The 72,089-nt window shown below is 33.4% G+C and overlaps 1 protein-coding gene across 1 annotated transcript; it reads left to right on the top strand.

The window, feature by feature from the left end:
• Window positions 1-27,416: 27,416 nt before the first annotated feature.
• Window positions 27,417-71,641, top strand: toy (paired box 6 protein twin of eyeless). Its single transcript, XM_077430313.1, has 8 exons — window positions 27,417-27,631; window positions 30,753-30,933; window positions 43,181-43,409; window positions 54,983-55,132; window positions 55,861-55,943; window positions 63,567-63,778; window positions 66,000-66,184; window positions 71,374-71,641. The coding sequence occupies exons 1-8, from the start codon at window positions 27,420-27,422 to the stop codon at window positions 71,460-71,462; spliced, it is 1,341 nt and encodes a 446-aa protein (XP_077286439.1). The 5' UTR covers window positions 27,417-27,419; the 3' UTR covers window positions 71,463-71,641.
• Window positions 71,642-72,089: the final 448 nt, after the last annotated feature.

Raw genomic sequence — 72,089 nt, 5'->3', positions numbered from 1 at the left:
GGCGACAATGTCTTCTCACACTCGAGCTATTTGTTAACATGCTGTCGGCACTTCAGTGATTCGTAAGCGACAATGAAACGGCACAGCTATTCATTTATTGACATCAATAGGGAAACACCTTGAAATAGTGATTCTCAATATGTAATTTATGAATGTGTCATCATACAACAGCTAGTCGAATTGAAAAAAATTAAATTGAAAAAAGTGTCAAATAAAAAAGTTACATTTTAGTTTTAATATCTAATCTTAATAACAATAATTTTATTATTAATTTAATAATTTTAGCCTTAATATTTAATGAAAATGCAAAAATATTTTGATAAATTTAAAACTACTAATTTTATTGGTTAATTCATATTTTTTCAATTACAAAAAAAATCATCCGCTTTAAAATTCAAAACGACAACATTGATTAATTAGCATGTTAACTATTCATGATAGTTTCACCTGAATCATATTTTAAAATAAACATAACATTATTTTGGTAATTAGTATATCGAATTACATTATACTATTTATTTAAAAAAGAACAAAAATTTAAGAAAATGTGTTTAATAATATCTTATTTCGTTTAATTTTTTTTTAAATCGTATTATATCATACTGAGTACATACATACATATGTATATGTATGCTATATTTTTATGAGTAATATGATAATGATAGTACAAGTGCATATCATAATGTTATATTTTTATGTACTAGTTTGACATAATTTATAATGTTTGTATTATAAATTGTTTACGCGTTTTGAACATTTGAAAATCAGCGCTCGGCAATAATGTTACAGGAGTCAACAATTCAAACGCTAACAATAGGTTTCGACCAACGTCAAATATTTTTCGCCTGTTAGAAAGAATACATTTATCAAACGAACACACGGTCGATGTACAATATATACATATGTATGTACATACATACACATGCATTTGTATATATTGTGCATATTCAGCAAAAAGTATCAATGAAATGTCACATGGTACATACATATGTCAGTACTTTGTAATTTTCCGGCTATTATATTGAATATACAGATTTGCATGTCAAATATAGGTATTTTACCCATTTATAATATTTATTTACAGTTATTTCATGACACTTGTCAGCATTGAATACGTTTATAATGCATATATTTATTATATAAAAAAAACACTTATTATAAATATTTTCGTTCAACAATTTGAACAAAAATAACTTGTATGATATCAGATATAATATGTACATATATGTACGAAATATACAAATACCAATTAAATGGAAAAAATAAAGAGTACACGGCCTTTATTCTTTGTGTCGAAATCAAAAGAAGGTGAAAAATCGTTTGCACGAGTAAGTATGCCTTTGAAAAGTATCGCATCATTAGTGATCATGTTTTGAAGTGTTTCCACTTGCTTTACCTATTGCATACACATACACATATACAAAATACAAGTCGTATTGACGTACTTAATTGTAGAAATAAATGGAAGTCGTGTTGGAAAAGTGCGAATTTTAGTCTGATTTGAGCGTGACCGAAAGCGAATTAGTCAAACTAAAAGTAATTTAATTAAGGACACCTTTAATCAAACGCACTTCGCTGCAAAGGTGGAAACATTCCGGAACGAGTCAAATCGGATTAGTTCTATTATTTAAGGGAATTTAAATTTAACTCGAATTTAATCTTATTAAAAAATATTTTATTACGTACATATTCACAATAACAAGAGAGATTTTAGAATCATCAGACTCCTGAGCCAAGTATTTAATATAAATTTTAAATCACATACAGCTCAATGCGTAGCTTAAATGAGAACAAAACAAAACACTCGAAGAAAAGACGTAGTCAAAAATACTTCAACACTGAAAATCTTACAGGGATTAAAAATTTATATTTAGTATGTAAAATATAGACGATTTGAGCTTTCGATCTATTTAAACAGCTAAAAAGCTCGCATAACGTGTCGCAAAGCTTGCAGACATTGTCGAGCAATTCGAATGCAAGAAAGATACATACATAGGTATATATTTGCATGTACACATATATACATATGTATGTATACTTACGTGTATTTTAAACCTCATGCCTGTTCGTACAAATTGAAACCGAAATTTGCTACAAACGGTATGTAGGTTCAAACTTTTTTAGGAACGTGGGGGGGTTTCTTCTCTTCTACCACAAAAATGAAATAAACGAAACGTTTCGCCGCATGTGTGTGAGGTTTTAGTTTGAACGCTGAAAATTTGTTATGTATGTGTGTTTTCGAATGGGTGCATTTCCACCTGTGGTGCACGATGCGATGGCTTAATTGGGGCGTAGACTAATGGCCGCAGAAAATAAAGGGAAAAAAAGGAACAGACCGTCGGAAAACGAAAGAGGAAGAAGAGAGGCATTCAAAAGGAGCTATGCCCGTTCATCGGTGAACGAGAACGAGAACGAAAACGAGAGACTGGAGTGTGAGGAGAGTTTGCTACTGCGTCGACAAGCACGCAACCCGATACGGGGGTGCAATCTAATCTTTTTTACGGCAATTAAAAATAAATTAATAAATTGTGTTGTACGGTTTTTTTAATACGTATATGTATAACAAGGTTGGTTCATAATCTTAGGGTCATAAAGTCACTACAAATATTAAGCATTAATGATTTCAAATATAATATTTTTATCTTTCTAATAATGATAATTTTTATTCCAGACGATGGGAAAAATAGTGAAATTTCTATCGTTCATATAAATAAATTCATTTGTAGATAATACAAATAATGTAATCGTAGTAATAATAATAATTATAATGATTTAAAATAATCCATAATATAATTAAAAGTAGGTACCTACAAAAATATGTATGTAGGAGCTTCTTTAGTATGCGGTAAGCATTAGCATGCGATCTACCTTTGAATCGCAGTCGACTATTTTTACTTTATCTATGTACGTAGTAACAATAGATGATTTTTTTTGATTTTTAAATGCTTTTTATTATTACGAAATTATGTTCACAATACATCTTATATCTATTTTAATAGCTACTGATCTACTGATCATTTTCTATTTTACAATTTAATTTAATTTGGTTAGTAATCACAGTATTATATTATTCTAATGTTAATCTAAAGCATTATAGGAAAAAGAGCTCAAAAACCTATTTACAATCCTTATAAATGTTCATAATACATCTAATACATAATATTAATTAAAGACTCTCTAAAGTCGATGACCTAAAGCAGATTGTGTTTAGGTAATCTGTGTTTATACCTGAAGGGTATAGACATTTTGTTGTAATCACCGAGACTCTTCACAAGTGTGTTAGTATGGTTATTAGTGATTCTGTCATAGAATCTACTGGTTAGTTTGTTAGTAATGTCTGTAACAAACGGAATATTATATATGGCATGCAGTTTTTTCAGGTTAGTATATATGGGTGTATTATAAATTATTTTAGGGATTTATTTTGTATTACTTGGAGCTTGGAAAGGTTAGTATTCGAGGCGTTATTCCATACGGGTGAAGCATAGGTTAATAATGGTAATATGAGCGCGCGATGTAATTTTATTTTATTTAGCGTTGATAAAGAACTATGGCGATTAAATATTGGATATATTGAGGATATACCCCGCATCGCCTTGCATTTTGCTGCCTCAATGTGAGGTGCCCATCTCATTCTTTTATCGAACGTTACTCCTAAATATTTTATTATTGACTGCCATTTCAGACTTTCTCCAGAGGGGATTTTCAGATCTGAACTTGGCTTATGCTTTCTAACGCTAAAGAATATGGCGTCTGTTTTGGTTTGATTAATTTGAATTTTCCACTTGGTGAAGTGTTCAGTCATTGTTTTAATTGCAAATTCAAGATTTTTAAGAATAGTGTCTGGTTTTTTGCTACTTGTGAAGCAAGCGGTATCATCTGCATATAGGGCTATGTGACAGTTTTTTTGGAATAGGTATGTCATTTAACAATAGATGAAGTTTTTTTTATTTGTATCGTAGCAAAGAAATTCTCATTACAATTTTTGTTATTTCCTGTTTTTCGACTTTTGATCAAGTCACTTTCAAGTCACAGAGCAGATACATATCTCTTAACCAAATATTAAATGAATAAGGCCAACTTAACTTAACCTAACCTATCCTGACCCTTAAATAAATTGGTGTTGGCTTCTTGTGTTGCTTGCTGTTGGTAGATCGCGTACTAAAGCAGATATGTGAAGGCAGACCGCATAATAAAGTAGCACCCATATGTATTTGTAAATGCTATTTCGATTTATAAGATTACTGTTTATGTATTTTTAATTTTTTAAACTTGAATTTCTTTCTATGGGAAATACTTGCATTTATTTTATTTTAAAGCTAATTTTTTTGTATAAACTACCTGTTGAATAATATATATTTTACGTAAAAATAATGTTTTGTTAAATTACTTTTAAACTAAAAAGTTTTTTTTTATTCTTTTTTTCTTATTAATTAATTAAAAATGAAAAAAATACGAAATAAGAGAAAATACCAAAATATTAAAAAAAAATTTCATTGATATTTGAAAAATTTATTAATTTATTTATTTTCAAATAAATATTATTATCAATGAAATGTAGTCTTTTACATAAACATATTAAATTTAAAATAAAATAATTTGAAAAAAATACGAAAAACAATCGAACAATCAAATTCATATGCTATTGTTTTTTTTTACACATCGATTCGGGGTTATTAAAAAAAAATAAGTTTCGATAACGAAACCCATTGGATCGTACACCAAATTAATCATCTTTGTGCGTATGCACAAATATTCGCAAGTACAAACATTCTCTTTTTTCGTTTTATTTTGTTTGTTGCCATTTGATATATAACCAATTAGAATATGTATCTTCATCATTTCAACCGATTTTAAAACAGCATACATCATACCACCGATTGATGACCGATTTAAATAGATCGCATACGATTAATATGAAATTCGTTCGAGCGAAAGGGTGTCTCACATTACACGAGCATACACACGTATGTATAGTTTCCTCTTTTTACGCGAGTGGTTCCTAGTGCGATCGATACACACACATAAAAGATTTGTAAGAATCGGCGCACGCGTCTGTACCTATATTTTTTGTGAGGCTAAAAACCGATCCGTCCGTATTAAAAAAGACATTTCTAGTCGAGTGTCACTTTGAAAAAAAATTGTAAACGAAAAATTTTCCTTTCATATCTTTTAGACGGGCGAATAAAATACGATAATGTGTATGTATTCGTACGTACCCAAATGCACGCATATGTACGGTTTGCTCTTGTTAGGTGGAAAAGGGGGTGGCGGTGGTATCGCTCAAACGGCAAAGAGGGTCGTTGAAGAGTGCCATGGATTGGTAGAGGAATTCTCTGAATCCCGTGAGCGCTACTATGTATGTGTATGTTTGTCGATAGATCTTTTCTACCTCGACGCTATTGAAGGTTGTCGTGAAAGGAAAGGGCTGAATTGAGAGTACAATTTACTAAGTCGGTAATTCTTTGAGTTGAGCTTTGCTGTTGTAGCGAATTTGCTACGGGGCGTCAAGTGTCGGCGTACACACGAGTGATCAACTCCTCGAGTGTGCTCTCGCTTATACTATATTATTATATGCCTGTATGTATGTATCTGCATAAGTACATATATGCAAAGCTTTGCAGAGTGAAAGCTGTGATATTTTTTTCTAAATTGCGAGTCCGTTTCGTAGAGCAGTGAGAAACCGCGATTCCCAGTTTGCCGTAACGAGGTGGGCTACGACCTCTGCCATCCGACAAGTTACTTGACCTTCTGACAAGTTATCTTGATTTTTGAGAGATCGAACCACCGAAGATAAATTGTTGAGTGTATGCGAGGGAGCTTCTCCAACTACGTTTACATGTGTGTGAGTAGCATGTGAATACTCACTCAAATGCTATTTTGTAAATGTTTTAATATGTGTAGATATGTTATTCGAATTTGTTTGGAGTTTTGTCGAAGAATCTTTAATATAGGAAACCTCGTACATTCAGTGAAATCGTATGATATATTTTTGATTTTTAAATGCTTTTTATTATTACGAAATTATGTTCACAATACATCTTATATCTATTTTAATAGCTACTGATCTACTGATCATTTTCTATTTTACAATTTAATTTAATTTGGTTAGTAATCACAGTATTATATTATTATTATAATGTTAATCTAAAGCATTATAGGAAAAAGAGCTCAAAAACCTATTTAGTATGATATATGGCGTGGTCCAACAGTTGTGTTTTGGACTCGTCAGAATTTTTTAAATGAGATATTTTGAACATTTTAACAAATTAGAAAATTAAATACCCATTGACTAAATTTCGATACATTTTGATTGAAATTCCTTTTAATATATCATGATTCCTTTTATTATATATTTATATATGTAAGTACATAGGATTCAACAAGTAAAACTAATAAAACAAGTGCCTAAACCTTTTTGTTTATTGATACTATTCGATAAGACACAATATCTCTTCGGTTGATTGCCGTTAAATAATATTGATTTTTATCCGCTTATAATAACTTTGTATCGTATAAAAAGTAAATATATTTTAATAATGATTTTCGTTTAGCTTTTTGTTAAATTTCATAAATCATAAATCACATATGAAATCTCACAGTTTCACATATGAAAGGGATGAAAAATGCTAATTTTGAATTTTCCACGATGGACCTAGTAGGAAATTTAGGCTATATCAAAGGCCCGTTATTAAAAAAAATGTAGACTTTAAACAGTACCTAATGTCTCCAAACCAATCGATTTTTCTCGATAAAATTTTCGAAAAAGTGGATATTTTCCGTATATTTTTTTTTGGACAGTTCCGATTTTTTAGTATTTCAAAAATGTACAATAGTAAGCTATTGCAGTTTTATTGGGTCGCTTGAAATTATTTTTGACTATTTAAAAGTCCCTGTTTTGCAAAAGACTTCCATACAAAGCGCGCCGTGCTCACAACCGTCATTTGTGTGGAGGATGCGGTCTTTTAAGAAAATCGTCATATTTTTCATGTTCCAGTAATTATTTTGTACATAAAAGTTCTTGAGGGCTTCTTCGGGTATTTATCAATACAACAATACCACAAAACATATTGAAAAAACAAAGGATTTTTTTTGAAATATCGTCATGCCAGAATGTCATATTTTGGCCTGTTGATATTTCAAATATACTTGGTATGCCACAATGTCGTAAACATACGTATATGTGTATATGTAGATGGGGAAATTCCAGATAGTGAGTGATGCTAGCATGTATGGACATGTATGAAATATCAGATTTAAAATCGTACAGGTAGATACAAACTTACATATCTATAAATTAAAGTATTTTATAAAGCTTAGATTAACTCAAAGAATTGGAATTTTTAAATGCTGAAATTCGTCGATTCGTCGAGACACGTGTTCATTTGATTCGATGGCAGTCAGCCAGTGTCCATTCGAATATATGGTACGTTATTCTTCCAGTTGGTACGTGAAATATTTGAGAAGCTGCGGCGCTGTGGGAGTCTCACGGCGCGTCGGTGGCATCATTCATCACGCCCAATCAGCGGCTGACAAACGACAAAATCAAACAAACAATACGTAACTGTACCCTCGCTAACAAATTCCGATAATGGATTATCGTGACCTGCGGAGACCATTCTTCAGCGGCCACCCCGGAATATTGACCGGTCGGAAACAGTCTCCAGATTCGAGTGGCATGCGAAAAATATCGACAGTTCATTGATGACCAGTGTTTTAGTTTCAGTTTTTGTAAACAAATATTTGTATTCCTTTTAAATGTTCAGTTATACATACATACATACGTACATATGTATTTATGTATGCATCTATAGTTCAGTTAAATGGTAACAAGTTAAGTGAGAAGTCGCCGATTCAATAATTTCACAAGTACTTTGTGATTGCTTGTTAAATAGTAAGATTATATTCCGTCTAAACTTTAAAAAATATATTGAAGCGTATTTGTATATACATATGTAGCTCAGTTCAATGATATAAGTTTAATGAGAAGTTGCTACTTCAATAATTCCACAAACGAGCATTATATTTATGTACTACTCTTCGTTTGAATTTGAATTAGCTGCAATCACTGCATCCAATTTAAATTGTATTTCTTTTTCTTTTTTTCATTTACTCGAACAGATAAAATGTAGAAATGTACAGTAATATCTGATTTTATTGTTTATGGAGAAAGTCTCATAGCAGATTTCGAACTATTTCTTCATATTTTTCAGTCTTAATCTCTTGAATCCAATTTTATCTCTTCAATGAAAAGCAATTTCTCAACAACTGATAAACTTGATACTGTTTATTATATTTGAAACTAAAAGAATAATCTTTAAAGTAATTGGGCAACTATTCCATTATCGTATATAATAATCGTCTATTTCGTGCGTGCGTGCCCACGTGCCTGCGTGCGAAGTGTGTGTGAATATTCGTTAACATGCTCCGTTTCTCTTGCTCGCCTTGGAATCGTATATCGTGGAAAGAGACGCGGCATAGCGTGGGCTTTGCGCGTGTCACTTAGTTTACATGATCTGCCGACATAAAGAAAAACAAATACGATTTTTTTTTCAAAAAAATTAATTAAATTTTAAATTATTAATTTGTTCGATTCAAATTGCGATATTTTACCGAGTGCAAAATTATGTGCACACAGGCCACTAACTAGTCTATAATAATTGTGGAATACAAACAATCATAAAAAATGTGTAAATAAAATGTTTAACGACATACGCATTTATCAAACGCACCGCATTTGATAGGAAGCATACATATGTATGTACATATGTATGAATACTTTTTGTTACATATTATGTATGTGTGTACTGTACATATTGAACCGCACAATTAAGCTCTTGCTACAGTGCGCAGCCTTTTCGGTGACTTGCAATATAGTCGGTGTCGTCTTTGTACCGTGTCGACCGGGTTCGAATTTTATTTTATTTTTATTTTCACGGTGTTTTTACGTTGAACTGTACATACTTAAGTACATATACATTTATAAGTGTATGCAATGGGTGGTGGGCAGGAGGGGTATACAAAGCGGTAGTTCGGCAAAGGATAGGCCAGAGAGCCCCGTCATTACGTTACACGTTACGACTACTGATTGTCGTTTCGGATAAAGAGAATGCCTCACATTCGAGGCGGATCTTTGACTCGATATCGGATGAATTAGCCGATCTATCTGCGATGCGATCGCACTGGTGCTCTACAGGGGTTATGTATACATATGTATACCTATACATACATATATGTGCATGCATCCATACTATTTATTCGGTTTGTGGACCGCGTGCGGTCTCTGCTGTTATCGCCTGCTGGGGTGTTTTGTATTTAGTTTGAAAAAGTTCAAATGACTATTATATGCAACATCATATGTGAATATTTCGCCGTATAAAAACGTTCAAAAAAGATAATCATCATTTCTTTTATAGGTGAAAAAAAAAAATGTTGGAAAACTAAAATTGGATTTTTCTGCGAGACTCGAATACTGTTTTTAACCGATCGATACGTTATGGAGAATTTTGTGTAAAAATAATGTATCGTATAACAATACAATTTCAAATTACCAGAAAATTACTAATAGAATGCTTAGTTTAAGGGATCAATTAAATGGTCTAATCTGTGGTTTCTTATTTATTTAACAATTTTGTCTTTTTTTTCTGTTCCATAGTTTAAAATTATTTTTATATTTTTATTGTAACTGTGTCTACCTCACGGGCCGGAATGTGAAACGCCCTAAAACGCAAATATCGGAAGGCAAAGATCGAAAATCGAAATATCTTAACTCGAAAGATAAAAAAGGGTGCATGGTAAACGATACATACTCACTTAATTTGCGCGAGCAGGATACAACAGAAACAAGAGGAACAGGCTTTTCCTCCCGTATTCTGCGCGCGCACATTAAGTGAGTATGTATGCACCCTTTTTTTTTGGTCTTTCGACTTAAGATCTTTCGATTTTCGATCTTTGCCTTCCGATATTTGCGTTTTCGGGCGTTTCACATTCGGGCCCGTGACGGAGACCGCAACAGGCGTTAAAAATTCATAAAAATGAACTGTTATCAAAATAGCCTTTAGTTTTTATTGGGGAATAGATATATAATTACTTAATTCTGTCTGTATACATATGCACAGTATTTTTCAAACTTTAGTGCGGTTTCTCGAATGTATGGCTACGAGCGTCTTTGACTTATACTGATACATCAAATAGCATGCCTTCATATTTAGAAAATGTTAACCTAGTATTATGGAACTTTTAATTGAGTTGTTCTCAGTTGTAAATTGAACGTGTGAGATATTTTTGAAGACAGATGATATAATTTTGTTTGAAAGATGATGTAAGTCGTACGATGACTGGACGTATGTAGGCGCTCATAGCAATACATTCGAGAAACCGCAGTGAAGTTTGAAAAATACTGTGCATACATATGTATACAGACAGAATTAAGTGGGTACATATATTAAAATATGTAGGTTTTTATATATGTACGAACGTTTACTTTCAGTGGTCACTAAATTGGCGCATGCCTTTGCTAGCATTAATTGCGAATAAATAAATATGAACAACGGTGTAATTATTATGAAAATGTATTTTTTTTTATAAATATATTTTAATGTATATTTTAATTGTTGACAGGAGTATTAGCGCGCATAGTGTGCGCAGTAAGTGACACAACGGAGCCATCGGCCAGTGAAGCAGCTCGTCCAGTGGGGGCTTGTTGGGGGCGCAGTTTCGGCTGGCGCCTGTGGCGGTGCTCGGGGCGCCAGGCGCCCCCTGCTGGAGTGCAGCGCCGCCCGCCGCCACGCTCCTGGGCGGCGGCCTCGTGGGGGCGCCCCCCCGGGACCCCACCGTGCCCGGGGACGCCTTCTGGAAGATGCCCCACAAAGGTAACACACACACACACATACACCAATCATCCAAATCACCAATCATCAAATAGATCCAGATATTCGAACACTACTCGGAGACCCAGTGAAACAATTACTGGTACCGATTGCGCTTAATTCCCATGAAAAACGATTGGGAGAGATCGAAAGAGGATGGGTGAGTGGGTGAAAGAGGGTGTCTAAGGATGTGAACGTGTGACTGCGTCCCAGATGACCTTGCCAAATATGCACAGATTTCTATGTCCAGTTTTGAATTTGTATCGAAGCCATCGAAGAAATAAAGAGACGTATGAAATTAGGACGGAGTGCATTTGGATCAATTAATGCGGTTTTTAAATAAAAAATGTCACTTTGCCTGAAGAAAAAACACTTCGATCAATGTGTTTTGGCAGTGATGACGTATGGATGTGAAACTTGGGCATTGAACGCCAAGTTGCTACACAAAGCCCAATACACTCAAAGAGGTATGGTACGTTGTATGCTTGGCATAACGAGGAAAGAAAGGAAACGGAACACATGGGTGAGAAGTATGACAAGGGTAGTGGACATAGTGGAAGAGATTGAAATGGCAATGGGCGGGCCACGTGGCTAGAAGAATGGACGAAAAGTGGACGAAAGAAGTGTTTGAATGGTACCCGAGAGAATGCAAAAGAGTAAAAAGAAGACCGCAGGGAAGCTGGGTAGACGAGATTAGGAAAATGTGTGGGGTGAGATGGATGAGAGTTGTGCAAAACGGAGACGAGTGGAAGCGTGCTGGAGAGGCCTTCATCAAGCAGTAGATGAATGGTGATAGTGGGTGAATGGCTGTAGATGATAATGATAATATAAATTATAGATGACACAACACATACTAGAAAACTCTTTAACTATCAAAATAATAATATAATAGAAATGCAGAATTATTTATTGCATAGTTGACAGAAAGAACATAAAATAATGATGTTCCCATTCACTACATATACATAGATAATATTTTATTGTTTTAATCGACGTTTTCCTTTCTTGACTTTCTTCGTGGGTGATTTTAAATACAAACTATCTGAATCAGAACTTTCACTCGTACTCACCTTAATAATATAATATTATAACATTTAAAATATGATGGGATTAGTAAATAAAATAAAGGAAATCGCATCCATTGCGTTATTTTGTCTTGGCTTAAACGTGTTGTTTGTATTTGTTGAATAATCGTGAATTCAGAATATACATATATGTAATCGATAAAGTATTGATTAAGAAATAAGAAATGATTTTTATTTATTTTTAAAATTTCACTCTGATTTGAATTTGAATATTGTACATATGTATAAGTATCTATACACATGGCTGACGAGGGGGGGGGGGTGTAGCCAGTCCATTAAAATACACGTATTTATTTAATGCTAAATGTTTATTGTTTTTCGATTCATGCATTCTTTGTGTCCATCTGAAATCGTACCTGTTATATTGTACTTTAATATTCAATTATTTTAAAAAATAGCAACTGACATGTAAATATTTTTCTAATAATTCTGACAGATTTTTCTCATATTAAAAATATATCTATAAAAAGATCATTTTTTTTTTTAGTTTATCATACGAAACAGGTTTTTTTCCCAGGCCCCGGGATTCCTCTTGACGCCCTGCCTATACATATGTACATACATATGTATGTACAATATATAAAATATTAATTACATGCTTAGTAGTAATAAAGCAATTTTTTTTATTTACTTTTTATAACAATAAATCGCAGTCAATTATCGAAAATGAATGAAAACAAGTGACGAATGGCGCGAGAGTTTTAACTGCGCTTTTCCGAAGTGGCGTCTGCGACTAGAATTTTCTAGGACGCCCCCCGTCTGATTGCCGAGAGCCGTTAGTTACGGCCGCATTAGCCAACTCTTCCGGCAGTTAGTTTCCAAGTAACCAGCTCCTTGTCGGGCCCTAAACTTAGTTTCAAACGCGGTTTAAACTTAAACTGAACTCGGCACGGACGGAGGGAGATGGCGACCGCCAGTCAAAAGTCGAGTCGGGGCCAAATTCCGTCGAGTCTACTAATGAATATTGTTATGTTATGTGTCAACTTGTACAAAGACGTCATTAAAAAAATGCAGGTATGTTTTCGCTAATTTTGACATAGAAAAATATTAAGAAATAAACGGTTCACGCGTAGTTTTAATTCAATGGTTAGATTTTGATTAATTTAAATTGTTTAATCGTGTTTGAAAGTTTTAGAAAAGTAATATATTTTTAAGTTAGTGGCTTACTGTAGATGTGTAAATCGGAGTTATAAATAAACATGCGTGGTATATGTACATATGTATGTACAGATGTTCCTAAAGTCGTGCACCATAGGGAGAAAATAATAGTGTATATAATTTAAACTTTTCCTTGTTGCAGGACTAATTGAGACAGGATGGCTGTCGTACAGTAACAACATTATTAATAATAAATATTAATTTTAATTTTATTATATCAAACGACTTTAAAATTCATAATCGACTTTGAGAACATCTGTATATATACATACATACATACATGTAGGTACGGTACGAATATTTGATAAAAAGCATCGCGTTACAAAAAAAAAAATAAAACGGACCATTTTGTTTTGAAAGTAATCAAAATGTATACATATGTAGATATGTTTTAACACGATAGCGGAACACATATATACTTTACAGAATCTTTAAAATGATTTGAAATATTATATTATATATGTATTACAAATTATTGTGTTGGCCATGAAGTCATTTCTATCGTGTCCGGACATTTCATCGCATGACCATTTCGGGGATAACTCACTGACAGTATATTAATACATTAATACAGTATAATAACACTGACAAAATATTAATCTTTATTTTTTTTGTTGACTGTACTTTTTGAAATGTACATTCCTATATTGAAACCGTTATTAAAATATTTGGAGGTATGTAGTTAATCTTTTTAAATGAAATTAATTGAAATCTGTCTAGCTTTCTTTTATCAACAAAACAATAAATTATACGAAAATTTTTATTGCCGTATATTATAATTAAAACTGTAGTTGCATGAAATCTATCGGCGAGTTGTCCCCGCGATGAAATGTCTTAGAACCCGTTTTTATATCTTATTTGTGTAAAATTGAAGTTTGACATAAATTGTAATATATTTTCTTTATAATTAATTAATTTACTACAGTTAATGAAGACTTACATAATATGACCTACAATATATGTATGTACATATATATTATATGTATACTAGGCAAAATACTAGTTAATGTACATATTTATGTACTCATGTATGTATTATGTATTATACTATGCATAACTTTTGAAACGTCGTCACACGAACAGTGTTTCGTCTGGATATTGAGGCGGGGGGGGGGAGGGAAGTGAGGTGGGATGACGTAATGGCATTATAATTTAATTTGAACGAATTTAATATTCCGTCTTGAGAATTTCCAGAATTCACGGACTAGGTAATAATGATTGAAGAATGGCTCGTTTAGCCGGGTCTTTAGGGCTTCCGCGTCTCGGGCGTCTCTTTTGCCCGTAATTATCCAAGGATAGCGGCGCCCCAGGCGAGGTTCACGGGGGCCTCCGTGTGTATTTATCCGAGAGCTGGAGGCTTCTTTGTTGACTTTGTGGCGGACGGCGCTGGCCGAACGGACGGGGGCGCTCATTTATACTTGCGCGAGCGTGTGTGTGTGTGTGTGTGTGTGTGTGTGTGTTCAGAGCCCCCGTCGAAACTCTTGCCTTGCCCACCCCCACGGCCCTGGTTTGCGGCCGAGGCTCGCCGAAGAGTCGTTGTTGTTCTATTCAAATTGGCCGAACTTCGAGCCGAGCCGAATTTCCAAAGATTTTCCGACAAAGTTTCGTCAAGACGCTCACCGGCCCATTAAAGATTACCTTTGAGATTAAATTTGTATTTGTGTTCGAAGTTCGAACGGCCCTAAAAACACAACACGCACACACAAAGTAAATTCTTACTTTGTGTAATAAAATATACACTCTTGAACTTTGTAATTTACATGTTGTATTTTTGAAATTATTTATAATCATGCATAAATAATTTTGTAATTAAAATAATTATAGCTAAATTCGAATTATCTATTGATTTTGATGAAATTTAATAATACCTACATATGTATGTAGATATCTATCTATGTACATATCTCTCATTTGCATCTCAAGAATGACTTGATTACATTTGCATCAAGAATGAAATTGATAAATCGATTATCGATTATTGGTATTCAATTTTAATAGTTAAATCTGACTTCTACATTTTATATGAGCCGCTATATTTGAAAGTGGCGGAAGTCCAAATTTCAGTTTGACTCAATTCACAAATTGTTATCATTATTTTATCTCGATATATCCAGAATCTCGGAAAGCAGAATAAACTTATTACAAGCAACCAGTATTTTTAAATATTGTCAAACGCAAAACATTATATACATATGTATTTAATGTTTTGGGAGATATTTCTCGAAATGAAGAAAAGTGGGCTTAAACCACTAACAAATATAACGGCTCATATGTTAATTAAATATTACCATATACATATGTACATATGTTGTATTTCATATATGTTTTATTACTTAAATATTATCACGAAAATCTCCAATATGTTGGAAAAATCAGTTCTCGTTTTAGAAGGGATTCAATATCTTAGAATTTAGATATACAGATATTTTTTGTTATTATTGTTTTTAATCAAGGCTTCGTGATTTAACTAGTCAAACTAGTCAGGTATACAAATTATTAAGGTTATTTACTTTAATTTTAAAACAGAAGTAACTGTTATCGTTTATATTTGCCTTACTTTGTTCAAAATATATGTATTTGCCTACATATCATATTTATCATGGACTATTTTATTTTGAATTTATAAGTTAGTTGAAGTAGACTTTATTTGCCCGCTACATATTTATACAATAAACATAAACGCTACTATAAACATTTATATACGTTTATATATATTTAAGCCTATGTATGTACGTATGTATGTAAAATCTGAAGGACCTGTAATCATTTGGAAATTATAAAATGAAGCGTGCGTAAATTTAAGTATTATTGTTGTCGTATAATAAAAACGTAGGCTTATTTACTAAATGATTAACGGTTAATTGTATAAACTATTATACTACCTGTACTCGAAGAATTTCTAATCTCTATTAAGTAAAGATAGTATGGCTAGAAAAAACAGTAGGTAAACTAAAGATTTGCACGTAGTTTCTGCGGATTCTTGTAAAGAGGATGAAAAGGGCGATAATCCGCTAAAGCCATTCACGCACCCTTGAAAGAAATGGATTATTGCGTGTGGCTTCATATTCATGTTTTCGATAAGGACATGCATATAATCTATCCATTTTAATCACATACATACATATATACATACATATGTAGTATATATGTAGGTCCATTTGAGAACCTTTTATCTAAAACACGCAAATTTAAATGAACGATGGGCGTGTCTCATCACTACGACTAGGGGTCGTCCCTTTATTTATCCAGGTGTATAATATTTTTATATTCCCTCTCGCTCCCTTGCTTTTTTCAGAATTTAAATTCACCCCTCTAGTGATGAAAATATGTACATATAAGTATACATACATTTTGCGCTTATGTTGAAAATTGTTGTGTATTAGAATCTACCTATCTTAATGGGAATTGAGAATTATCTCAAAAAATCAATTTATTATGTTTCAATTTTTGTATTTACAAATATTTTGAGATGACTATTCAAAACAGCTTTGATACTAAATCTAGACACAAACACTATTTTTTTTACATTTATTGAATTTCGCGATAATGTAAAACAATTACTAAATTCTTCGAGTTTGCTCTTATTTTTTGTCGTTTTGATATCTTTGATTTTCTTTTGAATTTCGAAAGAGACTTTGTAAGGTTTGGGTTGTAGAATCCGTGATGGTAAATTTAATAAAAAAACAAGTGAATATTCAAATAAATTTAAAATAAAATAAAACTATTCAAATAAATTTAATAAAATGTTTAGATTAGCCATGCTTAGGTTTATATTACAAATACCGAGCGAAGCCGGGTAAAAGCACTAGTATTGTATAAATTCGAATATGATATATGACACGGGATAGGTATCGACGTTGGCGAATGAATGTTCGTGACGTGAATTCGCATAATTTTCGATGTGCTTGACAATGGTAAATGCACTCGTCGGATGCAACCGCCTCGCGTTTGATTACAGACGCAGATATGTATGTATGTATGTATGTACATACATATGTATGTAGGTTCAAATCGAATACAGGTCCTATAAATCTGATGCGTACGTCAACCAATGGAATTTCATTTCCCCTTGTAAATGTGGCCATAATGGTTTCTGTTTGGCAGACAGACGTGGGGGGATGGATCATAAAAGGATGGTACCCTACTAGAAACCGATGGGGAAATCATCCACCCGACACCTGGATGCGATATTTAACCCCCTCCCCCCACGTCTCCCGTTTTCGTATACCCTCAATCCAACCCCCCCTCGCCCGTTCTTGTTGAAATGTTTCGGTTCATCTGTACAAATAAATTTGCATTTCGAGTATGGAGTAGAACACCCGTGTACATACCTACTGGTAGTGCGCTGTCTGCGAATGACGTTAACGAACCGTTGAGTATAATAAATTTGAATAAATTTTGGAAAGGATTTAGCAAGGCGGGAATGGGAGTGGGGAGGGGAAGGGGCTACATTTTTTTTTAATTATTCGTGCTTCCGTTATATGTAAATATATCTCATCATTGATTATTGTAAAAATCTGTATGGACTGGGAATTTTAGATAATGTTGTAATGATTCGGTTTCCAAATGATATATACATATAATATTTAACAATCTATTTTCAATATGTATGTATGTACATATATTTTCATTCTTAATTTTACCCAGATAAATTAATTTTAATTGAGTACACATTAATGAAATATTGAACGTGTGATTTCTACTTTTTAAAGTTACATCTATGTACATGTATATGTACATATATATTTATATACAATGTCCATACATATCTTAGTAAAATATTTAGAATACGTAGTTTTTCTTGGTATTATTTTACTTGGTATCACAAATATTCAAAAACATGCATATTTTCTTGGAATATCATAAAGTATAAAATAAATGGAATATCATAATAGTTGGAATATCATAAATATAATTTGGGGATGAAATTACCTTTTTGAGGAAAAAAACTTTTGTATTGTAGAAAAATTATAGGACAATACTAAATTTCAGGTGAAACATAAATGGCCACCACCGTTAACCTTCTTAGTGAAAAAATAATTAAATGGCGCCAAGTATCTATTCATTGTTCACATAATCCGAAAGCGCTTATGTCTGCTTAATATGACTATTCTTAATAGAATGTCATGCTTAAAATGTTCTGTAAAGATATGTAAATATTTTTAATTTTATTTTTTGCTTACGATGGTAAGGGCAATTGCAGTAATACAGGGAGGTGGATGCACTTTTATGAAATCCAACCGACCGTTTCTGCACTAATTAGTTGTATAAATCAATACTTCATTGTTGGAATATATAGTTATCGGTAATTTTTGAAATCCAAGAAATGTATGTGAATAATTTAAAATGATTTTTTGGATTTAATCAATAGGTTTCCGTTTTGAATATGCAGTAAAGTATTGTTTTGTGGTTTTTTCAGCCAATATAAAATCGTTTCCTGTACGAATAATTGCAAAATATGATTTAATTTAATTGTTCATTAAATATCACAATAGGAAAACATAAAGTGTTAATACATAATGTGATATTTACATATCAGAGGATAAATTTAATAAATAACAACAGTAATTTGCATATAAAGTGTTGTTGTTTTTAATGGTATTATTGTGTTAGGCAAATAAATAATACAGTATTTACAAAAAAGGGCTTACGACTAGTTGCGTTATTTAAATTCAGTGTTAATTTATTCGTAGCGAGGTGCATGCGAAGTAAATTTACTGCGATTGCAAAAAGTTGATTTCCCTTTCTGGTAATATATGATTAAATTTGATGATAGCACGTAGTTGTGGGGTAGGGGGTGCTAAAAATGCGCAATTTGATCGCGCGTTGCAGTGCATTCGTTGCACGCGCCGGCGGCTGTGCAACAGCGCGTAAAAATAATGGAGAATTTTTCCGACAACACGGTTTTATTCACAAGCGGAAAATAATAACGAAAAAATAAACGACCGACATGAAAAATTCACACCTGAATCGTCGCCATTAAAAAGTCGCGGTGCCCATTGTGAAAAACCAGCGTTGTTTTGATTGGGAGGGGGATGTGGGGGGATAAGGGGGGGGGGGGGTAAGCGGAGTGAAATTAAAAACCGAACGATAGAAAAAAATGCGCAGCTAACGAGCATTAACACCGGTGTGTCGGAAAATGCATTTTATCCGTTGGGAAAATTCATCGCGTAAATTTATAAATTGGATATGCAAATAAAAATGGTACCAACATACATATGTACATATGTATTATTTTTCATGTGATTTATTACGATTCAGCGATATTGTCGGAAACGTATGACCTGCCGGTTAGCAATTACCTTTAGGTAATTCAATAATAATTACTTATATGTATTTCTTTTATAAATAACGTTAGTTTCATTGTTTATACATATACATACATATAGATATTTTATTTTATACATAAAAATAACAATTTTGCTTAAAAAAATTTGGACGTAGTAGGTACCTAATCAAATATTGATTTTTAATGAAATATAAATATTTGAAATCTTTAAATGGGTAAAAACAATGGACGCATCTATAAATGTATCATTATTAATATTTAATAAAATATTACATTATAATTATTAATATATAATGTAATATTTTATGAACAAGAATTACACTGTATGTAAGTATGTGTACATATAATATATACATATTATGTTTATTGTAAGAATATTCTACATACTTATGTATATGTATGTATATATATGTGTGGAGAATCCTCTTAGGTTTGTCGCAATGGCGGATAAAAAAGGGCGTTTATCCGCGTGCCGCTGGGTTTTTTCTCAGATCGCTAGGGGTGTCTTTGTGCGCGGGGTGGCAATAGGGGGTTGGCGGCAGATGCCACCGGCCGTTCCTCGCCCACCATTTATTGGGGCATTTAATTGCCGTTCACCCCGAGGACAGATAACTCTGTGGCCAAGGGAGCACGCCCTGCAACAAAGGGACCCCTTTTATGTGGCGTACACCCCGATACCGAATCACTTTTTTCATATGCCAAAACGATTAGGCTTTCAGATTTCGAGTAACTGATAGTTGTGCAAAAAAATAATATATATACACGTTTATAGTTTTAACGTGGTTTTGTGTAGTTTGAAGATATACAATATATCTTGGAGTTTTTTCACGACAAAACGTATATACATACGTAGGCTGTGTTCAATTTATTGGGGGTGCTTTTTTGTCAATGCAACTAATTGCATTTGGCAGCATCAATCGCCTAATTGTCGTGTAAATGGTGGCTCTTATTTCGACCGACCCTATTTCTGTTCAAACATACATAATTGATACGACGATCTCATTGCGTCGTATATATTTGATTAAATAACGTGTTTTTGAAAGTTGTCAGTAAGTTTAATTATTTTTATTTAATTATTACTTTCTGTCTTTGGTACATACTTTATTGTGAAATAAATTTATTTTCTTTTTCGCAAATTGGTTGAACAATAAGCTTTTAATAGCTCTTACATCATTAATTTGGACAATGTTCAATGTTAATCAATTGATTCTGAAACGTTATTTACATGTTGTTCACTCTTTGAATAATCGTATAAACAATCGGACATTAAATGTGATTTTCCGCGATTTTCATTGGACGAATGTTTGTTCCATTGTCTGGAATTTTCTGAACAAATTTTCGTGACCTGTTACATCATAGAATCATATTTGTATTACGGTTACTTGTGTTAGCCTAAAATTTATGTTTAATTATTTAATCGTTAATAATTTGAACAAGTAAGGTCTCACCTTTGGCATGTTTTTTTAACAATAATTCAAGCACATTAATAACTTTGCCAACAATTAAAAATTTTAATGTAACTGCTAGATATCAAAACATTTCTTATGTAAACATTTTTTTTATAACAACGTGTTTTATATGAAAACACATTTTATATATACACAATATTATATGAAATTATATAAATCTTAAAAAACATGAAAAGCAAACAATTTTAATTTACTTAAAACCTCAGACGGTTAATTTTTAATTATTTATTGTATAATGTGTTATTGTATATGTATATGTACCTACATATGTAAATACCAGTGGTGCTACCCGGCTTCGCTCGGTAAATGGAAATGCAGTCTAATAGTGAGAATACCGGCGAACAATGAAAAAAAATCTTCATTTGTTTTTTAATAAAGTTATTAGAATCGAATAAAAATAATATTATTTAACGACCGACCAATCAAAAACGTCTTTGACTAATCCAGCCAATCAGAAACGAATTACAGACGCCGTTTCGGTTTTATATATAAGATATTATATAATATTGTGTTGTCATTATTGTTGTATAATTATATTATGTTTGTTTGTTTCGTGATTCAAAGTTTTTACATTCTATATATTATTTATATGGATGTAATATTTATATGGACACTAATCTTCCAACCGTCTGGAATTAAAGTTATTATTATTATATGTACATATATACATACTAAGAGGAACGAACCGGGCTGGAGTCAACATATTTTCGGACTTTACTGTAGTTCATATTACAATCGTAAAGATTCTTGCGATTTCAGACGAAAAGCGGCTGATTTAAATTTTGGTCACTAATGGATAATTCACGAACGAATATAGCAAATAATCGATTTTTTTAATCCAACATTTACTATTAAGTACTATATATGTATTTACGTGAAAGCCATATGTGTACGTACAAAGGTACATACACAAAAGGCTAATGAAAACTCGTCATTTCTAAAGGCAAAAAACGATAGGCATTGGTTCCAATTAGAGATATGATACATATGTATGTATGTCGATATAATACATATTATGTACATTGTACATATACGGTGAAGAGAAACGTTCGTGTTTGGCAAGATGTGGATCAGGGGAAGTGTCGTCGTTGGCGAGGCGGTATGGCAGAGTTGGCAAGATTAGAGCTTGGCTTAGCATATTCGAGTGGCGTGGTGTGGGAGGAGTGTCGTCAGAGGGATGTCTGGTGCGAGGGTGGGTGGTACAGGGGGTGGTGCCGGTAAGTGAGCGGTAAGTAAGCGGCTGCTGTTGGCGCTTGTTCTCAGGCCGGTCACGCGCTTAGTTTTAATGCGCGACTCGCCCGCTTATGTAAATCGGACACCGAATAGTACACGGTTTAACCCTTCAACGACGGCTGGGGTATCCGGGCGGGAAAGCCTCCGCGTTTTTAGAAGGCGAAAACGTTTTTCAGATCGATCGAAGCAAGCGTGGACGAACGTTTGTTGTTCGTCCACGCGTTGTTCGAATCGAGTTGTTCGACATTTCCAGACGCAACTTGTCAGATCCATCATGTACTATGCACACATATATATATATATATATATATATATATATATATATATATATATATATATATATATATATATATATATATATATATATATATATATATATATATATATATATATATATATATATATATACATAATTTTGATTTTTTTACTTTACATTACATTATATATTTATATGCACATACATATCAGAGTAAAAAGAAAAAATTGCGCACGTGTAATGTAATTTTATTTTTTATTTTCAAGAAGTATTTCTTAAGCAAAAATTAGGTATTACACATATGTACAATGCTTAGGGGAGAGCTTAATCTTAATTGAATGGGGGGAGGGGGTGATAGATACAGACTTTAAAAACATTATATAATTTATATATTATGTAAAATTTGACAACATTCTTTTAAGATTTATATATCAGAAATAAAATATTATCCTTCAATATGTTCAATTTAAAAAAGCATGCGAAACTTTTTTTCGGGTATTTGAGAAATAAGCCCCTGTTCACTATCAAACCGAATTCCACGCTACATTACAATATTCTCTAAATTAATCAAATCGATTAAAATAACTCCGTCAACTGATCGCTGCATCACTAAGATGGTAATTTGTCAAACTAATTAAATTTTATAAAAATATGTATTTGTTACCTACATATATAATTTATAGAAAATGTTGATAGTCGTTTTGTCGCATTTCGCGGTGAATTTTAGTGCAATCGAAGCTGCAATTTTAGTATAATGCACTCTACAGTTGGGCTGGTATGAGGGTGAGGTAAGCGAAGCACTTACCTCAGGTAAACGATGGAGAGGGCGCCAAATTGGTCAATGTTAATTAAAGTCAATAAACATATTATATATAATAATTTTAAAGCCCCTATCTATACCCATTTATCTCCCCCATTTTAAAATTAAGATTTGGCCCTCCTTTGAGTATTATATACATACATGTGTAATATCTAATTTTGCATAATTATATCTATTGAAAATAAAAATAAAGACTAAATAGGAGGCGCAAATTTTTTGTTTGACCTCAGGTGCCAAAATGTCTAGTCCCAGCCCTGCTGTACAGTATGTAGCTTCCACCCCTGTGGTTTGTCAACTGTGCAGCGCGTCGCTTATTTCTCCTCCCACCCCTTCCCCCCAGACTCTCGCTCTCGGAACAATCGGAGCATGTAGCCGCCACATCTCTTGCTGTTTGATTTAGCTCACGTTCCAGTTTCGTAGCTCTCTGGCTATTTAACTAGACTTGTGCACCAGTTCAACAACAAGTATTCCGCTTTGCAGATGCTCACACTAAGTTAGATTCCACGTTAATAAGTTAGGTTCAACTTTAAGACTTAAGATCGTACGATCTTAAGTCTTAAAGTTGAACCAAAGTTGTGTAAATGAACATATTATCATTATTTTTGTTTATTTTTTTATAGAATAAAGTATTGCCAACATATGAATACTGGAAATAAATAAGGGCCCAAGCGCCAAAAAATCCAAAATCGGTTTAATTCCAGAAACACGTTCTATATTGTATAGGGGAGAGTGGTGTACCTGTGGACAATTTTCGTTTTTTCACTCATAGCTCAGCAACTTTATTGTTTTATGCAAACTTTTTAATGTCATTAGATAGGTTAAATATTCAAGATTAAAATTAAAAAAGAAAAATTAATGATAGCATAATAGTTTTTTATTTTTTGGAAAAATAATAGAGACAGAAAAATTGTCCAAAGGTTCAACACTATGTTGAACCTATGGACAGTGTATGTTGTACCTTTGGACAGATATAATAATTTATACAAAGTAAAATATTTCATCCAATGTTGAAATTCTCAAGGTCTACATTAAATTCCAACTGTGATTTGAGCCTCCCAGACTGGCCTACCAATCGAGGAGGAGGAAATTTCCCAGAAATTTCCTCTTGACAAATATTATAAATTTTATCATCGACCACAAGAAATCTGTTTGTCGATACTTAATTTCAATATAATTTTCGATTGGATTATTCATAACTTCAGCAACATAATACTTGAAAGTCTTTTTGGTTGTTAATTTCACAAGAACCTCTAACGTTAACCTCTGGACGCGTCCAGAGGTACAACCAAATAAATGTCCAAAAGTACAAAACGTAATATTCAACTAATATTAAAATACACTTCTTTGTGGTTACGTTTTAACACAGATATCGTAAATAACCACTATATAAAATTAAATGCATATCTTGTATGAAAAGTTATTTTAATAAATATGAAAAAACAATATTTACTTTTGGGTCCCAAATATCGAAATTCTCGAAAAAACTAAAATCTGGCAGCGCGCGGCACCAAAGGGTGGATTGAATGTTGCCAATATTCGATTTTCATAATTCCCTAGAACATTGTGTAGCAAAAATATTTTCCCCGACCGAAATAAAGTCATTGTCCACAGGTACATACATTCGTCCATAGGTACACCACTCTCCCCTATATGACATCGACAATGTTTTAAAATATGGTACAAGTCCCCAAAATCACATTTTATTTATTAATTTAAGTTTAAGTTTGCACCATTGTGGCATTATAGGAGTACCTAATGCGCCACAATGGTCGAAAAAATAAAGAGATGAAAAAAATAAAAATATATATACACAGAAAAAAATAAATTTATACATAATCATAATAAAACTAAAGAATTATAATAATAGCAGACAAAGTTAAAATATCAAATAATAAAATACAAAGTAGGAAATGTCTTGCAACTACAGCTATCATCAAAAAGAACTATAAACAATAAGAGATCAAAATTCCACTCATATATGTATGTATGTATGTACATATGTATCACATATTTAACCATGAATATCAAAAGCAAGTTTGCTCATACAATTGTTGTATGTACATATAATGCATTGACAAAAAACCAATGTATTGTATCTCAAAATCTTAAAAATGTCACTATGATCCTTTTTTTATTTCCAGTATTCATATAGTTTTGGTGTTTATCGTATTTAATGCATTTATTTTCTTGTGTGCAAAAAATATTTCTTATTATTAGATATTGTTGTTATTATAAATTAAAATGGATAAGTACGTAGCACGAAAGAAACTTTTTATAAATTAATTACATTCAGTATTAATTCTGTTTACATTTGTTGGTGGAATTTCTTACAATGAAATTGTTACCCGCCACAAAAAACTCTTAAAATAAAAGTTACTCCGTATTTCGATTAATGTTTTTTAACGTGAAACGAGAAAATGAAAATATACACAATTGAGAGCAATTCATTTGTGCTTTTGAAATGTTTTTTTATGAAAATAATCACAAAATGATCGTTATTAAATTTTAATACATAAAGAATGAAAATATTGCCAGAGGTATTTGGTAGCTTTAAAAAAAGTGCTTGTTTTATAAACAAGTGTCTTTGTATATTTAAGGCGATCATTCAGTGACGTATATGATAAGCTGGATATATAGGAATTGTTTGTTTACAATGTGTACATCAGTTGTAACAAATTAGTGGTATGAGTGCTACTTGGCAAGTGTTCTAAGGACGCAGTATCTAAGGAGAGTTTCCTATTTCGTCCTGCGTAAAAAACGTTCTGTGCCTATAGTGTTTTTATCCTACAAAATACTATTTTGCTCATTATATTGTTTATCAATTTATTTAGTTTAAATTAAGCTTAAAGATAAATGACATAACTACGCACTACGCACATTTAACATAATTTACCCTCCATAGAGGTGTTTCTTTGTACTCCGCAAGAATGCATAAATGGTCTTAGAATCTCTGATGCATTCAGGCAGGGAATATATGTATGTATAATACATATATAATAGTTGTTTCACCCGGCTTCGCTCAGTATTTGTAATATAAAAAGCTTAAACATAGCGGATCTAATAGTAAATATTCATTTGTTTTTTTTTATTAAATTTATTTGAATCTAAAAAAAATAATATTCATACATATCGAATCGTCGTAATAGAAACATTGATTTGTTTTTCGACTATCATCCAACATCCAACATCACATACAAAGTCTCTTTCGAAATTATACATTAGATTGTACATTAGATGTATTTTACTTAATATAAATGTAATTAAATTTCAATTCAATGTTTACAAGCAACTCATGAAATTGTTCTTTTTATGAAAATGTCAAAAAATATGAACTATATGAACGGTGCAAGTCTGCTGCTTTTTTATGATTAATTTTGTATTTGAATTGAACCAAATAACATTTAACTTTATAACATAATTTATCTATTAATAATAGTGATGTTCATTTCAAAATGTTCAACACGTAAGATTCGTACGATTTATAATCTAAAGCTAAATCTGACATTCATTTATCGAAATTTCAAAATGACAGATGATGATATTTTTACTGCAATATTTCGAGACTCGTTTTCTCAACTTTTCATCTGCTTAAACAGGAGTTTGTATATTGTATAAAAATTTTTTTCTATACATGTACTATGTAATATATTTAATATACAAGACATATAGTGATCATTCATAGATTTTTGAGCTATTAACACACGGGTTTTTTTTTATATATATCTATACATTTGTGTATATAAATATAATACACACGCGACGACGAAATACACCGAAAACGTTGGGAAAACGAGTCTTGAGATATTGTAAGTTGGTGGAACGAGGTAGATACATTTTATAAGCATACACAGGACTGACCAATTTACGAATAAAGCAAACCTGTATCGTTTGTGAACGGAGATTTGTTTTTGATATTTTGATGAATTGAATAATTTCACGAATTGGGTGTAATAGAAAAACATTGATGAGGTATTTTTACCAATGCAAGTCTTGAGATGTCCCTTTTACCAATGCGAAAGCCATTGCATGTCGTTGTGGGCATCTCGAACTCGTCGCTGATGAAGATCAGTGTAGGAAGAGTTGTAGCCAAAGCTACACCCGAGTCGTGGGAATATCCAAGGATATTCTCGTGCCCCTCTTCCCCACACACATCACCTCCACATTGGCGCTGGCTGTGACGGTCGCGCTTATTGTTTACAGTGGGCGCCCAATGGTGTGGAATGGTTGCAGAGGACGAGCTGATGCACGGCGCTGGTGGAGGTGCTCTCTTCGGCTGTTCGGCTGCGGGGCACAGCGGCATCAACCAGCTGGGGGGTGTCTACGTCAATGGACGACCCTTACCAGACTCCACCAGACAGAAGATTGTCGAATTGGCGCATTCCGGTGCCAGACCGTGTGACATCTCGAGGATTCTCCAAGTTTCCAACGGATGCGTCTCCAAGATACTCGGCAGGTTGGATATTACAAAAAAGTTTTTTTTTTAATTTATAATCACTATTTACAGCTGTTTACCATCCACTATTGGATGAAGGCCTCTCCAACACGCTGCAATCCGTCTCTGTTTTATGTAAGCAACTCTCATCCATCTCATCCCACACATTTTTCTAACTTCGTCCACCCATCTCCCTTCTCTCTCGAATCGTTGATAATGTACATCTAATAAATAATTTCTCTTTGAATTTCTTCATAAGAAATATGTATACAGTATTCTCTCCATTATCCGGGCTAATGCTGGGGAGTACGGGACCAGAAAATTGAAAAAACACGGATAGCCCGAGATATAAATTTTTGACATCGTTTAAGTGACAATAGAAACGATATCCACATCACTCAAGCATTGAAAACTCGGATAATTTGAATCGCGATTAAACCATTTCTCGATGTTTTCCCGGTCAACATTTTTAAAGCAATTTCCATTAATATTTCAGATATATCACTTGCCTCGATCTCTCCTGAATTCAATCAATCTATTTTCACGTTAGGAAGAATCTTTCTCCACGATCAAATCTGTGTTATTGGTTATACTTTCGACCAAGATTTTAGTATTCCGTATTTAGCATCCAATAGACCAAATTTTTCAGCAAGAGTTTTGAGAAGACCAGCACATTAAAGCCGTTTCATTGACGATATGTTATTGATTGATCGATAGATTAAATCATATTTGTAACATTAGATGCTAAAAATTTAGCTATCATAGGAACGTTGTTTGTTTTAAATATATGTACATAGTTTCATATATATGTATGTAGTTTCATTCGGATGAGAAGGAGCATGATCTATTAACAGTACTGCTTTCTATTGCAGCTCCTTTATTTCTTAAAAAATATCTTACTTCAGGAACCCATTTAGTCTTAATACCCATTAATCTTCGAAGATATTTATCCATCCAAGCTCCTTTTTGGTTATAATCAAAAGTAAAATTTATTATTTCAGTCCAATTAAATGATCTATCACGTGGATACCTCATTTTATAATTCCTCATTAACGCCAGTTTTTGTTTTATATTGAGTACAGTTTTCGTGCGCTTGTTTGTTACTTCTGCATATTTACAGGGATTATTTATAAATATTATAGATTAAAATTTTTAGGTTTGTAACAGGTTATATTACGTCACAACAGACGCGTATTTTCATTAAAAAAAATATTTATATCAAACACGGATAATTCGGATAATCGAGAGTACACTGTATATGTATGAAAACAGAGATGTGTAGCAAAATTTATCGTACATATTATATTATATACATATATATGTATGTAGATATACATATGTATATGTGTATATAATATATTATATACATATATGTGTATTCAAGCAATGGTGGTTTTAATTTTGCACAATACACCTTAAAAATCGATCATGGCTCTCATTTACAACTATGTGTGTATCCTCATTGTTTGTATTATATACGGAGCTTCTATTTAATTATTGTTTTCTACCGGTGTTCAACAGGTGGGCGATCGATTATACTCGGTCAAAATACGGTAAACAATACCAACTAGGGAGAAGAGAGAAAAAAATTGCAAAGCACAAAAAATCAGACCCACAAATAAAAAATCCAAGCAGTGAATAGTTTTTTCGAATCTGGCAAGTAGCGTGTGATCGTCGGTTTGGACTCCCCGCTGAGGATTGACGTTTGGCTGACGAGCTGAGACTTCCACATGCATACATATTCTTTGTTACCCTGGAGCCATACTATGGCAAGGTTATGGGAGGTCCGACAGTCTCGACAGATTGATTTACATATGCTGGATATCTCTGTTGTAACTATTATAAGATATATAATGTGTGGGATGAGTCAACAACGTGATATAATATGTATGTATACGTTCCGATGCTCCTGCATATGTACATTTACTATATGCGAAATTATTCGATGAAACTTCTTAAGCGGTTTCGAAAGTGCAGTAGTCTTGGCGGTGGTTCCATGACTCAGCGGGCGACCCCTAATGACCTGGCTCCCCACGGACACCCCACTGCGAGAGACTTGAACCGACCTCTAATTGCCATATTAGTTTTTGATTTTTAAAATAAGTCAGCTGCTTTTGAGAAAACTTGCCATTTAATGCACTTTTAAAGACCAGCCTTTCAATTCTTCCTAAATTTATATTCAATTGTTCGTTTTAACATGCAAAATGTTCTTAGTCATTCTTATAAATAGTTCAGAAGGTGAAATTAGATTTAATAATGAAATGATCGGTGCTAAGCTCGAAAAATTTATTCGATTTTTCTGTTGTCAAACTGTTGGCTTAATTTGGGTTCATTTTAACAAGTTTAATTAAATATTAAGACCACTATAAATATCTATTCTAACAAATTATTGTTTTTATCATCTCCTTGTAAACTTTTGAAAATAATCTTGCAGATACACATATAATATTACTATATGATAGACAATAAAAATGTTTGTCATGTTTGGCAACAAGACATTGGCGTTCGGAATCCTTTTGTATTTAAGAAATTATTTGATTATATCAATGGTTCCTTAATAACCTACGTAATTGGAATAGCTGATAGGTGATTCTATCTATCTTCTTTTATGTTACCCCAAAAAATGTATTTATTTACTGTATTTAAAACAAACGGAAAAAAATAATATGTACTTCATTTATTTACGGTACGATGAATAAGGATCAAAAACTTGGGTCATTATTGGGTTGCGAGTCATTTCAAAAGTAACTAATATGATAGATTATAAGCTTAGAAATATGTGCCTATCTATTGTATGTACATGTTTTCGATTGAGAGCAAACAGTTTGCACGCGGGGCAAAGCACCCCAATCGAAAGCGCTTAATGACGATAAAAGCGATTGCAAAAAGGGGGTAGGGGTTCGATCGAATTAAACTACCCTCAGATCAAGGTACAATCCGTGAGATGCCAAGATTGACGAGTTTTTTCCCAAGAACCCCTGCGGCTATTGCTGTTTGACACCGGAACAAAGGCCGAATGGGCACTCGATGTGGTACCATTGTTCGTCGACGAATAATATTTTTTCGTATAATCTAACAAATTGCATTTTATGTGTTATACCTACATACGTATTTACCAAACGATTGTGTTTGTTTTTTGCAGGTATTACGAGACGGGTTCAATAAAACCAAGGGCGATAGGGGGTTCAAAACCTCGCGTAGCCACCACCCCCGTAGTTAACAAGATTGCAGATTACAAGAGAGAGTGTCCCAGTATCTTTGCATGGGAGATCAGGGATCGCCTGCTCAGCGAGGCGGTCTGCAACAACGACAACATACCCAGCGTGAGTAAAATTTATCATAAATTTAAAAGTGCAGTGATTTCGAAGTTGCACGTGCGAAGAGTTTGATATCGATTTCAATTAACGTGTCAATCTTTTGACGTGCGTCCTCGAGAGCGCATTGTCGTCATATTTTTGTGATATTTTCATATACTCGATGTCAACATCGCATATGACAAGCAAACATTGTACGGTTGGAGATTCACTCGACGGACGCAACAATGGGAAAAATCCCCGATTATTGCTTCTGACAATATTGCGAAAATATTTACCCGTGGCTTTTGTCGCAAAATAAACAGGACACTTGATGGCAATAACGCTAAACAAATTGCCGATCCACTGCCAACAATGAGATGCCCCCTCGTTCTTCTTTATTTATTTTTTTTCCTGTCCCGCTTTTGGAATTGAAACGCAAGTAGTTGTACAGATCTTGTGCCGTCGATAGCACAACGACGATGGGACAAATAATGGGAGTTTTTCTATTATTGACACAAGTACCATTCCGGAGCAATAAGTGCTGAACGGAGATTTCTGCACCGCTATTATTCCTTGGAAATTATATTTGAAATGTCTGTGCCCGGTGCCGTAGATTCACCTATTGATTCGAATTTCTACACTACAATATCGGTAAGGGTAGTTCAATAACCCATAACTATTACATCCCTCAAAGAAAAAAAAGTCAATATATTTGCTTTCTGTACACACTTGCTTGTTATACAAATTTTATTATAATGTGTATTGAAAAAATAATGTAAATATGTAGGTATATGTGGAGTTTTTAAATATTCGAAATCATTAAAATCATTAAATCAATCAATGGGTACCAATGAACTCTATGAATGCTTAAACTTATTCCGTCTATGTATTTATTTATTACAATTTATTAATAGGTATTGCATATATGTTGCAGTGAAATTATAACAGCAGTGAAATCATAATTACATTGACGTTTCAGTGAATTCATATCCAATTATACATTCGCTGGGCGTAGTTATATTTTCCCTACGGAAATTAGATATTCACTCGTCCCAATTAGTGAAATTATAATTTTTGACAGTTAAATGATAGTGAAATACCAACATAAGATTATTTTATGGAATGTTTTACGATTCAATAATTAATTGATATTAAGTAGGTACTATAAAAATAAAGTTTCTGATTACGACGACCCGAATGACGCTTTTACATGCACCCTAAACTGAACGAAACACACATATATCGTTGAAATAATTACGTATTTCATAGCTAGTAAACGATTTTCTTGAAAAATCGCGTAATTGCGTTTGTTTGTATTTTATATAATTAAATTGCGAGTAATTATTTCTTATATTAATTTATAATTATTTTAAATTATATCAGCTGGCTTATTAGTATTCGAATACACGGTGGGTTTAATAGTACGACGTGCACGATCGCATGTTGTGTTAGCGTTTGAATTAAAAATTCACTGACATTGAGAAGTGAATTTGTAATTCTATTATTACATCCGTCACTACCCGAGCTAGTTAGTTAGTGTTTTTGTCAGTGAAATTATAATTTCACTGACAATTACAATTTCACTGTAATTATTCCCTCTTAAATAAAATTAGTTATGTACGTAGGTACTTGTTAAATATTTACAAATGGATTCATATATCTACATTCATTTCATTCTTCTTTTTATCTAAACGAGAAACAAATTTACTCATTTGAAATATTTGTGATATAATTTTACTCAAATTTTATTATAATTTAATTATATGTACATTTTTTGTGAGGTACACTTAGTTCGGAACAACTGGCTTTGAAACATTCGAGTACCTAACTATAAATAAAAAAATAAAACGTAAAGGAATTTTTTGCAAACAAGACTCGATTTTTGTATTATAAGATGGTGAAATCAACAAAGGAGATCGCGGACGAGTATCGATTTCCTGTTAATAGAAAAATAAATCTCTTTTTGAAATATGAAAGGAAATTGTCTTTGGTTTTGCAGAAAAAATAGAACCACGTATCGTCATTATTTTGTCGACTGAACATGTAATATCAACAATGGATTTATACACTGCAAAGAAAATATAATTTCTCTTTATTTTACATGGAGTATGATGTCTTACCTGTATTACTTGGATGTAATTTAGTATTATGATTTTTTTTACCGATTTTATTGAAATTGTTTATTAAGATTTTTTCCAAAAATTAGTTAAATATTATAGACTTCCCAGATATTTAGATTTTACTGTCCGCTTACGTACTTATTGTACATATGAACTTATGTGTCGAAGTGAGTGTCGTTCAAGTGCTTGCGTCCTTGTTGCACTTCATTGAACAAAAGGTTAAATATAGAGACAACAATATTTCCCCCTTTTCGCTTCGACTGAGAGCTTTATATTCGGATTTTGTCAATAAAGAAGGGTTTGCGGATGCGCGTCTTGTTCTGTCTCGTCGCATTTTGTTCGCTTTCGACAGAGATAGCAATTGCTCTCATTGATGCGGTCACGTATGATTATTATTACTTTGCGACAGGTTCCAAAACATTGAACGTGCATGCAGTCGGGAACACGGCCATATTAAAATAACAAAATACGAAATATATATGTATAATATGCACACATATATGATATATTAACGTATCTACCTAAATTCTTGAAAGTCGGCAAATATATTTTCTTATATTACAAATCATATTTTTTGTACTAAATTTATTTTTTCTTGTGTTCCGGTAAGAGGACTTCTTAGTTTTGTTGTTTATACTTATCTAAAAATAAATAAATCATTTTCATTTTCAATTCAACACTAAGGGCATATATTATGTACATATGTATGTAATGTGAGTTGCAGTCATTGAAGACAAATTGCAATAGAGTTACGATGATTATCAAGCGACCTCTCGAGCAAACGACGAAACCTCCCCCAATTCAATTCGGTAGAAAAAGACCCTCCACTTTCACTTTGACATATTTCTACAAAAAAACCTCTTCTATTTACTCTTTGCCTCTACGCACAATTGCCGAGACCACTAACAAAATATCTGGGGTGAGGTGGCAGTGAACTTAAATCACTAAAGGCGGGCTTTTATATACAAAATTTAAGCGTGTATCCACTTAATCATAGTTAGTGCCATCATTGAATTTTTAATTATTTAATGAACATCTAAATAAATAATGGCAGATTGTGGAACAATACACATTAGCTAAATTAATATATACAAACATAGTAGAAAACAAGTATTATAAACGAATTTTTCTAAATTTTGAAAGCTTATCTGTTGGCATATTATCAAATTTTCCTGATCTACATACATACATATATAGTCGTCAATTGGGGTTCGGTGATTTTTCTCCCCTGGGAATCGAACGTACCCGCCTTCATTGTGTGTGACATGTCGTTGACAGGGAGTGCTTGAACCCTAAATTTATAGTGTTCATTATTAGCTGGCAGTATATCCATTCAGTTCCGGTATTGACGTTGCAACAATTCCAAATATAGCATCTCGATGGATCAGATACGCTATTGTAGGTTTTTTTTATTATCAATGCGATATAACGAAAAAATTTGACAAAAATCGTTTTGTACGAACTGCTTGCTTTAAAGGTAATAACTAATAAGTATTGTATTAAAATGAAAAATAAATAAAAAAAATGACAAGATATTTTATTACAATTGAACACCGAGTTCGTAGGAAAAATATATTTAATAATCCACGACATTTATATTGGCGGCTTCCCTCCCTCCCATTAGTGCAGCCCCTGCGGGAGCCCTCTAACCGAGTGTTTGCGTCCTCCACGGGTACACATGTTTACTTTTGCCGGCAAATTGTGTGTCATTGATGTTAATAAACCCATTTGTGCCGTCGTGTTTTCTTAATATGATCCCGCCCCAGAGGAGTGCACTTCCCGCCAACGACTCCCACCCCCTCGCCCTTTGACATATGGTCTAAAATGACAGATTATATAACTCTGTATACACTTAATACTCCATGTCGTGAAAAGTTAATTTCATATTTTATCACACCCCGCAATTGAAAGCGTTGAAAATCAGTCGGGCACAACATACACGTAGGTACGGTACAACTGTGTAGGTGACTGAGGGCTCCTGTGTTGCTTAATCGCCGTGGCTACTTGTTGGCACTCCTGGGGCTTCATTATTACCCCTAACGCTCCCAAACAAGTTACCCAGCCCATCAATTTAGGTACAAAAACACCCACATCTCCACAAGGTGCCGTATTACTACATTGACAAGTATGCGCATCTGCTATGAAATCCATATGTGCATGTGTGGAGTGCTTACGCAAGTTTTTGCATGTATTAAGCCTCCTCAATTAACAAATCAGGCCGAAATGTATTACGGTTGGTTCATCGACTGTTTTGAAATCGAAGAACAATATTATTAAACTATGAATATTGTAAATTTTGAATAATAACTATCGTCTGTATATTTGCCGCACGCGGCGCATTGAAAGTGTACGCTGCTCGGTATTATGCCATACAATCGAGTACTTTCCGAGAAACTTGTAGAATTTAATTGAGACTATAATTATCATCTGACAGATGTTGTTTGCTATGTAAACTAATGCAATTCTGAGTGTAGTAATGAGTAATGACGTTGTTGATACGATAATGGGCGGTTGTGTGTTATTGGTTAGACTGTCGGTTTGCCCCATGGGAGTCTTTTGTGCGACGCGATCTCGCGATTAACTGCCCAGAACTGCGCAAGGATCAAGGATAAATGAACCGTGAGGCGTTCTGGGTAGATAGGAAGGAAAGAAATTCCCTGAACGACTATTAGTTCAAAGCAATGATTTAAAACATTGTTGCACTTAATATAGTAAGCTGTAGTGCACTTTGGTAATTTAGTTTTAAATATTTTGTTTATTAAATATTAATTTGTATCATAAAAAATATACTTGTTTCCTTATATATGAACATGTATATTGTAATCTATATGTATGTATTTGTAATATTTCCACATCGTTTGATAATGGGGACTAAACTCTTCAATAATTTTCTCTTTCTGCAAACTAACGTGCAATACGATACTTCTATATCGGTTAGCTACCGTCAATATTTTTTTGTCTGGATGACTACGTATTGAATTATTTATTTTTTACACTGGTCTTAAATTCGTCTACATTCTTAAAAAAATAAACAAAAAATGCACATTCCATTTTTTTGTGTTTTTGTGAACGTGGTCTGCATAACGTGCGAATGGATACCAAATATGTACTTAGACCAGGCAATATTTTTAGGAACGGAACAATGACGTACATTAGATTCTGTATGTAGATGGAGTGGAATCATTTTTTTAAAGATTATTTGACTAAAATGAGGTTGAGGAATGCGCAGCGTTTACAATACATAGTTTTTTTCATTTAATTGGTATTTCTTATATTGTGGTTTTTAAACATAAGTTTTTAACTCATCGTCCGGATCAATAGCAAACCATTTTTCGAATTAAAAACAGTGACATTTTTTTTTGATTTTGACCCGCAACCAAAAAGGTTGCCGATGCCTGGTAAAGACGGTATTATGGAAAAGTTCAGAGTTGAATTTTTAATTTGGTATTTTCAAATTTTCATCCTCCGAGCATCGTCAGGAAATTCGGCTAGTGGTCATTTTTAAATTTACTTTCCATAGACATTTTCATTATGTGAAGGCGTTTTAAAAATTTTAATGTATAGAGAACTAAGTAGGTATTTAATTTCCAATATTTGTAAATATTTTATATATAGAGAGCATTTATGGGGACTTTGAGTGAAGAAATTACGATAATTATGAGAACAATCGTGATATTAAATATGTACATACACCTTCATGAGAAAAGCAAATATATTTATATATGTCGTTGCACTGCTCGCATGAATGGATTTAAGGGTTAAAGCTAGTAAATGCTTGTCATTTTTAACAACAGTGAAATTTTTTTGAAATAGAAAACAGAAAAATCTCTTCGGTGGCACACGTATCGACGCTTGGCGCTGACAGGCGGTCGGTATCGTGCAGTGGCGCGCGGCGTCCGCAAAAAGGGGACGAATTGGAAGGGATGGGGAGTGTAAGGTGGAGGTGGTCTTCTCCTCAGTCTCTTCCCTTCTTGTCATCCCTTCCTTCGGCACCCCACGCACATGCCGGCATTTCACGTCCGAGTGCGCGCGCCCCAAACGTCCCAGCTCGCCGCCCCGGCGCCGTCACTTAAGGCAGCCGGTGAGGGGCGCCGCCCCCGTTTGTGCACCCCCAAATCTCCTATAACTCCCGCCTCACCCCCAATGTCTCCTCCCTATCGACGCAATCGCAATGCACGCTTTGGTGAGTCCGGTGAATAAAACTGTTTGGGCGAAGCTATTTGCCTTTGGCTCACGTTGCCCGACGTACGTATGTATGTACGTGCATTCTTTCCCGACGATGCTAACATACATATACACGTCAGGGGTGTATCGTGATGAAAATGTTCTAAGCTTGAACTTTCGATGGATAGTCGTAGATCAAAAGTAAATTTTAATTCCTCCGGTTTGTACTTCTACTTTGTATGTAAGATTGCCAGCACGAAAAATACGAGAGCTTTGTATGTACATGTATATTATATGTTAATCAGTAGTAGAAAGTATGGTGTACTTATACTTATGGTGTACTTATAATATGTTAATCAGTAGTAGAAAGTATGGTGTACTTACACATACATGACAAATTCATTGTTTCTATAGGGATGTGAACAAAATTATAATCATTTTTAAAATAGTCTATTAAGTCTATTCACATCCAAGTCATAATCAAATGGCTAATATGTCTACTGGGCGAAACTTTCTTAAGGTGGAATGCTACAGGAAAGTGTAAGGGAATTTTGCAATAGGTACATAATGTGTATGTATGTATCTTAACTAGACGTGGTTTATATTGTAGGCATAGTCGTAACGAGGTTTTTTGTCGCCTTGGGCAAAATATATCTCTGGCGCTCCCTAGTCAAATAAAAAAATTAATTTAGAAGTTTTTAATTTATATGAGAAATTATAAATTTCCCTCACTTCGCAGCTTAAATAAAAGGTATTATCTGGAAATTTAGCATTTTTGGGATAAATTGGAATACCTGAACAAAAGGGTTTACATTTTACAAATACATATAATGCAAAGGACTGTTTTTATATTAAATTTTATAGTTTTTCAGTGTTACATGACAATCAATTGATCGAAATTCAATAATTTCACTGTTTCATATTTTATGGATGGCTTTATATTGTAAGCTAATCTATCCTTTCTTGACTTACCTACATCTATTGAAACTCGACGATAAAATTCAATTTATTGAATCTTCATTCAGCAGAAGCAATATTGGAAAGTCTAGAAAATTCGTAATAAAATGTTTGAGAAAATGTCGTTGAGATCTTGAAACAAAATATTGAAGTAAAATCGTTTATCTTCTTATGTAACAAATTGCTGAAAATGCATTTTCAAAGAAGTCTTATAAATTTATCATAGTCTAGATAATAGTCCAATAGGATCTTTCAATCGTCATAAATTCCTCTACACTTGAATCGAGTAATGAATAAAGAATGAATTTCCTCAATTGAACATAATCTGTCACTTACATAGTTTACATTTAAAGTCACCACGACATCTTTGATTCATCACATGATTTATGTATGTATCTTTTCTGCATTTTTCTTTCTGTGGAGATATTCATTTCTTCATAGATTTTTTAAGACGAAAGTGTTTATTACGTGTCTTTCAATTTACATAAAATTTTACTAAAGTATCCAACTTATCCAACTAGGTACCTAAAGTTGGATAAATTGCTTTTTAGTTGTAGCGATTAATTCAAAAAGTGGATTAAAAATTTAACTATTTTCCGAAAAACACGACATTTCGGCTATTTGTCTCATTTTTAAATTTATTTAACCAAATATTATTTAAGTAGATATGTCGGTACTGCCCATTATCAAAATATTTAATTAATTTAGCATTCAAACAAAATCGAAACAAAAATGGTATTATATATTCTCATATTGGTATTTGGAAATAGACGTTTATAATTTAACATTAGAGTATTCTTAATCAACAAAAAAGAAAATTCTTAATTGGATTTTAAATTTAGCTGAAAATCGTCTCTGCGATATCGAAGCAATGTCAGCTTAACTGTGGAATAACTGAAATTTTCTTGGAGAGGGTTGAGTTCGTATACTTATACTTCAAGGTTTGTAATATGAATTAAGCAATCCATTTAACACTGTTCGCCAAATGACGACTTTTTTTTTGGTTCAGAGACGAGATATGACTTTTCTTATAGATCTAATGAAAGATAAAATACCTGACTATAGATACCAATATTCATTTTGAACAGGAAATTGACAGATTTTGAGACATCGACCGAACAACACCAAGATATACAAAAATCGCACGATTTAAAAAAACACATATATCTCCGAATCTCGAGCTAATCAACATTTTTTATTACCATATTCGTGTTTACTGGGCATAGATTTATAAGAAAAGTCATATCTCGCGTCTGAACCATTTTTCGTGTCCAACAGTATAATTAGCGTAATATTTATAAAAAGTGTGGTTTGTAAAAGAGGTCGAAATAGCTCAAAACTCAATATACATGATATGGATAAGGGCTTTTTTTCGGAATCGAATGTGTATTGTTTACAGTTTTACGCACACAAATTTTCTTCACGGATTTTTCCCCAATTTCTTTTTGGCGGCATAATCGACGTTTCGGTATCCGATCAGCTCACCTCATCAGGCCGCCGATCACGTCAAAAGAGGGATAATTTAAAATTTGTCTGCCGGGGCGATGATTCCGGTCCATCGGCCGTGAGTCAGCGGGCGCCTAATCGAGTTTAGCGCCAATTCAAACGGAAACGCCTCGATTTTTAAATTTCCCGCCGCGCGACCATTCATTCGAATTTTAAGAATACCTCAAAAACACACACTGTTTTAGAATTTCAATACAATAAAGCTTCATATACATGGTCTAAGAATCTAAAATCTGTGTAAATATAATACAGTATAGAAAAAAATATGATTGAATTCAGTTAAATTTTATATGAATTCATATTTAAAAATAGGATATAAAATTATTTGATAAATAAATAAATTGGAATAATTCTGGAGTGAGCCGGTTGAATATAGCATTTTTAGTTGAATTATTTATTCGGTCGGAGATTAGGGGGGTGCAAAAAAATGTTTGAATGTGACCGGCGTCAAATGCGGTCTCCCCACGCTTTTATGATTGCAGCCCTCTGGTTCGCGCCAAATTAAAATGTAAATCCGCGTTGTGGTTAGAAAATTCATTCAGATTTCCCGGCAAATAAAAGGAAAAAGGGGGGCAAGGGTGCGGCGACGGAGGGAGGCTACACCCCGCGACAGAGAACAAAAAACGAATATTTTAATTTTCGAATTTGAAGCGATTCAGGTCCGCTCATCCGATTCACTGGTTTCCATTTTGGTGCCCTATTGTGCTCTCAGGGCATACGCGCTACGCCACTGTGTTTACACGTTCACAATTACACATGCACTTTAGCAAAATTGAATATGTACATACATTTTTGGCGGGCAAATATTTGATTTGAAGCAGCACACAAGCAAACAAGCGTTTTTTTAGAAGTGGTAGATATATATGGATGTACATACGTACACATTATATTTAATGTTTTGCGAAATATTTCTCGAAATGAAGAAAAGTGGGCTTTCAAATACATATAACGGCTCATATAGTCCCGTCTTTGATATTTATGCAATGTATGTATTATAGGTATAATACAAAAAAATAAAATCAAAAGCATGTTTTGAAAATTATTGAGTGCTTCCATCAGTGAAAATCTCCATTTCGAACCCTGTTAGAAGATATGTACATACATAAATATCGGAATTTTCAGTATCATCTATTGTACGTAGATAACAATATGTGAGAGTGTTGGTTTAACATAGTCGTAACGGTAATTATACGATAGGTCATCTGATATTGTGATGAATCGGTTAAGGCCCAATTGATCCGGTTCCATTTGGCGATGGAACAGCTCAATCTGAATGGCGCCTTGCACAAAAGCGCACGTGGCCAACACGCTCCCGACACGGGTTCCAGTTGCTCTCGATCGGTAACGACGGACTTAACTGGTTCTCTATGGACTTGAATGGACTGGAGCTAGTTAATTACTGGTGAGCAGTGCATCGATACCGTAATTCGCAGGATTCACCGCATCGAATAAAGCAGCTCCAGTTCCGGTTGATCGGTAATGATGGTCCGTCCATTTACATACATACATATATCACTCATACATAGCATTGACGTGATTCTTCCCGGTGATTTTTCTCGATTTTCATCGATTGAAACCGACCAAACAGTTTGATGGTTAAATATAATATTTATGCCGTTTATGAGCTGTATTATCCAAATAATATACTCGAATGTTTAAATAGTTAAAATTTGATGGCAGATGAACAGAAATTTATAAATATTTGAAAATGAGATAAATTTTCGATAATTTTTTGTGCTGCTTTTATCCTAAAACAATTTAATCTGGGTATTTAGTGATTTAATTATTTGCATAGATTATAATTTTGAATAGGTAAGCTATGGTCGATTGATGGTAGTAGACGCAACTGAAAATTTGGGTTTTGATTATAATATTTTCTCTGAATATTCATGAAATCGAAGTCAGATTTACATACCATATATACATGTTTTGTAAATTGTTTCTTAACTTTTTTGCGGTTTCTTTTCTTTAGTAGTTATGTGCATACATATGTATGTAGATATGATGTGAAATTTATAAATTTTTTATTTGCAATACATATGTATGTACATTATATGTATGTATACTACCTACCATACGGGACGGGACGCTTCTGTCGGCATTGACAATGGAATTCATCCACAGATGGAAGTTCTTTTCATTCTGTAACAAATAACATATTTTCGGTACAATATAAGTGAAATGTGGTCGTCGAAGCGTGTTCTCCATTATTGGATTATTTCAAGAATAGCTTTTCGAGTGTCCAAGCGTTCAATGATAGAAAACATATATTATACTATGAACTATTTATTCACAAAATTTATAAAATTGAATATTGAGTTATTGTATAATTTTCAAATGCAGAAATAGCATTATTATGTACAAATTATTAAAATAAAATAAGCTCATAGCCAATTAAATATGTAGATATGACATATTATACTTATCTATATGAATGTACATATGTTAATGTGTAATTCATTTGGCTTTAACGAAAATTTAGACAATAATTATTTATATAAGTATATGTATTTGCATTATTTTTAAACCAACGTAAGGAGTTTATTTTTTATTTAATAATGAATTTAATTATTTTGACATTTAATAAAAGTATAATATGCATGCGTGCTCTTTGTATTCGAACAAAGATAGGCCTCAGATGTAGCAAAAAATATGATATTTTGAATTCCAAAGTAGTTTATATTGTCCCATTATAATGTTCAACATTGAGCTTATTAAAGTTTGCTATTTTGGGTCTCCAGCTGGCGGCGATCTTTACTTATGCCGGACAAATAAAGGTCGTAAATTTAAAATTTTTTTGCTCTCGAGCTTATTAAATAGAGAGAGGTATATAGAGAACTAGAAGTGCATTTATATTGACAGATTATATTAGACTCTTTTGAATTTAGTACAAAACGATTTACAAAAGGAGAAACGGCATGACGAGTCGCGGAGAGGAAAACGCGTATATTTGACGGTGACAAAAACAGTCAACCGATTTTAATAATAGCTGTAAAATTTTTGATTTAACGACAAAATATTGTTGAATTTGCATTTTTATTAAAATTCAATTCATATGAATGTTTTTTAAGCAATTAAATGATTTTTTGAAGAACGGAGGTGGGTGTGTGTTTGTTCGTCAACTATCCAGTTAACAACAGCGAAGCGAAATTCGTCTATAAAAATGATTCCGCATTGTAGTGTGCAGTTCGTGCTACCCATCACAGGGTCCTAAAGAGATATTCTCATAATCTTCCATTAGTGAAACATTAGGATTAAAGCGAAAAGCCTATTAGGTCCAGGCCGTAGTATTCGAACGAGGGTTGTAGTAGTTGCGCGCGCACAACTCGTACACTCATTCCCTTTGTTGTTGCGTCCAATTTTATACTAAAATAAATTTATCTACTTGTATGTATGTACATATGTATATGCAATTGTGTAGTTGCGAGTGTGTTTCGTTCGAGTGAATCCGAAATATATGTATATTTGACGTAGGTACACACATATATGTATGTATATGTTATGTGAATGTTGCGTGTTTGTTGCAGGTGTCGTCAATCAACCGCGTGTTGCGCAACCTGGCGTCTCAGAAGGAGCAGCAATCGTCGAGTGCTGGTGGAGAGAGCGTCTATGACAAGTTGAGGATGTTCAACGGACAGGCAGGGGGTTGGGCGTGGTATGGGGGTGGCGCCCCTGCAGCCCATCTTGCGTTACCCCCTGCACCTCCACCCCTGCCACCACCACGTGACGACCACAAACGAGGTGAGAGACATACAGGTTCGTGAGAAAACAAATCTAAAATTATTCATAATTTGAAGAATGTCGGTAAAAAGGAACTGAAGCTGGGCATTCACGCATCTGCATCGATATTTGCATTTGTCTGTCGTAAGGAACTTGCCGCATAGCAATTTGTATATCAACAGAGAATGTATGTGTTCACAACATAATGCAATCGATCGGGTGATACATTTTGTGTCAATCGCTGAATTTAAAGATGATTAAATAGCTAGTGGTTTTTTTTTAGCTGTTGATAAAAAAATCGGATGTGACCAACCCACGACTTTATCTATATATTTTAGGAATATAAGAAGGTTACAAAACAAAATTCGATTATTACACATACATACACGTTCAGGTATACCGGCTATGAGATCATTTTTGATACAAATTGAGGGCAAATATAGGGAAACTTACACAAGACAAAATTTCTACTTCTGACTGTCAGATTTTGTTCAATTTTTTTTTTATTACTTAAAATCACTATATACATATTTATCATCACCATCATCTACAGGCGCTCACCATCCATTGCTGGATGAAGGTCTCTCCAACACGCTTCCACTCGTCTCTGTTTTGCGCAACTCTCATCCATCTCATTCCACAAATTTTCCTTATTTCGTCTACCCATCTTCCCCGTGATCTTCCTTTTACCCTTTTGCATTCTCTTGGGTACCATTTTCTTTTGTCTACCTTTTATCTACTTTTTTGTCTACCTTTTATCTACTTTTTTGTCTTCCTTTTGTCTATTCTTCTAGCCACGTGTCTTTTCAATCTCTTCACTCTATCTACTATATCCACTACTCTTGTCATACTTCTAACCCACGTATTCCGTTTCCTACCTCTCCTCTTAATGCCAACCATACAGTCTTCTATACTTCTTCGAGTGCATTGGATTTTATGTAGCATCTTGGCGTTCAATGTCCAAGTTTCACATCCATACGTCATCACTAGAGGTAGGATTCACAGTGCTATCCATTGTACCATTGTTGTAAATCCTTTGTAAAAAAGGTTCGGCAAACCTTTAACAATGCATTTACAATCTTTGAACAATACGCGGCACCTTCTGGGTCCGGTGACTAGTCATCACTGGCAAAACGCATTGATCGAAAATCTTTTTCTTCAGGCACTATATATGTACATATATATTATTATACTCATTAAGCATCAAGAAAAGTACACACATTTTTTCTAGATCATGAAAACATTATCTGTCGGTCATCGATTCTAGTTCGAATCAGCTAAAATCTCGAGTTCGAATTTTCGCATGATCACAAAACTTCATCTATTGTTACTACGTATGTACATATTTATACATAGATAAAGTAAAAAATGAGCAGAAGTAATGTTTTTTGGGATTTTTTTATCGGAATGTTTTTTTTTAATGCTTTCTCCACATTCGGACGTTGGCAACCACCTTGTCGATTATTTTTACATAGATATCCACATCAGCCTTTAGTGGCTTGGAATAGCTTTTCGGCTCTCATATCGGTCCACATGCGCATGTTTCGAAGCCAAGACAACTTCTTCCTGCCAATACAACTTCTTCCTGCCAATACATTTTCTTCCTTCTATTTTTACCATGGTTATCAACGGGGAAATTCGTGTTTTGGACCCCCTACCATGTTTCGGAGGTACGCCATCTTTTTCCGCTTGATGACAGAAACAATTTCCCTGCCTCTCCTATCATGATGATGACAGCTTCAATCTTGGTCCATTATTAATCAATGGGATCTTCAGCATTCGCCTGCAGGCTGATCATCCTGGTCTTCATAGTCCACGTTTCGCGAATGTCAAATGCGTACCAAGATTGAGATGCTTTTTTGTAAGCTATTCTAGCCATTTCAATATTGTTTTTCAAGTCTTCGTCTGGGTCCATTTCTTCATTCAACCAAGTACCCAGGAAATGAAATATTTTGATTCTTTCTAACACCTCTCCATCTAAACGTTAGATCTCCGGTTTTGTCATTTTGTTTGCATTTTGTTTGCGGTTCTGTTTGCATTTTGTCGACTACCATAAATTTCGTCTTCTTTATATTTTTACGCGCAAGCCTCTTCGATTTCTTTCTTGGGATAAGTCTGCTAAATTTTCGACAACTAGTACCATGTCATGGCATATCGTATATTGGTGATTGTTTCCCTGCCTACCTTAATACCCTCTGCTTCTTAGAGAGCATCGCGAAAGATTGATTGATTCTGTGTAAGTGTAATTTCCTTACCCCCATCTTAATAGTGCGTTCAATCAAAGTAATTTTATCAAACCAATGCTGTATATAAAAAGTTTGAATTAAATCATTTGTGGGTTCAAATGAAAGTTAGCGTGGTTCGTAGATTTGTTATATTCTAAATTAAAATTATGTTAAAATAATTACTTATTAATTTGAAGTAAATTTAGTTCCAATGGATTCATTGAACGTTATATTGATAATGTAATCGTAAGTGTGTTTAAGTTTTCTCTAATTTTACCTTGTCAGTATTGTTGGCCGGAATCTAATATTTTCGGTATGCCAAACCGGCTCTGGAAACACTGCATTGGGAATGCAATTTGATCAAATATAAAAAAAATTGAAAGAAATAAGAAATGTTGATTTATGTGACGTTGTCTGTTGGGGTGTCAGGGTTGTTGGCAAGCGGCACACGTTGCGGATGCTTTTACGGCACTTGGTGAGCCAAGACACGATCCTGGTTTGGTAAGAGCCTCCTCACACGACGATCACGTCTCCACCCCCGACTGAGCAAATATGGAGAAAACAGATTCTTTTGAACAGGCGGGTCTGATAGACACTCGTTGAATAGCCCGATCGTTTTAATAGCGCATAAAGTTTTCCTCAAATACATATGTATGCGTGCATATATTTATTATAACAGCGAAATTTTCCAAATTGTATATATCGGTAAAATATTCATCTGTAAATTTGTCGGTGCTAGGAGGCGAATGCTCGAATCAATATGTGTATATATACATATACATATGTATATATATATATATATATATATATATATATATATATATATATTTATATATATATATATATATATATATATATATATATATATATATATATATATATATATATATAAATATATATATATATATATATATATATATATATATATATATATATATATATATATATATATATATATATATATATATATATATATATATATATATATATATATATATATATATATATATATATATATATATGTGTATGTATGTATGTTTGTATGTATGTACGACTTACGTACCTTAATACCCGGCAACATGGCCGACGAGAAGTCTCGGTAAACGTTTTTCGAATCCATTTGTGGTTTTGCGCGCTTTGTTTGAGGGCATTTCTATTCAAATGGTGACTTGTTTGTTTACCACTAGTGCCAACACACTCTGTAAGATAAAATTTTCTTCCTCTTCCATTATCTCACTCGACTTTTCATCCACTTATTATTCTTTCCGCAATTTCCCGGCTTTTCTTTTCGCTTCGGTTATAAATCGAATCTTTTTTCCTCTCTTCTTACACACTCGATTTTCAGCTTCGCGTCTTCGACACACGCATTCTTCAGTGGCGATGGAATACATGTGAATATTTTGGAATTCTTGTTTGGAATTTATAATTTAAAATTCTACGAGCAGGTACATACGACAGATTCAGGAATTGCTTTTTTGTGATATAAAGTGTATGTATGTATGTATGTATGTATGTATATAAGACGTACTTTAATTTAAAAAGTAATCGATATATTTTAAGCTATTTTCAAGAAGAATCGTGCTTTGGTCGTAAATAATTAAACTTTCTACTTATTATGTCAATTAAAATTTTATCGGTGCACGTACATATTATGTATTATACATATGTATACTATTCGCATTGTAATCAATGTTTCGTACCATTCAAATCTCTTTTGGTATTTCTTAATACAGTCGAAGGGTATCTAGGGATGCTTTTATGTTTGGAGAAGCTGGGTCTTCTAGTGCTTAAGCTCGTGTATAGGCACGAAGGGCGCTTTTGACGAAGGGCGTCCCGACGCCTGTTGCCATGGCGACACTGATCTGTCAGGTGAGCCTAACTACATTTAGAAATACAGTAGCTACGACAATATCTACGAAAAAATCAATTAGTTTATTCAACATTTTGTTGGCACGCAACTATGTCAGTTTAACGCGCAAAAATATTCAACCCACCCCACACAGCCTTTCAACAGTTTTACAGATGGGGTGAAAGTGAACCAAAAAAAAATATTATATGTAAATATTTCCCCCGACGCTTGTGGGTGAAAATAAATAAAAATTACACGCGAAAATATTTTACAGTTTGCATACATTATTTGCACGCAAAAGTAAACCACTCGTCGAAAATTCCCCTATTTTAATATACAAGCGTTTGTTTGTCGACATGTACAAAGTTGTTTTTCTTTGGCAATGAATCAAAAGTGAAATATTATAATAAATCTAAAAAAAACTAATCGAATTATCGATTTTAATCGTTAAAACAATTATTAAATTTTCAATCCAACAATAGTATCTACGTCTTTTTGTACAAATGTATGTAAAACAACTTTATCCGCCTTCTTCAAATACGAGCTTTTCAGCTTGAAAATTGTTATTGTAGGTACCTATATTGTAGATTGTGATGCATATAATATAGGAAACTATTTTTTTATCTTGGCTTAAAAATTTATACAGTTTATTGTACTTTCATTTCACTGGTACAGAAATCGTCAATTCTACTTTCAATTTCACTAGGTTGTCGACCGGACTTTTTAATTATTTTTGAAATAAATTCTATCAATCAATGAATTCAATTGTCGACAGTTACAGGACAAAGTTGAAGTGCATTCAGCGCTCGTGCAAGAGTGGTTAAAGGTGGTGCATTTTGTTCTATTGTCGACGCTTCGAGTGGTTGACGGCGTCAATGTGTCGAGTGACTTTTCGAGTGGTGGACAAGGGGTTGAATTTTCACTTTTCCGAAGTGGTTATCGGTTACAAATCGCGCGTGTCGAACACAACGGGCAATTTGCTGAAATAATTGAAACATTCAACTGAACGGGGTGGCGGCCATTAACAATCGACGGGTTCGAGTGCGCTCTATTGTATGCAAAACATAAAACGGTTAACAAGACGATCGATATACATACATATAAATGTATGTATGTTCTATTCTAAACCAGTTGGAGCTCGTACATACATATTTAAATCTTTACTATACAAACATGAAAAAACTGCAGTCTAATTTTGTAAATTGGTAACAGTTACTGATTTTAAATACGAGTCACAGACAAAAAAATCATCATAGAAAGTTTTTATGTATCGCCAATCATATACATATGTATGTATTTGGGGCAATAACTTGTTAAAGTATTATTAATTAGAATTTTATATAATTCTTCTAGTCATGCAGTACTGTATTCGTCCAACGTTTTATGTATTAACTCTTTGTTTTCATTTATTTATTTAAAAATACTTGGAAAGACGAGATAGCTAATTATCTAAGTGGATTGTTATTCGTTATAAACATGTTTGTTTTTGGTATAAACATAAATGTAATAAAATAATAGCTATAAATCCGAAAAGGCGAAAAAATAAAAGTGATAATACTTTAATAAATAAAGATACAAGCTATTAAAATTAAAAAGCTAAAAAAAAATCAGAAGAAATAAAAATAATAAAAGTTGAATAGAAGACGATAAAATAATGCATATAGAAAAATGTCTCTTGCTACGTTTGACAAGAGATGAAATAATCAATTCGGTGATCGTATTATTTTATCACTATTTTTAATTTTTTTTGTGTACCTTTTAATCATCTTTCATGTACCCTCGATTGGTATGCGCTGCTCTTAGGGGTTCCAAATATTTGTAAAATCAATTATTCGAATATCGAGTATAACATTGGTAAAATATTGGAATAATCGAATATTCGAATATATGTATCACATATTCAGCTACAGGATAGTTATATTCTTTACTTGAAAAATAATTTCATATTTATGATCACTCATACTTGGTTAAAATACGTATTTTTTTTAGGTTTTTATTACTACATATTACTTACATCTTTAATAAAACAATCAAAGAATACCTGTGATATGTGATCGTGCTGACGATTCTTTATTATTTTCAACAAGTAATTTAAAAAATATATCAATATTGTTTATAAATTTATGAATATTGAAAAACGAGCGAATATATTTGAATATCGAATATTCGAATCCAATAGTTAAAAAATGCACACCCATTAAAATAAAAAAAAGAAAAGCAGCATAGTGTGGCTCAAAAATTATAATTTAATACAATAATATAATAATATAAAAAATGCAAGTCTGCAACATATAATTTGTCATATTGATGTACATAAAATAGGTTTATGCATTGAATTGTGAGATAACGATCACCATAAATTAATCTTTGAACCAAAGTCACTAATCCGTGTTAAACGGTGTCATTCTCCCACACTCTTGATCTTTGAGTACGGCTCTGTAACTAGCCAGGTTGTCTTTGGACCTAATTGCTTACAACACAGCTACGGCACGAGGCTGACCGCAATGTATACAGTGTATTAGGGAGGTGTGTCCTCAAACGACCGAGAGACGACCCTGTGTTACGTGATACAAATATGTTAACCCACACATAATTGATGGATTTTATTATCATACGATTTGGGGAGAAATATTTATAGGGAATGTGAGTTCCGTTTTAAAAAACTGAATTGGATTGCAGGTGAATGTGGTGTGGTATAATTAGGTGTTTCGCATGTGTGTTGTGGATGGGCGAATGGAAAAGTGAGTGCAAATCAAGCGTAATCTGGCGTGTCGAGTCACATCGTCACTACGGGAAAACTCTATAAACGGATATGGAAATGAGTGGTTGAACAAGCACTCGGAAAACGCCATCGATACTTCAACTACGTAGGCACATTTGAGATCAAAGTCGAAATTAAATATAGTGACTGTGACAATCATTTTTTAAATTAAAATCACTTCATAGTATGTACACGTTAAATTAAAAAAAATAATTTAATTTATATTGTATGCATATACATATGTACATGTTTTATTATATGTAAATCCGTTCAAATAATTGATAAAACTCCAAAGACAATAAATAAATAAACAAATTCGAATAGGTACTTATGTACTTGGATTAGCTAAATATGTATAATATAATACTTCTGTAAAGTTAGTCAAACTATTGAAATTAGTGATTCTGACCGTCGACAATTTTTACACATGTAACAAAATTTTTTGAAACTACCATTTGAAGTACAATAATTGACATTTAGGGGATTCGAAAATCTGTAATTAAATGAAAGTTTTATACTAGAGTAAACTTTTGTTTTTTTATGAATGAGCATCATCAGTTAATATGTTTAGTTTAATTTTATTTATTACAGGTAAAACCCATTTAATACATTAGCAAGTAAATATTACATTAGGATAATAACATCAATATAATAAAAGCGAATATGTCATTGAATGATATCAATATGAAACAAGATGACCAAAAACGCAATTGTAAATATACAAACATATGAATAGTAAGAAACATAAAATGTAGGTAGTTGTAAAATTCTTAAGAAAACTATGTATATACATATGTAATTAATATATATAATATCGTCAGTACATGAGAGAAAGCTTTAAATCAAAAATCCTTGTTTGGAGAAAATAGATTTTTTCGAAAAGCAAGAATCTCTCTATTTGGTGACCCAAATCATTATTCTTTTTTTGACTGAAGAAATTCAATAAACAAATTAAAAAAAAAACAAATTCAATAGCAAATTGAAAACCGACGATACCTATATGTACATACATACATATTACATATCCTAAATGTACATACATATGTACATATTCTATTGTGAAGATGAAATTGAACTATCTATATAACCATCATAACACAATTTTATAATGTCAAATTTTGAGTTAAACTTTGATAATTATTTGAAAATTCATAAGAATTGATAAAAATCTTTCGGAAAATGTGAAATATCTGAAACAATGAAATATTGGTACAAAATACTTTAAGATATAAGAAATTATATCATATTAAAAATAATTTCAACTGCAAAAAATACATTTTAATTTTTCTGGAAGTTCTTGTTTAAACTTACAAACTTTTCAAACTTTTTCAAAGCTTTTACTAACTATGTAGTAAACGTTGCTAAGACTACGGTCCTTGAAACGTTTATTATGAAAGAGTAGTAAATCATACTTTTTAAAATTTTAAAATAAAAATAAAAGAGTGGAGTCGGAAAATGGAAGAGATCAGTGGTTTCCATCTGCAGATCAAGGCACCCCTTCCAGCTACCATCCGCACATTTTCGCGTGTCATTATGAATTTCATCCGGGCGCAAAAGCGCGTCACAAACAGTTCCTTTGTTTTCGAGTACAGTGTTTAAGCTCGCCTACCCCAACTCCCTCCCCACAATATTTTCATCCACGTAACGAACTCTAGAGGGTTGACGGGATGTAGGAGTGAGAGGGCGCGGGAGCCGAGAGGGGTGGAAATATTACATAATGTAATGAGGAGGCTTTGCGTGGCGCAGGCGCATTGTAACCCCTGTTTTCGCTTTTCAACCACCCCTCTCAACCAGGGGTAGGAATTTCCATCGGCATTTCTTTCGTGTCTACCAATGCCTTCGGCGTGCGGGCGGTTCCTGCCGATTCCCTTGAACCGGAGGGCTTGGGAGGGAAAGGGGGGGGGGGCGGTTTGTTTTCTGTCCGAGGGTAGGAAAATAGCCCCCCCCCCCTCCGCACGCACGCCACTGCGTGAGAGTCGCGCCCCTATTTAGTCCAGGGTTGGATCACAACCCGCCCCTTCAGAAAAAACAAACGGTTACCTCTCACCCCCTCTTATCACCGCATACCGCACTTGAGTAATAGTCCTTTCACCTTCACGGCATTTTTTCACACTATGTCCTTATTTTATCCATATATCATAAGCGTATTGGGAGGGAAAAGAACGTATCAAAATTCACATCTACTTGGCAATGATCTTTGGCAGAACAAAGAGCGATTCGTAATATACATTTTTACTTTGCAATATCGTCTGAATATTGAATCAGTTTGAATATTGAAATTATCCTTTTTGTTATATGAAGATTTTCTGTCACAATGGGAGTTTAAAATCAAATTAAATTGTATCCCTTTGTTGTTAAATAAAGATTTATAAATCTGTAAAATTTCAATTTTGTGATTCGGAAATATGTATATATACGTATATTCAATAAATTTCTGCCTACTGAAAAAAGCTTGAAAGTGTAAGTGAAAGCCAATGCTTTAATTATATACAATACGTGATTGTTAGATTTTTAATGTTTAGAAATTTGACGCTATTTTTAGACAATCACGAGATGTCTGACCATTGTACATACATACATATGTATAATATTGTATGTACCTAAAACATATGTACATACATAGATGTTGTGTGTAGAAATATTTTCGAGAAAATTTATATTTTTCCATGCGGGAATTTCAAATTCGACAAATATAAGGTTGAGATTTTCTTTCTGGTGAAAATCTCGCGGAAAAATAGTGCCCCTTTTCTTTACGGCTAGCGCGGCGCTGCGACCCAACCCATGCCCGTCCAACAACTGTTGTGCACGCTCCGATAACTCCAATTTCGTTTTATCTCCACCGAGCTTCCCTTTGTGCTATTTTTTCCACAATTTTTTCTATTTCATTTTATTTCATTCTCCGGGCTCCTTTCTCTTATTCGTTCCCTCCATTTTCCACGACGGCGTATTGCTACTCCCCCCCCCCCACCCCTCGCACGCCTTCTCTCCGCGAAGAGTCGCCCTTCCATTTTTCCCGCTGGGTCCGCTCCCATTTCTCTTTTATTTTCCATTTCGACTTTTATTTTCCTCCCTTTTGCCCTTTTGCGCGCGCGGAAAGGTGAGCTCTCTTGTTTGGCGAAGGTTATAAGATCGGACCGACGTACAATATTTTATTATAGACGGAAAGAACGAGGCTACCTCAAGACAAACACACCGAGTGAAACTCAACGGTTTGCTGTTTAAAATTAATTTTAATTATTATTGCGTTCGAATATGACAGAAGGGGAAGGGGGTGTATTTATAATCTTTATATTCTGGGAGGGTGAAAGTGTATCGCGCGTGTAATAGTAAACGGGATTAAGTTCAGACGCAGCGAATGCAATCTGTCTCACTATGTGTGTGCGTCGATATCGGTTTGTTGCACAAAAGTTGCATTATTAAATTAACAAGTGGGGATTTTCATTAGGGATTCTCGTCCTTCTGCACCCCCGCAGGCTAGGATCCCATTTGTCCGGAACAAAGGATATTTATATGGTCGGGCAAAGTTAGCGAACGGGGGCGGGAATAAAGTGTTTTCTCATTGTGCGTTCGTCGCTCATCTGTCTTGCCACTTGACAAATATTCCCATATCGCTACCAAATGCATACATATGTACATGAATACGTAGTATGTATCTATATAACCTTCATACAAAACTTAAAAAAAAGGTTGAAATGTCTATTTATTATTTATAATAATTTAGTCTCAATGCTTTTTAGGCTTCTACATTTTCCATTTACCATTTATGTTTTTTTGGATGTTCTTGTGATTTGATATTTGTTTGCGAGCCAGACAAAAACGCATTTAACAGTTCATAGTTTAGTGACTCCTTAATTATAGCATCAACATAAATCTATCAGTAATTTCACAAGTTATGGTATTAAAAATATGTATAAACATAATCTCGACGGCAAACAAAAAGTTTTTTCATTTAAATAAAAATTACTTTTATGTATGTACATATTTAGGCAGTCAAAATATAGTGTATAAATATTTCTAATAATTATACAAATTAAGTGGATTCTAATTCAAATATAATATCAAAATGTAAAAATCTAGAACGTCTTAAAAGCTACCTTTTAAGACTAATTTATGTAGAATATCAAAATGTAAAAAACAAGAACGTCTTAAAAGATCAGTTTTCCTTTCTCCTTTTATAACTTATTCAAACTTCGAATATTCTGCGCGTATATAATTTGATTACATAGAATTATACATATGTATATCGATATTGTGTATTTTGAAACACACCTAAATGTGAATGTTAAATTAATATTTAAATCGATTTGGTAGCTATGAAACTTATATAGAATGGATTTATTTAACGTTTAGTTTATTATTGGATATTTCAGATGATAATAAATACGTACGTATGTATGTAGAATTATAGTAAAAAAATAGGACTAACGGTGTTCAAAAAAATTAAATTATTGCATCAAATAAATTTAGTTTGATAGCTTAAACGTGTCAACCCCTCGCCTCGTGAATTGGATGCATTTTATTTATTATACACACACAATAACAATGAGGGCGTACGCCCTCGAAGTACCTAGGGTGTCAAATCGAGTTACACATGTACATATATAATTAGTAATTGCATAATTCACATTAGCATTGCGAACGAAACGACCGCACGTTGCTATCGGGGTCGTCTCGTTTCATTCGGATGCTTATTTAGAGATATTCACATTGAATTTAATTACAATCTAAGCATGTAAATACGTAATAATAATAACAATTTGTTGCTTTTCTTTAGATCTTATTCATTCCGAGCCGGGCTCTGACGGCAATAGCGAGCACGCGTCGTCCGGAGATGAAGATTCGCAGATGAGATTGCGGCTGAAACGGAAACTGCAACGAAACAGAACGTCGTTCACGAACGAGCAAATAGACAGCCTTGAAAAAGGTAATTTATTTTACGTATGTCTGAAAAATAAATATTCCCGCAAAGAGTAATTCACTTATTTATATCACAAATTTTGTACATTTGTATGTATGAACATACATGTAAATCAGACAGTAAATTCCGTGCGTTTTTTCTCGCAGTCCGTGTGATAAATATGCAGAAGATCAATTCGAAATGAAAAATGAAAAGATGATGGTAGTGTGCAAACTTAAAGAACGCGTCCACTTTAAAGAATAAATTAAGGAACTGGTGTCAAATCAATCGCGTAGAAAATTATTATCTTATGTTTGAAATTTTAATTGATTTCATTTTGTTATTAAAAAGAAATACAATTTGGTTAAAAACCGATGAGCAGATCATAATCTGAAATCGTATATATCTCTTTGATGAAATTTAGGAATAAATCGTATTTGAATGAATAGAAGGAGTTTGTGCGTTGCTTGTCCCGGTGACAGATCTACGCTTGCTTTTTGATGTTTAATTGCTTTTGTGTCCGCAGGGTGAAATTCACCCCCTTATCATTGCGCGCACGCGCTCGTCTACCTACAGATCTCGTACTTTCTCCTTTATACAGATAATTGTCGTTTATTACACACCAGCTTCGCCCCTACCTTTACAACGTCTTCGTTATGTGCGTTCAAAGCTAAAGATTTTTCACTTCTAGTGTCCCGATTCTCATACGGAATTAATTGGATGATTTTTTTTTTGTTTGTTTGTTCGTCGTATAGAGTTCGAGAGGACGCACTATCCGGACGTGTTCGCGCGCGAGAGGCTGGCCGAGAAGATTGGATTACCCGAGGCACGTATCCAGGTAAACTCTTCTGAAGACACACTCGCGGGAGAGGGTAACGCTTGGTGACTTCATAAAACTCGACTTTAACCCTCACGCGACCGCCGTTGCGCAACATGCACAGGTACGTACGCCAACAGTCGAATGAACGTGCCAGAGAAGAAGATTTTATTGAATTTCGTGTCGGTATCGTGAATAGATACTGTATGGTTTGTATGTCGAGAAGCACTTCAAAATACAACTATGTACATATGTAGTATGAATAAATTATTGATGTTTAAATTTAAACATTTATGTTAATCGAAGTAGTATACCTACATATCTATAATTAAATAATAAGTAAAATTGTTACAGGTTTTTCATTTCAAATTAAATATTTTTCTTTTCAAATTAAATATTTTTCATTTGAAATTAAATATTTTTCATTTCAAATTAAATATTTTTTCATTTCAAATTAAATATTTTTCATTTAAAATTACATATTTCAAAAATTGAATCAAACATGAAATCATGTTTACATGTAATCATTATTATGAAATTTGGTGATTGTAAAATACATAAAACAGGAAAAAGGAAAACATTAAATATACATACATACATATATTACATAAAACTTTAAAATACATAATTTATTTATGTACACAATTTATTTATTTTATACATAATTTAATTTGAAATGTAAAATATTGAATTCGATTTGTAAAATTTTGAATTTGGAGTGAAAAACCTGTAGTGTTGCTCGATAAAAAAGTCATATGAATGATTGACGTAGGTACATATTTTTGTATTGAAGCAGCAGGAAATTTTTTGGGACAAATCGCAGTTCGAAATATATCCTTACATTATCATCATCATTTACAGCCATTTACCACTCACTGCTGAATGATAGCCTCTCCAACGTGTTTCCATTAGTCTCAGAGTTGAGCAATATCATATCACACATTTTTCTAGTTTCATCCAACCACCTCTATTGTGGCCTTCCTTACACCCTTTTACATTCTATCGGGTACCATTCGGGCACTTCTTTCGTCCATTTGTCGCCCGTTTTTCTAACCATGGATCCACCCATTAGCATTTGAATCTCCTTACTCTCTCTATTATATCAGCTATCTTTGTCATACTTCTAACTCACGTATTCCACGTATTCAAAATTAATATTTTCAGTTGGCTTCTATAGCACTTAAAATATAATTTGTAAATATACTTGATTCTGGAATCAGTTGTGAAATATCTAGCCTGCAGCTTCAAAAAAAGGTAAATTATTTTTATTTTTGTATGTATGTATATCTAGAACTCACATATGGACAAGGGTGAGTAAAAATTGAACATTATTTTGTATATGTATATGATATGAGTGTGGAATATATGTACATATATGACATGAGTGTGTTTATTAATTCGATTTAAAAACATATGTTAAATTATACGTAAACGGCTTAGTGTTTGTATCGTAGTATCTATCTAAACGTAGTGTGTTTGTACATAAGTATGTACATATACATATATGTACATATTTTCAAATAAATTCTCAAATATTTGCACAGAAATATTTTTCACGTTGAAAATGAAATATCAAAATGACCATACGATACGCGCGTTAGTTGAATGGCTCGCAAAAATCTAAATATCTGAGTGAAATACGGAATACATATTCGCAAAACACGGACCGTGCAACGCGGTCTAGTCTACCGTGAAATGCCCTGCAATATTTCATGCTCGACAACAATTTTCAGTGAGTTTTCCTGCTTTCGTCACCGCAGAAATTTCCACCTACATATAAAACCTATGTAATAAAGTAACGACTCTTCTGCAAAAAATATTGCGAATTCTTGCGATCTTAAAAATAAATTATGAAAACGCTTAACGATATTAACATTACAGATATATACATATATAATATGTGATTATATGTATGTACACAGTACATACAAGGTGGTGGTATGTACCCGTTTACTACATAGAGAGTGAATGTTCTTTTCGCTGAAAAATATAGTACCCAGCGGTGAATAGAATCAAGCTGAGGAAGCGGAAACCGTTTTAATGTAATGAGAAACTAACAAAACAAAACTTAGCCTGTATGCAGGCACCGGGATGAAACGGGAGAGATAGAAGAGGGGTTATGTGAAAAAAATAAATAAAAAAGAGCAGGAGGGAAAAAGCTGAAAAACAGCTCATCCCCGTAACGAAATCACGGTCTGGTAAAGTTATTCATAAAATGTGAGCGCGCATAAAAAGTGCCGCGGGGCGACGAGTTGTTCTCTCCGTACCTCTTTCGCGTTACATATCAAAGCAATGCGATTGAAGTACTCTTAAATCGTTTAATGGCCGGGTTTTATTGTAAAAAAGTTGATGAAAATCGGGTTCATTACCGTGCCGTGCGCATTACTGGATGGGGGTTATTGATTTCAAAAATTTCAAGCATCAAAAAATAAATTAACTCACACTACAAACTGACATTGAAGGTTAGATTTCAGTTAAGTGCAACACAGGAAATTTTTTTTAATATTACACTAATGACTTGGTGAACACATTTGTGTTCACCAAATAAGAAGAGGCCACCGCCTCTTCTTGGTGACACGACAACTCGTTCACAGATTTTCCGTAAACCGATGATGCACTCCAGGCATTACGTATACGGCCATCTCTTTCTCACCCCGTCTGTTCACCATGATCTCGTTTACTCTGCCATTACGTATGCAGCCATCTATTCCACAGAGCATTTTTTTCACCGATAACAGACGGTCTGTGAAAGAGATGGCTGCATACGTAATGGCATAGTAAACAAGATCATGATGAACAGACGGGGCGAGAAAGAGATGGCCGTATACGTAATGCCTGGAGCGCATCATCGGTTTACGGAAAATCTGTGAACGAGTTGTCAGGTAACCCCTCTTCTTATTTCATTTCTGAAGACAGGTAAACGTGAACGCGATCTCGAACATCGAGGTGCCCAATATGGTAGTATTGTAGGGAATTACAAAATTAAAATAATACGTCAACGCATGTGCATTGTCGTTCGAACGATCGGTGTGTGTGTGTGTGTATGTGTGACGAAATAAGCCTTTTGCTGTATATATTATACAAACAAATACTCGTGTGGTCATACATAAACATATATGTATGTAGATAATTCGATTCGATTGGTTTATATTTTGTAAATTTGTAATATGTACATATATTGAGACAATTTAAAATATTTTCAAAGGTCTTTCGGAATACATTTGAGAGGGTTGTTCATGTTGTGGGGTAGTCGAGTAAGGTATTGGCGGTAAAGTGTCTACGCGACGACGCGACCCTACGCGGTGCGTAGCAAATATTGCGTAGACTTCGTATGTATTCAACACAGTGGTGGCACATCAAATATTCCTTCAGTTTCTGATTTTTTTCTATATAAATTATTTGAGGGTTTTATAAATTGCACTAATTGAATTGTTAAGATATGCATATGTATTTGAGTCATATTTATATTTATAAAATTCATCCACGTGTTCAGAAGCGAGGAAGAGGAGCTAAAGAGCGGAACGAAGTTAGCATGGAGTGAATTTGTAATTTTGTTGGCCCTTTGGCTGTTACGATGTTTTTCAAAATCCTAACGAGAAATGCTAACATTTTGATGGGTTCGATGTCCAGTTTTGTGTGTTTTGAGATACTCGAATTTTAAGTTTAATCGAATTTAAGTATAACACATAAATAAAGAAAAAAATTATCTATATACATATATATATATATATATATATATATATATATATATATATATATATATATATATATATACATATATATATACGGATGCCAAAAAAATATTTGAAAATGAAATTAAAATAAAATCTGACAAGACGAGCGGGTGGTGGAAAGTCAAACATATACGTAAGTCTTCTAGCTATTAAACGTCACGGTCTTCAAAATTTTCGGAAATTTAGAAGTGTTTATTACGATAATTTTTCATCATCGAAATATAAAAATCGATATTTCCGTCATTGACCAAACCGCGCAAAATAACAAAAATAAGATAAAAAAGTAAACACGAAAAAAATACAAAATAAAAGAATATACCAATAGAAGAAAAAGATATTGGAAAAGAAGAATTACAAAAATCCTTTAAATTTTGGAATCTAGTTTGTTTTTAAAAGACATCTATGTAGTTCGTGGAAGTGTTAAACAGAACAAAGATAAATAGAAAGACAGTAGTTGAGACGGTTGGTGAAGCCTTCATCCAACAGTGGATGTAAATTATAATGTTAATGGTGAGATCATTTAAATTAAAATTGAAATTTGAAAACAAGTTTAAAATTAAAATTATGTTTTATAATTTTTATGTTGCTTAAGACTCAAAAAAAAAAGTGTTTCTTTGGGTTATGTGGAGCATATTTGGCTTGTTTCAGATGTGCTTACTAAGTTTTTAAAGAGTAAAAATAAATTAAATGCATGCACGGCACTGTGTTTCGTTAGGTGGTATCGTGCGTCGGGACGCATGTTCCCGTGGAGCATTATTGATCTTGCCAGTTGTGCGGACAGACGGAAAACAACTGACGGTTCGTCCTTTTTATATCCCTCTTCATGGGACCAAAAACACGAATATTTGACGACACAAGCCTCAAAGGCTTTCTCGACACTGATTTTTTCTGTGAAAATTTACATCAACACAATATTTAGCTTGAATATCAAATTTCCTGGATGAAGTTTTATCATTTAATAACATTTTAAATCAGGTTGTTTAGACTCTGTCTATATATACTAGAATTCATTTTTTTCCTTAAATTATAAAGCACTTGGAAAGCTTCTATAAATTTTCCTGATTCCGAGATATTCTTAAAATAATCTTAAAAATGGAAATATCAAGATTAGAAAACAGTCTCACAATTTATTTATAAATTGTTTTTACGAAAATTCTACAGGTTTCGGATAACTTAATAGTTTATTAGTATGTATCGAATCGTATTATACAAATTATATCATACAAATATGTATAATATAATTCATCCGTAAATATGAAAGATTGTATTGTATACATAGGTCCAAAGATTAATTATCCACAAGATTTTCATTTGTATCCACGAAGGGATAATTTATTCTACATAGTTAGTTGTTCGTTATAATCTGGAAATATCAAGATTGGAAAAGAAGCTCATAATTTATTCCATACCTGTCTTTGAGGAAACATAAGTAAATTTTGATTTTTGCAAATTGCAGTCTATTTATTGCGCATTGATTTGAAAATGTTTGATGATTGGCCCTATTGGAAAATTGTGCGTAATGATAAATCGCAATGATAAATTTTTACGACAATTTATCACACAGCACAAAGTCGTGAGAATTTATCAAACTTTCACGAATGGTCATTTGGAGCCGTGAATCGAATGTCCGGAAAGGCGACGATCCATTGTGCGTCGTCTCGCACTGCGGAAAAGCGACATTTTCCCGGGAGCGAAAACGCGGAAAAACAAGGATTTCTCTGTCGCGTGTCCGAAGATCGCGACGGAAGTCGGCAAGAGGACGAAGACGACGCGCGTATTAATTTCGACGATAAATCACCGATCGTAGCTGATGAAAGTTTCGGCGTCTGACTGACTTCCGGTGGGGCCGGAAGTCACCCCCCTCTTCTATCTTCCCTCTGCGTCGGTAGAGACGGGGCTCGTCTTCCGCCAACCATTGTTGTTGACAAACCGTCCCTCATAATGTCAACGGGTCGTCTTTTTTGTTGTACATACGTTATTTTCGCGGCCGGCCATTTCGCCGGGTGACCCTTTTCATTACTTATTCTCATATTTCACGAGGATTTATTTGTTCATGGTGGGCGTGCGTCGTCGTCAATCTTACCCCTAGATATATATACATATATCTAGGTATATTGCGCGTCTACATTTATGCACTCGGGAAAACCACGAAGACACCGCGCAATCCCTTTTCCAGGGATGGGAAAAAGAAAATTATGCTAAAATAAATATTTCGTGAAATACTAGGGGAGGTTTTTTCAATAAAACATCTCTTGTATTATTATATTGTAGTTCCTAGCGTTGTTTTATTATATCTATTACATAGATAGATCCTACGATGTGTGTGAAAATCTCTCACTTTATTAATTTTCATAAAGGATGATCCAATGCTAACGGCCGTATGTATGTCTAAAATAAAACATATATTTTATTGCTGAACATTAAAAAGCGTTGTTGCATCTGAATATTTGATTTATGACAATTATATACGGAATAAAGTGTCAATCGTAGGACCACTACGATTTCCAAAAATTTCGATAACTTTTCGTAACATATTTTGTTTTACATACATAGATATATATGTATGTATGTATATATATATATGTATACCAGGAAGACCTAACAGCGCCACCCCAATGCGCCTTCTTAAACAATTAATTACAAATATTGTAGAATTTTTTATCACATAAATCATTGTATTTCGAGAGGCGAAATCAACAATTAATTAATTAATTAATTAATCCATAGAGACATATATGGATTTGGAGTTAGGCATAATTTTTTAAATATTGTACATAAATCAAATTCAGATATTTCTGACATATGTAGCTGGTAGGAAGGTTTTTGCCAAATTTTAATGGAGGAACCGTTTTAACAACGAAATCAGATAAATTGGCAAACTCTGATAGGAAAAGATCGAGTTGGAGTCACAAATATCCAAGTCTGACCAGTAGCATTAAAGATTAGCACGGGACCGAACCCGGTAACTTCTCAGTGCTAAACATAAACGCAACCACCGATCCATACTGCTGGCTGTATGTATGTAAGTGGATAATTGGCATATCTAACAGATATAATTGTCATACATGAATCGTCTTTTTTGTTGCTGAAGAGCTTTAAGATTACTTGTAGATAATACTATAAATCAATCTTTCAGACAAAATAAAATTTTGTAATGCTTATTCATAAAATATGCGTTTTATACATGTATAAGAAAAACTTCCAGCTCGTTGCATCTAATCAACCTTTATATTATATTAGTAGATATACGAAAAAAATTACGCCGTTTGACTGGATCTAATATATAATTTCGAAAAAGACTTTGTAAGTATGTAAATATGTAATGTTGTTTCGTATTATCGAAAACAAATCAGTTTCTATGACGATTCGATTTTTTTTTTCAATTAAAACATCTATTATTCTATAAATATGTGAATGGATATACGGATAAATTAATTAAATTATTTTATGGTTACTAATTTATGTATTGGATTTTTAATTCAATGAGAACGGTTATTAACAAAGCAATTAAAAAAATTCTACTTATTTTATTTGTCAGAATTAAATATTATTGTGAATTTCAAATAATATTTAATGTGAAATGTAATGTAATGCGAAATTCATTATTTGAGTAATTTTACAATTGGGGCATTCGATATCGTGAATGTGAATTATGTATGTATAGCCACCTGAAAAATTTGCTTTGATTGAATCTACATTTTTAATAAATGGAATTATAGCACATACATTTTTTATATTAGTTATATTATGGAGGAATTTATCTTGAACTACATATGTACAGATACGTAATCTTAATGATGTAAGGTAGCTACTCGAATACTTATGCTAACCGTTTTGATAATTTCTACTGTTTTATGTGGCATTAAGCTCGTTTCGTTGTCTAATATTTCGATTTTTGTTGATTGTGCAGGTTTGGTTCAGCAATAGACGTGCCAAGTGGCGGCGAGAGGAGAAGCTGCGTACCCAAAGGCGTGGGGGGTCGACGAGCGGAGGGGGCGCAGAGCAGGGGGGTGGTAGTCCACCGGCGCCTCCGCCCCCGCCCAGGTTGAACCTGAATGCGGGATTCAACTCGATGTACCCGTCCATACCGCAACCCATTGCCACCATGGCTGACTCCTACAGGTGAGATTCTATCAAGTAATTGTTTCCACGTCTTCAAATACATATACATATATAATATATAGTATATTGAGAAGTCGGGTACAATTCACAAGATATGTATCTATTTTTTAAATTTAATTTGAATGTTCTGCTATATTCGATACAATTTTAATTCGCCTTTCTGCCTTAAGGTTAATTCTTCTTAGGATCTCTGTCTATGCAGTGGCGTGCGGTGAAATTCTCCCTTTTTTCGTCGCACTGCCTTACTTACGTGTGTGCGAGCAGGACACAAGGGGATGCGGTATGATGTCATAGCATCCTCTTGTATCTTATTCACGCAAACACTGTGTAAAAAAGCTGTGCGATAGAAACAGAGAAATTTCCACCGCACGCCACTGGACTCTATAGTATTAATCGGGTGCGTATTAACACTTTGCTTGCGGGCCAAATCGTAATTGCCCCTTGCCGTGTAGCGAGCAAAAATCAGAGAAATTTTCAAAAATACCCTTCAAATATGGAAAAAATTATATCTTTTATAAATGTTTGTAAATTGAACAAAACTTTTAAACCTATCGACTGAATGAAATAAAATAAAAATGGATGTTCTAATGATTGTTTTAAGCCTACTAGTTAACCAATTAGTATTTTTAAAGAGGGTTACGAACCATTTTTATACAACAAAATTTTTAAACTGAGAAAAAATCTAAAAAAATTTCCATCATCTTTATTATACAAATGATAAGAAAATTTAAAACAAAAATATTTTTGGACTAGGGTAACCGACCTTCTTTTATACAAAAAAATTTTTTAATTGAAAAAAAAATTTAAAAATTGTTTTATTTCACACTTTGTTATATATGTAACAAGGATGGTTACCCTAGTCAAAAATTATAGTACATACTAGCTGAACCCGGCATGCGTTGCAATGCCACAATAACGCATGCAATTCTCGTTCCCGTTCAGTGGTTTAGGAGCCTATTCGAGACACACACACACAGACATTAATTTGTATATATATAGATTTTAAATTTTGCAATAATTTAGAGCGTAAAGATGATGGGGGAATATTTTTAGATTTTTTGTCACTTCAAAAATTTTGTTGTATAAAAAAGGCTGGTTACCCTAGCCAAAATTTATAATATTTTATTTTTGCAATAATTTATAGCATAAAGATGATGGGAATATTTTTAGATGTTTTCTCACTTTATATGCTTTATATTTTGCCTACCCATTATATTTTCTTGTACTTTATGGCACTACGACAAACTCCATGAGATGTATACATCTCACAAAGCTCATTATTGTATCAAAGCTCAAAAAAATGTAGTTATAATATACACGACTATATACATATAATCATCAGTCGACCGATTGTATATACATATGTACGTATGTACATACATACAATGTATGTATATTGAGTTTGAGAAACTGCTACAGTAGACAAATTTTTACGCGATTGGGTAACATACCTTTAGTGCAGATTGAGCCGATAAATATATAATACATATATGTACATCTAGCTAGTGAAGTCTATTTTCCGTTTTGTATTGAAATTAAAAACAAGTGTAGATATTGAATAGCTTTTTCATCATCGCCAAATTAAGTATGTATAATATTTTTGAAGGAGTTAAAATAAATGTAATTGAAATTAATTTAATTATAATATAGACATTTTCACTCCGTATACGAATGGAATAAATGTCGATTAATAGTTTATTCGATTCGCTTTGCATAGAGTTTAAATCAGTCGGCAATAAAACGAGGAATTCCACGGGTGAAGTTCAATAAAATCGATTTCGGGAATTGTTTCGAGAGTACGGGAGAAAGGTCCTTAAACATTCCCCAAGTCTCGGCGAACTAAGGCAAGATTAATTAAATAATTGACTAATGGCCCGGAAAACAGAGAGGAAGTTGTTTTAGTTACCTGCGGAAAAAAAAGAGGAAAAGAACTCGACGTAGAGATGGGAGAGGTAGGAAATGAGAGGAGGGACAAGGTGGTCGAACTCGAGAAAGGGGATGGGGGAAGAGAGTCGCGACACAATGAAGACAATTTTTGAACCTATTATTGCCGTTTGTTTTTATAGAGCACCCCATTATTGAGCCGTACATACACACATACATACATACATACATATGTACAACGATGTGAAATAATTAAAATAACAAATAAACATTGTTGTAAAAATGTATCTCTGTGGAAATATGATTGTTGCATTTTATTTTTTATCTTATTTTGTAGCTCCATGTCCAGTGGATTGAGTTCGAGTTGCCTTCAGCAAAGGGATGGTGGTTATCCCTACATGTTCCCGGACGCCCTTCATCCACTCAGTGGATACGGACCAAGAACAGCAGCCCATCAGCAACCCTTAAATCCCCATCCGTCGTACGGCACTGGCACGACGACCTCGACGAGCACCGGTAAGTGTTTAATTACTTGACACTTTCCCAAATAGAATGATTTGTCCGTTTCCCCGAATGAAAATCTACATTAAAGTTTCATATGTATATACATATATACATATATTCATGATTTTTTAATACTAAGTTACATAAATTCTGAATTGTTTGTGTTTTAATTCGTGTACGTCATAATTCGTTAATTATGTACGCGCGAACTCACAAGCGTGACGTATTTTATTACAAAATCATTTTTTTACTCCCTCACGTGAAACGAGAGTATTAAAAACAAAACAAACGGTAATGATTCTCACGTGCCCCACCAAAAGTCCAATTCACAAAAACAAAATTAAAACGAAAAAGTGGTAAAAGGCAAAGGAGTCGCCATTTTTCCCGCGGTCACGTAAAATCCCACCGACAAAATGAGATTGTTCCCGGTCAACGCGCCAAAGCAGGACGCGATTATTATTTTTTCCTTTATTTTATTTTTGCGTACTTAATAATTTTTTGACGTTATTTTTATGCGCTCTCCCTTTTTTTGTTTTCAATCCCGACCCGTCGGCGAGAGGAAGTGGCCGGGTGCCTGTGAAAAATAGGCTTGGAAGTGACATTTCCCATTTGCCATGTAAAATATATACATATATACTATATATAAAACATAATACATATAAAAATGTAGTATATACTCACATACATATTTATTCGGGGCGTGTGGTAGACACCCGGGTGCAAATTTCAATTCGTAGGCGCCCATTGAATATAATAATAACGCGTGAGGCGTACATTAAAAATACACATATAAGATAGATCGAACATAAATATATGTACATACATATGTATGTATGTAATATCATAAAAATATTTTTATTACTTGAAAATATTCAATAGTAAAATCTGTTCAGTAGTATAGGTACAATCTATTTTTATTGGTATGGTATACCAGGGATGAAACTTGAAACTTCGCCTCCCCCGCTGCCTTCCCCCAAAAAATGGCTAGGTCACAACATATTAAGATTTGTTTATTATACATACATATGTACACGTTTGGCAATAGTGCTGATTTGGGGCAATCTGTAATGGCATTATGGTGAGTTACTTAAAACATGATAGACGCTATGCTACATTAAATTTGTGGACAAAAACACAAAAAAAAATCGGAAAATACCAAACATTTATCATCATTTACAGACTACAGCTATCCACTGCTGGATAAACTTCTTTATTCGTCTTTGTTTTAGGCAACCCTCATCCATCACAATCCACACATTTTTTTTCTAATTTTATCCACCTATCTCACCTGTGGTCTTTCTCACACTCTTTTAAATCTTTCAGGTACCATTCAAGCACTTCTTTAATCCATTTTCTCATCCGTTCTTCTAGCTACGCTTGGCTACCCGCTTGTTGCCACTTCAATCTATTTACTCTCTCTATTATATCAACTACCCTTGTCATACTTTTCACCCACGTATTCCGTGTTCTCTCTCTCTTTGTTATGCCATTTATTTCAAATTGGGCCCCAGGTCCTAGCAACGGAATTATCTCCCATCGATGTAACTCCATTGCGGTAACCAGCAGCTTGGACTAGTGGTTAGCATATTATGTTTTCAAGCAGAGTGGTCACAGTTCGAGTCCCACTAGTGGCTCGATCGTTTCCTATCAGAGTTTGCCAATCTGATTTTCATTGAAACGGTTCCTGTAAAATTGGCATCTCCTTTCCTATCTCTCTTGCAAATCGTTGATTTGCTTAATAAAAATGCTGCAAAAATTTCTCCATAGCGCTCCGCTACAAATGGTTGCAAACCATGTGGCCGCATGCTGATTTCATACTTTTGTCTCAGCTTTTGCCATTTTAAACTTGCCAGAAAGATCCAACTCAATTTTAAGAATTGTCAATCGTCAATGTATATACATCGAAATGTCATCTGCGCAACCCCATGAATATCTCGTCTTTCGCACATGCTGAAATTCAAACAGTCAAAATTTAATCGAAATGAGCATGCAGCTGCATGGTTTGCAACCATTTGTAGTAAACCTCTCCATAGATGTCTCTGTGGATGATGTTTGTATAAATTCGCATTGTATAAATGCTATTGATCATATATCATACATATATGCTCAATTCATTTTTTTTTTTTTTGAAAAGTTTTTGAGCCACAGTAAATCCACTGTAACTAAAATTCGCGAATGGACACCTGCATAAATGGGCAAATCCCAAAATTCAATATGTTGAGCGCTAGTTAAATTGAATAATCCGCGTGTAGTCCGCACTGAATATGTCCCATATATTCAGTAAATGCCCGACATCGACAAATCTTCATTGATGATTGTTGTTGCTGTGCAATTTAAACCGAATGCATTCGTTTGACTGCTAAAGTGAAACGAGAGTTTTTTCCACTGGTTCGATTCGTATACATTGTGACATACATATTCACGTGTATAAGTACATATAGATATTTAAATATGTTTAAATATTTAAAAAATCCGGAACCGGAACCGTTATTTTCGTAGACTCTCATAGATAGTTTTCAATTCTTTATTTGTAATAATTTTCAATTCTTAAAGTTGACGTTAACAAAATGTTAATTAAAGTTAACAAAATGTAATATTTTCCGATTATACACAAACGGTCATTGACCTCGTAACGTTGAATATTATTATTACACATAAGAAATTACGTGCATATACATATGATGTGTATTTACAACACGTATTCTGGGCGAGGATATGGCGTGCGGCGCGGGCTCGTGAGAACATTTCGTTTGGATTGGAGGGTCCGAGGTTCGATTCCCGGCGCCCGCGGTGAATGAAATCAATTTTTTTCTCAAATATCGTCAAAATATAAATAATTTAAATTTAGATAAAAATAAATATATAAAAAAATGGTTCAAAACCTCGCTAAATGAAATTATTAAAATTACGTATTTTTATATGGCGAGAAGGAATATTTCAATTAATGTTTAAAAAAAAAAGGTGAAATGAAGAATTGGTTTTGGCGTGATTTTCGTGACCATTAGCTCAATTTAGACCTATATTCAGGCTATTTGGGGTGATCGGTTCGAGTCGCGACAAAGTCGTCTCGTCGAAAAATGAATTTATCGATTTTTATCGATTCATTAATTATGTTCGGCGAGAGTTAGGACACACACACACACACACACAGATTACCGTCTTTATATATATGATGTGCGTGCGGTTGGAAAAAATGTATGTAATATATGCGGCGTTGAAACAAAACGCAATAATACAACTCGGTAAATGTATTTGTCTCCGTTAGAAATGTTACCAAAAACGTTTTTGTTGTGTGGCTGGGGTTCGTTTATTAAAGTAAAAACATGTGAAAGCCGTTTTTCGGGTCGTCGGTAGGTGAATTCCGATTAATCTTGCTGAAAATGTCACGCGTGGAAATTAATTTTCCTCAGTGGTTTTTTATTGTTTCTGTATGGAAATTTCGAAAGGCGGGTTTTTTCGTTTACACCGACCATTGTTTTTACGTTTGTATTGACAACGAGTTCAGGAACATTTATTTAAAATCTCAAATAATATGTGTGTATAGGAATGTAGGGAAAACAATAAATAAATAAATATATACATGGTATAGTGCAAATTTTGAGGTGCCGGTACGCTCGATTTTGCACAATTTTTTTCAATTCAATTCTATAATTTTTTCGCATACCCGAGATTTCATATTTTGACTGACATGATCAATTATATTTGTTGCACTATAACGTGAATGCAAACTATGGCTAATTTGTAATCCATTTCATTCTTGCAAAAGTAATAGATCAAAACAATCAGAATATGGTCTATCATGTTTAGCTATAAAATATGTAGTTCTAAAAACTTTACTGGTTGATGCAATTTCCGAGTCATTCATAATATCTAAAATATTTTCAAAAGGCTGCTCTTTCGAACTTACTATAATTTACATTACAACAAATATTACATCCAATATTATTAGACTTACATATTAATCAGGGATATTTGCGTTTTTTTTCTTCCCACATCTCCGTACTCTAAACACATATCGCATCACTATCACTATTATCATTTATTATATTTATACTACTAGATTCTAAATTGATGCTATTTTCTTCATTTGATTTTAAAGACGCAACACTGTTTTCAGATACATTTAATTTACTTCGTTTAGCAAAAAAAAATTGTATCGAACATTGCCTTCGTTTTGAAGCCATTTTTATAATTTAAAATCAAAATTAAATACGTATATTGTAAATGTATAATGCAGTAAAAATCACTATTCAACATATGTTTAAACTACTTAATGACTAAACAAGGATTTTTTCATTACGACATAGAACTATTTAGCACTGTCTCTAAAATATTATTATTATTATTATTAACTAGAATTAAATTAACTAATTTAAAACTAGGAATTTACAACTATATTAACTATTTAAAATAAAAAGAAAAATAGTATCGCTCTTCTACAACCCTGTCTTTAAATGATCTTCTGATGGACAAGTCACGCTAATTTATGAGTATTAACTATGTACATATATTATGTATATTTTACGTTACACTATTTTGAAAAACAAAATGTTTCCTAGCATATATCATTTTTCCAATGGTAAAGTAAATGTGAATGCGCGTGCACCACAAATAAATACCAATTGCAATGAGATTTCAAGAATTAGTAAAAATAAATTTTCGCCCCCGGCGTCAAGTACGGTGTGGTGTTATTTTCTGACCATAATTCGTTTTTAAATTTGAATTTGTATTAAATCAAATTAAATTATTTTTATTCATACTTGAATTTTCCAATTCGATTTTTCTTATAATTTGAGAGTTGCAATACTTGCAGGCTTTAGTTATAATAAAATAAGTTATTATTGAAAATTACCTACAAATGATATCCAGGGCCCACACTTAATAATTCGCCATTGAGTGCATCTTTTATAAATAAAATATAAGTTTTATCATCATTATTTACAAATGTATCAACATGATATATTTTCGAAAATTCATAAAAGTAGTCCACGGGATTTAAAATTATGAATTCATTCCTTTTATGAATTCATACCTACCGTCTCGCAAAACTCGCAAAACTTTTTCTTTGAGGGTGTTCCTTTTGTTTGATAAATCTTTTTATTTCGCTGTTGTAAAGGGATTGTTATGTGACAATAAAATAAAAAAACAAGGTTTAATTGATGCATAGGTAAAGTTCAAATTAATTAAAAAGCTTTTTTCTTTGACAGGTGTAATATCAGCGGGCGTGTCGGTGCCAGTGCAGATTCCCTCACAGGGTCCAGACCTCACCTCCAACTATTGGCCTAGACTCCAGTGATCTCAGCTGTTCGGGTTTCCTCACAGGCTGCTCATGCCTCAGGAGAACCCGACGGGCCACGAGTCCACCGTCAGCTCTGGTGAAATAGCTCACAATTATTCACTGAGTGGTGACACCATAGCTCATCCTCTCGCCATGAACATGAGCGCCTCCAGCACGGACGCCATGGCGCAGAACGTTTGAACTCAAACCAAATCTAATACTTCAAAAGGTATAAACGACGACTCTCCCAAATACGAAATCGTTCAGTGAAATTAACTATTTTTTTTAAAGAAAATAGTGAACATCAGAGGAATAACTTTATGAACGTGTTAGATGAATGGATGTATGTACTTGCTGTGTACTATGTAAAAGCTGAAGACCTTAAGTGATACACATAATATGTGCATGGAAATATGGAAGGTCTTCTTCTGGTACTTCAGGCAGTTTAATACGAGTAAAATAAGGAATGGGTCAAATGGAACAAATTCAAGCGACATATATCATTTTTATATTTTGTGAATGTGAGTTCATCGAAAATGTGTAAGTGAACGGAAAAAGTAGTACAATACAAAATATATTTGTCCAAAATAAAAATAACTTTTAATAATTAAAACAAATGTTTTTTTATAATTGTGATCAACGAAA

The sequence above is a fragment of the Arctopsyche grandis genome, chromosome 1 (genome assembly GCF_051622035.1).
Source record: "Arctopsyche grandis isolate Sample6627 chromosome 1, ASM5162203v2, whole genome shotgun sequence".
NCBI classification, from domain to species: Eukaryota; Metazoa; Arthropoda; class Insecta; order Trichoptera; family Hydropsychidae; genus Arctopsyche; species Arctopsyche grandis.
The sequence above is the reverse complement of the archived record's forward strand: the minus strand, read 5'-3'. Positions and strand labels throughout refer to the sequence as shown.

Excerpts from the sequence above, each read along its gene's own strand:
- toy (XM_077430313.1), top strand. The coding sequence starts at position 27,420 with ATGCACGGCGCTGGTGGAGGTGCTCTCTTCGGCTGTTCGGCTGCGGGG. Across the intron at positions 30,934-43,180 it reads ACAACGACAACATACCCAGC|GTGTCGTCAATCAACCGCGT; the intron begins GTGAGTAAAATT and ends TGTTTGTTGCAG. Across the intron at positions 55,944-63,566 it reads TACCCGAGGCACGTATCCAG|GTTTGGTTCAGCAATAGACG; the intron begins GTAAACTCTTCT and ends TTGATTGTGCAG.